The 60,948-nt window shown below is 43.1% G+C and overlaps 1 protein-coding gene and 1 pseudogene across 1 annotated transcript; both read right to left on the reverse strand.

Moving 5' to 3' along the window:
- Positions 1-35,128: 35,128 nt before the first annotated feature.
- On the reverse strand, positions 35,129-36,394 carry LOC149447570 (beta-1,3-galactosyl-O-glycosyl-glycoprotein beta-1,6-N-acetylglucosaminyltransferase 3-like; annotated as a pseudogene).
- Positions 36,395-57,730: 21,336 nt separating this feature from the next.
- LOC149447571 (beta-1,3-galactosyl-O-glycosyl-glycoprotein beta-1,6-N-acetylglucosaminyltransferase 3-like) lies at positions 57,731-59,772 on the reverse strand. Its single transcript, XM_089652347.1, has one exon. The coding sequence runs from the start codon at positions 59,682-59,684 to the stop codon at positions 58,371-58,373; it is 1,314 nt and encodes a 437-aa protein (XP_089508473.1). The 5' UTR covers positions 59,685-59,772; the 3' UTR covers positions 57,731-58,370.
- Positions 59,773-60,948: the final 1,176 nt, after the last annotated feature.

Consider the following 60,948-nt stretch of genomic DNA (forward strand, 5'->3'; position numbering starts at 1 on the left):
GATGTAGGATGCAGTGTAACATAATATGCTGTAATCAGGGGCGGACTGACCATTTGGAAACTCGGGCACTGCCCGAGGGCCCGGGGTCAGTAGGGGGCCCCATGAAATGCCCCTGGTACCTTTTCCATAGGCTTTTTTGAGTTTGGGCAAGGACACAGAGGCCCCATGATCCCCTATTGCCCGGGGGCCCCATGAGTTGTCAGTCCGCCCCTGGCTGTAATCTATCTGCTGATGAGAAGTGACAGCCTGACAGTATTGTAGAGCAGTGTTTCTCAACCTTTTTTCAGTCAGGGCACCCTTAAAAATGATAGACAATCCCAAGGAACCCTTTAAAATTAAAGACAGTCTTGAGGCACCCCATTCTAAAATGGGGTGCCTCAAGACTGTCCATAATTTTAAAAGGGTCCCCCATTCTAAATGTGAAAAGTTTTATATAACACAGCAACATCCACACATGTAGGACACCCATCATAAGAGGTGATTTATTCTTCCGAAGCAAATGCATGTTTGCACACTGGTACTGACTAGTATTCCAATGTTTCTCTTCTCCATCAGTTTTTTTCCATAACTGAGCTAAATGTGACCCCAGTGCTGATGGAGAGGAGCAGGCGAGGGTCAAACTAGGATGCTGTGCAGGCCTTATCAACTGATGATGTCATTGGTTGTCAGGAGGCTGGCAGCTAGAAGGTTATAATGGTATACAATGAAAACCTGTGGACTTGTGTAACTAAAAGGCAGGCTTGTATACAAGTTTTGGCCAGTTTTTAGACATTTTGCCAAGGCACCCCTGAAGAAATCTCAAGGCACCTCAGGGTGATTGGGCACCCTGGTTGAGAAAGGCTGTTGTAGAGACATACTCCCCTGGGTGTCCCTGCTTCTTGTGGCCTTAGTCTGACAAGTGGCAATTTCAGGAATTAAAGTGGAACAAACATTTTGCAGTAAAAACGCTACAAGTTAGAGTTTTTTTTAACAAAAGAGACATACAAAGTCTCTTTTACTAAAAAAAAAAAGAAAAAACAATCAAACAAAAAACACCCACAATTGCCCCATGCTTTTAGCAATTATGTATTTTGCACATACACTACATGGTGCATTCCCCAGATGCAGAAAATAGAGCTGGATTTTAGGGACAATTATTTTATTTTTATTTATTTCAGGTACTTATATAGCGCTGTCAATTTACACAGCGCTTTACATATATACACATTACATATATGTACATTCACATCAGTCCCTAACCCTCAAGGGGCGTACAATCTAAAGTCCTTAACTCACATTCATACATACACATACTTGGGCCAATTTAGACAGGATACAATTAACCTCCCAGCATGTCTTTGGAGTTGTGGGAGGAAACTGGAGTACCCAGAGGAAACTCACGCAGGCCAGGTGGAGGTGGCATATACTTCTACTTCAGATTCAATGAACATCGGTGAGTTAGGGTCTCCCCTTGGGTATTCAGACTCATGGGAAATCTGCGACAAAGGGACTTCTGATTCTGAAATGGATGCTACCCCAGTTAAGATGCTATGATGTGCTCCATTTTGGGATGCTTTGCTTAATGTGAGACTGTTAAAGTGACCGGCTAGAAGGGCTGCTTTGTTTTCAGATCTCGAATCTCTGAACTTTGATCTGTATTTGCTTCAAGAATGTGTTATTGAAAATGGCATGGACTATAGAAATTGGTGTCAGGACCATTGGCAGGTGTGAATGTGGTCTTAATAAAGTGAATTCTGACTTGTTGATCTGGGCTAATGCACTTTCTACTTAAAGCTTTGCCCCTTGTGCCATGTATTGAATAGACATGTGTGTCTTTGTCCATTAATATGCTTAAATATGTTACATAGAAATCTTTATTTAAATAGATTAAAAACAGACAAAAAAACAGCGAGCGCTCAGGGATCCAATTAAATCAGATGCAATTGCACTAAAAAAGGAACCCTAGACCTTACAAATAATACAAACAGAAATCAGTGCAGCACTAAAAAATGACAGAGTGTAAAACTGAAAAATGATATTAAATAATAAATAATTATTGGTGATAATAATAATAAATCGATATTTGAGATTAGTGATAGCAAATATAGGTGGATGAAGCGCTATGATTGGCGCAATAAAGTAAGTGCAACTGTGAAAGTCTTAAAGCAAAAAGCATTCATAAGGTAGTGAAGGCATGACACAATCGGATCAGCATACAGTGCTGCAAACGGTCCTATTGCACAGGTGGTATCAAATTATTCCATGTGGCTTTATCCATGCGGGAGATTGATAAAAATGCGCACTCACCAGATGCGCATAATTAAAGCACAATATGTTGAATAAGAATCTGCACGAAGCCCCCTTTATATGGACAAGACAGTGTGGGAAAAGGATCCCTCCTCTGGATATGAGACTCCTCTGCAACCGCAATATCACTAGGGTCCTGGAAATCATTAGCTTCCTCTTCTTCATGGACTTCAAGGATTAGAGACTGTTAATTTGGCAAGGTGAATGTAAAGTGGAATGTAAAGTTCACCTAACTTAATTAATAAGCTGGAGCTGTGTTTACTTTAATCATCCAATCAAATGCAGGCAAAAAAAAATTAATTTCCTATATACATGAGTGTTTTTCAAAGCACAAACTCTTCAGCAGAATGGGTCAGTTTGCATGTATAAGACAAATCATCTAACACTGGCATTTGTGCTCAAATTGATCTGCTTTTATTTATTCATATAAAACCTTTATACCACAAGAAAAACATCTGTTTCTTGTAACTGATTATAAAATGTGAGCTGGGGTTTGGCTTTATTTTTTACTTTATTTAAATCTGCTCATACATTTATCACTACTCTCCCACCAGACTGACAATACTGCTGTCTGCTGTGCCTCCTGTGCTCATTCAGACAGAGTTGTGTCTCACTAATACTGGCCAGATCACCAGATGAAAACAGAGGGAAAAGCCAAAGAAAAGAAAACTAATGCAGCCACCACATCTAATGACTGCTGCAGAAGTTTACATTTTTTGGTTTTGGGTTTAATACCACTTTAAAGTGTTCACACCTTCACTTTATTTTTTTAAGCTAAATGAACACTCTGTTTTTCTCTAAAGAGTATCTTAAGGAAAGTGTGTGGTTGCCATTGCTGGACTTCTTGTCTGACCAGGGGCGGACTGACCATTTGGAAACTCGGGCACTGCCCGAGGGCCCGGGGTCAGTAGGGGGCCCCATGAGATGCCCCTGGTACCTTTTTCATAGGCTTTTTTTGAGTTTGGGCAAGGACACAGGGGCCCCATGATCCCCTATTGCCCGGGGGCCCCATGAGTTGTCAGTCCGCCCCTGTGTCTGACTTTAAAAGGCTTGAGTCACAGACTAAGAACAAGAATGCTATAAATATGTACAGAGAAAAGCTTATATCTGTATCATTGTTCCTTGTCAGGAAGGTAAAGCTTCATCATGACAGCCAGAAAACTAGCATTCTCAAAAGGAGGTACAGTAATGGCAGCCTCTGTGATTCTCACATGACAGAATTAGAAGACATAATTTTTTAATATGTTTAAAACATTGAGAGTTTCCATTCTTCTAATGTTTTTCCATCATCATTGTTACTGATCCTGTTTGCTTAGCACAAACTCAAGAACAACCTGAGTAGAGGTAAGAAGAGACCTGGTGATAACCAGCAAGAGTTTTATTGCCTGTATTACGTTCATGGATGTGGAGCGCCACCTTGTGATTTATGAAGCACACCTTACTCCCATGGCCATAATATTTACGGGTTTCTCTTATACAGTAAAACAATAAACAAACAGAAGGCGCCACCATCTAAGTGTATCAGTTTAACCACTTGCCCTCCAGAGGATTTACCCCCTTCCTGACCAGGTCATTTTTTGCATTTCAGCACTGTGTTACTTTAACTGACAATTGCGTGGTCATGCAACGTTGCACCCAAATAAGATTTACCGTATTTTTCGCTCCATAAGACGCACTTTTTTCCCCCCGAAAAAGGGGGCAAAATGTCAGTGCGTCTTATGGAGCGAATATGGAGCGGCTGGTCCAGTATTTCCACCGCCGCCGTGTCAAAATACCGGGCCGGCCGCACAGCTATGCAGTGGGACCTTACCTGTTCCTCTATCCAGCGGCGCTCTGTCTTCCCGGCTTCTGTAGTGTGCGTGACAGCCAGGTCCCAAGTGCACATGCGCAAGAAGAGGTGCTCTTTGTGAATGGTAAGGCGGTACATGGGACACATGAGCCATCCCAGAAGCCGCCGGACCAATCACAAAGCACAGCGCTTCTCGCTCATGCGCACTGGGCATCCGGCTGTCTGCCAAGCGCCCACACTACAGAAGCCGGGTAAACAGCGCGCGGCTGGATAGAGGAGCAGGTAAGATCAAAGAACAACTCCGCGGAAGTAAGAGCGGGTACCTGTCAAATTCAGGTACCCACTCCCCCTCCCTCCCCAAAGGTCAGCAGTCATCTCCTGTACTGTCCACAGTCTCTGGTCATCCCTGTACTGTCCGCAGTCTCTGTTCATCTCCTCTACTATGTCCGCAGTCTCTGGTCATCTCTTGTACTGTGTCCGCAGTCTCTGGTCATCTCCTGTACTGCCGCAGTCTCTGGTCATCTCCTGTGCTGTCCGCAGTCTCTGGTCATCTCCTGTGCTGTCCGCAGTCTCTGGCCATCTCCTGTGCTGTCCGCAGTCTCTGGTCATCCCTGTACTGCCGCAGTCTCTGGTCATCCCTGTACTGTCCGCAGTCTCTGGTCATCTCCTGTACTATGTCCGCAGTCTCTGGTCATCCCCTGTACTATGTCCGCAGTCTATGGTCATCCCTGTACTGTCTGCAGTCTCTGGTCATCTCCTGTACTATGTCCGCAGTCTCTGGTCATCCCTGTACTGTGTCCGCAGTCTATGGTCATCCCCTGTACTATGTCCGCAGTCTCTGGTCATCCCTGTACTGTCTGCAGTCTCTGGTCATCCCTGTACTGTGTCCGCAGTCTCTGGTCATCCCTGTACTGTGTCCGCAGTCTCTGGTCATCCCTGTACTGTGTCCGCAGTCTCTGGTCATCCCTGTACTGTGTCCGCAGTCTCTGGTCATCCCCTGTACTGTGTCCGCAGTCTCTGGTCATCCCCTGTACTGTGTCCGCAGTCTCTGGTCATCCCTGTACTGTGTCTGCAGTCTCTGGTCATCTCCTGTACTATGTCTGCAGTCCATTAGTTCAGAATTTTTTTTTCCTGTTTTCTGCCTCTAAAACCTAGGTGCGTCTTATGGTCAGGTGCGTCTTATGGAGCGAAAAATACGGTGTGTCCTTTTTTTTACTATGAATTGAGCTTTCTTTTGGTGGTATTTGATCACCTGTGTGTTTTTTAATTTTTCGTGCTAAAAAAAAAGTCCGACAATTTTGAACAAAAAACAATATTTTTCGCTTTTTGCTATGAAACATGTTCAGTAAAAGAAATTCAAAAATCACATTTTGTCATAAATTTAGGCCAAAATGTATTCTGCTACATGTCTTTGCTAAAAAAAAAAAATCCCAGTATGTGTAAATTAATTTTTTTATGTGAAAGTTATAGTGTGTACAAATGGCAGTATATATACTGGGATTTTTTTTTTAATTGTTAGTAGTAATGGCGGCGATCGGTGACTTATAGAGGGACTGCAGTGGGCATTCTGACACTGACTAGGTGTCACTGACATCCCCAATGGCACCAATACAGTGATCAGTGCTACAAAAAAAGCACTGACACTGTACTAATGGCAGTGGGCAGGAAGGGGTTAATGTGAGGGGCAATCAAAGGGTTAACTGTGTGCTGTGTGCTGTTTTACTTGTGTCTGTGTCTGAGTGCTTCACTGTAAGCACACTGCTTTGCATGGCTGTGCTGTTCACAGTCATCCAAAGCAGTGTGCAGGAGCTGACAGGGAGAGAACTGTTTTGTTTACAAACAGTTCTCCTCCCCGTCGGAGATGCATGGCAATCACCAGGTGCCGGCAAGTAATCACCGGCCAGGACCCAGTGATTGACAGCCGTGGCCGCAAGCGGCGGTGCGGGTAGGGTGCGCGACCCTACCCGGCAATGCAAAATCACGTACTGTATATATACGTGATTTTGCGCACCCGTGCCGCCCTGCAGTAGTATTTCTGCTATAGGGCGTTCGGGAAGCAGTTAATTACAAACAAGCAAAGGGAAGGGTTAAAATACACTCACAAGGATGAGAGTAAATGGGCATATCATCAGTCCTTAGTCGCTGGCAAACTTTGGTGGACAGTGGATGGATAGATGAGATGTATCCTTAAAACAGCTCTGCAGGATAGGTGGAATAAAGCTGGACTTTGTCAGAATGCAGGTTAAGTCCATATGACAGGCTGTGTCTTCCTCCAGCAGCAAATATAGCCACACTGGAATGCAAGCCAGCGATAGGACCAGAATCAGAAGTGACGTCTGGACATATTTGTAGCAATTGTACGTACAAATATGGATGCGAACATCCATTTTGGTAAAGACCCTCCATCTTGTATCACTTGCCAGCGAATAATGACCCATTTACTCTCATCCTTGTGAATGTATTTTAACCCTTCCCTTTATTTGTTTTTAATTAAATTGATACACTTAGATGACAGCGCCTTATGTTTGTTTATTGTTTTAGTGCACAGAAACATCCACTACCCTGTTAGAAGAGCTGCAGCCATTATAGAAGTGGATTAACACACCTGTATCTACCATATAGAGACTATGGCTTCTTGCTTGGGACCTAATCCCTCGTCCTCCATTTGTGCTATAGAGTTTTTTATGTTTTTGTTCTCTTATACAGTATATGGATAATATTTCTAGTTTGGCTCGTATACCATTTGTATGTTTGTGGCTTTAGTTAGCAGGGGGCAACCCAGCTGTAGCAAGTTTCCCTATTAACAAATATACTGTGCATATATATATATATATATATATATATATATATATATTTATTTATATATATATATATATACACTATATTGCCAGAAGTATTGGGACACCCCACCAAATCATTGGATTCAGGGGTTCCAATCACTTCCATGGCCACAGATGTATAAAATCAAGCATCTAGGCATGCAGACTGCTTCTACAAATATTTGTGAAAGAATGGGTCGCTCTCAAGAGCTCAGTGAATTCAAGCATGGTACCGTGATAGGTTGCCACCTGTGCAATAATTCCATCTGTAAAATTTCCCTGCTACTAAATATTCCACAGTCAACTGTTAGTGGTATTAAAACAAAGTGGAAGCAACTGAGAACAACAGCAACTCTGCCATAAAGTGGTAAGCCACGTAAAATGACAGAGCGGGGTCAGCGCATGCTGAAGTGCACAGAGTGCAGATGTCGCCACCTGTCTGCACAGTTAATAGTTAAAGACCTACAAACTTTGTGTGGCCTTCATATTAGCACAACAGTATGTAGAGAGCTTCATGGAATGGGTTTCCATGGCCGAGCTGCTGCATCCAAGCCTTACATGTGCAATGCAAAGCATTGGATGCAGTGGTTTAAAGTACACTGCCACCACTGGACTCTAGAGTAGCAGATACGTGTTCTCTGGAGTGACAAATCACGATTCTCTGTCTAGCAATCCAATAGACATGTCTGGGTTTGGCAGTTGCCAGGAGACAAGTACTTGCCTGACTGCATTGTGTCAAGTGTAAAGTTTGGTTGAGGGGGGATTATGATGTGGGGTTGTTTTTCAGGGGTTGGGCTTGGCCCCTTAGTTCCAGTGAAGAGAACTCTTAAGGCATCAGTATAACAAGACATTTTGGACAATTTCATGCTCCCAACTTTGTGGGAACAGTTTGGGGATGGCCCCTTCCTGTTCCAACATGACTGCGCACCAGTTCACAAAGCAAGGTCCATAAAGACATGGATGAGAGGATTTGGGGTGGAGGAACCTGACTGGCCTGCACAGAGCCCTGACCTCAACCTGATAGAATACCTTTGGGATGAATTAGAGCAGAGACTGTGAGCCAGGCCTTCTCGTCTGAAATCAGTGCCTGACCTCACAAATGCCCTTCTGGAGAATGGTCAAACATTCCCATAGACACACTCCTAAACCTTGTGGACAGCCTTCCCAGAAGTGTTGAAGCTCTCATAGCTGCAAGGGTAGGTCAACTCCATATTGAACCCTACGGACTAAGACTGGAATGCCATTAACGTTCATGTGCGTGTAAAGGCAGGTGTCCCAATACTTTTGGCAATATAGTGTGTGTGTATGTGTGTATATAAATATATATATATATATATATATATATATATATATATTTAAATCACCCTCCTAGTGCAGCTAGGGAGAGCTAGACCCTAATGGCTAGTCAGGAGCTGTTTAGCAGCTCAGGTGTGATAGTCAGAGGGGTCAAATTGTGGTCAGAGCTGAGAGACTCTGCAAGCCAACCCCTCTGGAATTTCTCCCTGTTCTGAGACTTGCAGAGGAGGGCATTGGAGGCAGTGAGTGGATCTGAGGAATGGCTGGCTGCAGTCTTGAGGGACCTCAGTGAATCCCCAACAGAAGGCTTGGCAAGGGGCTGGGACTCCTTTAAAAGTGTTAGAGCCTGCTCAGTGACAGGAGTGTGGTGGTGGGAGAAGTGTAGAGAAGGGAAGAAGATGTGAAGCTGGAGGAGAAAGGCTGTCAGGAGGCCTAGTGAGATGGGGCCTGCCTGCAAGCCTGGAGCAGGAAAAGAGGAAAACTCATTGGCCCCCTGAGCAAGGAACGCCTGTATTACAGGGAAGAAGCAGCCCAGCTAATAGGACTGGTAGCAGCAGCCATCTTGAAAGAGGTACAGGAGAGGATCTAAGTAAGTACACCTGCACCCCCTGGGCAGATAGGGAAAGGTGCACACTGGTGTAAAAACAGATTAGCCCCTACTAGTGTCTGTTCACCTCAATTAAAGGAACAGGAGCCAGATCCCCCACTCAGGAAGAAAGTCTCCAGATTGCTGGATGAAATTGAGTTCATCTATGGTCTGGGGTAGTACAACTAGGAGCTGCTGGCTAGCACTCCAACAGAGAACGCATCAGAGAAGGAGAAGCTTGTGAATAGTTCAGGAAGTTGTCCTCAGATATCAGTTCCCTTGGGCATCCTATACCCCCCTTACCTTATCCAAGTTCTAATCACCTCAATAAAATAACAAAACCAACGCTCAAGGACTGGTTTCTGGCTCTGGATGAAAGCTTGTGTGGAAAATGCTAAATGACCTGCTGTGAAGGACTATAAGGGGATCCAATTCATCAGCAATCCGTAAGGGGGTAGTGCTACAAATATATATATTATAGATAGATAAAACAGTTGTAACTTTAAGAAAGGGGTCCACTGAGGTCCGAAAAAAAGTCAGCGGATATGTCCCCTTTAGAACTTTCTTGCTGTTGCATTTTTTTGTTTTACTTTATAACAATGCACTTTAAAATGGAAACTCAATACTGTAAATTGCAACCCATTGTAATTGAGAAAAAGGAGCCTCACCAAAGCTCTTGCTGACTCTATCCAAAAATTTAAAAAAAGAGATGGTTGGAGTTAAGCTTTAAAGGAACTCTATCATGTAAAAATTATGGAGGCTGAGGATTTCTGAACTCTTCTTTTGGAAATGCTAGTTCCTTCGCTGTTATGCTGATGCCTTGCCTTCAACGCTTTGAGTCACTGAGCCAAAATAAGTATAAAGATAACACATTTTGACACGTCTCTAATACTCAGCTAAGCAACTAGCCAGCAAAGGCAGTCCCCACACCTACCTTGTGACAGTGTGATTTTCAAAGCAGATGCATGTGATTTTTAAATGTAATTGTGAAAATGGGAAAACAGAAAGTATCATACATTATGCAGTACTCATCAGAGAAGAATGCCAAAAAAGGGCAATGCTGTAGTCTTCTGCTGTCCTTTAGGGGCAGGCATATGTAGCAAGTAGTGATGGGCTGAACACCCCCATTTGGTTCACGATCGAACATTCGAACCTAATAAAACACATCTCCATTGTTCTATAGTCAAGTGGCAGCATGCTTTACACCACTGTATCCAACGCTTTGCTTTGCACTTGGTGATGTAAGGCTTGGATGCAGCTGCTCATCCATGGAAACCCATTCCATGAAGCTCTCTACGCACTTTTGTTGTGCTAATCTGAAGGTCATATAAAGTTTGGAGGTCTTTAGCTATTAACTGTGCAAACAGTCAACAACTTCTGCACACTGTGCACTTCAGCATGTGCTGCTCTGTCATTTTACGTAGCCTACCACTTTGTGGCTGAGTTGCAGTTGTCCCAGTTGCTTCCAGTTTGTTATAATACTTCTAATAGTTGACTGTGGAATATTTAGTAGCAAGGAAATTTCACAGATGGACTTATTACACAGGTGGCAACCTATCACGGCACCACGCTTGAATTCACTGAGGTCCTGAGAGTGTCTCATTCTTTCACATATGTTTGTAGAAGCAGTCTGCATGCCTAGGAGCTTGATTTTATACACCTGAAGCCATGGAGGTACTTTGAACATCTGAATCCAATGATTTGGTCCCAATTCTTTTGACAATATAGACAAAATCTTTTTTTCTTTAGTTTTAGATTGGAGTGGGAAAAGATTAGAGCACCTGTCAGTTTTTTCTCCTATCTGGGGCTTTGTTACAAAGAAGCAACAATAAAGAAAAAAATACTAACAAAATGAGTGTTCAGGCAGGGCAGGAGCCCATAACATCAAAAGGCTCAACCCGCAGGGCTTCTTCTGTATTTGGACAACCTTTTCCTCCTTTTTGAGGGAAGAAGGTGGTAACCATAATGCTCTTCTCATTAATATTTATCCCATCTTCCGTGCAACAGTGTGCTCTCTGGTCATGATAGGCGTTTGTATCCTGCCCTGATATACCTATATTTCTGGGCTGGTTGGGATTCCCCCCATGAGAGATTTAATCCCGGCTTGCTTTTCCCTTATTCACTGCGCTGCAGTTTGTGAGACTCACAACAGCTCTATCCCTGGGCTAATATAGGATCGGGACCATGTTCACCTTAACATGCCATTTATACCTGGAGGTCCTTAGATAATCTATGGACAGGAACTGCCGCACATTGATTATACTTACCGAATATTACATACATCATTCATATTTCTGAGGAAGTTGAACTTTGAGTTGAGAGCTCTTCCCACTCCCAGTTGAATGCCTCAATCAAATCAAATAGCACATGACTGATTATCTTACTGTACACCTAATATGGTTAATGATGTGTAAATATAATACCTGGGTGGTTGACTACTCTGAATGAGGTTTTAATTTACTTCAATGCTTTGAATGAATGTGAACATATTCATTGATTGTTTTAAATGTACAGGATGCATATAATGTTTAATCAGTAAATTAAATTAACAGTCATTTTGTTGGATACCTTATGAGTCTATTCATCTTTTTTTCTTGTTTGTAGACCTAATTTAGTAGCATCAGTATTGATCAGTTACCTTTATTTGGTGTTATTAATTATTCTGTTCTTGTTACTTTTATTGTAAGCTGACCAAAGTGTAAAAAAAAGCATTTTGCACGTAACAGTTTAAAATTTTTTAAATGTTTAGCCCTGGTTCACACTGTGCAGGCTGGTTGTGGGTGCGGAAACTGCATCTGTTTCCACACCAGCAACCAAATAGCGCTGCTCTTATGAGATGCATGGGGCTGCCATTAATTCTGCACGGTAAACCACGCATCTCAGCCCAGTGCTCAATTGCAGGTGCGGGAACCACAGGGAAATCACATGGTCAAAAAGACGAAATGAATGGGCTGCCACGTGGCCCGCACAGGTGTGAACAGGGGCTAAAACTTGTTTTTATTTTGTACACATTGGGGTAGATTTACTAAAACTGGAGCTGTCAGGATCTGGTGCAATCAGATTCTAACTTCAGCTTGTTCAATTAAAGTGGTTGCAAAAGGTTTAAGGTTTTTTACATTCTATGCATGAAGGTAAAAAACCTTCTGTGTGCAGCAGCACCCTTAACCCCCCCAATACTCACCTAAGCCCCCTCTCGATCCAGTGGTGTGCAATGGAGGCTATCTTGGGACTCCCTCTTCTCATTGGCTGAGACATAAACGGGAGCCATTGACTCCCACTGCTGTCAATCACAGCCAGTGAGCCAATGAGAAAAGAGAGAGGGTGGGGCCGAGCCGTGGCTCCATGTGTGAATGGACACACAGAGCAGCAGGTGCTCCCATAGCAAGCTGCTTGCTGTGATGGCACCCAACAGGAGGGAGGGGCCAGGAGAGCCTGGGGGAATCCGAGAAGAGGAGGATCCAGGCTGGTCTGTGCAAAACCACTGCACACAGTTTTAAAAAAAAAAAGCCTTTAGAATCACTTTAACCACTTGCCATCCTGAGGATTTACACCCCTTAAAGCAGAGTTCCAGCTGAAAAAAAAAAATAAAAGTCAGCACCTATAAAAACTGTAGCTGCTGACTTTTAAAATACAGTCACTTGGGGCGCATGCGCGACCAGGGATGATGTCGGATGCGGATTGCTGAGCTCCGCTCATCCCCGGCCAGTAGTGACTCACCCGCTCCGCTCCACGGCATATTCTCTGCTACGGGTGAGTCACACAGTACAAGCACCCGGCCCAGCATAAGGGAGAGGCTTTCATGGGGAAGATAGGGCGCTGGAAGCCCCCCTCCCCGCAGCCGCAGGATCCGCGGCCCTCGCCGCTCCGACGATTTTTGACTAGGCTGCAATCCCCGACCTCAAGTAGTATCAGGAGTCCGAGGAACGATCCCGGACCCCCAGTGGCCGCGGAGGGTACTGCACCCTGCATTATAACAGAGCAGCTGACAGCCTCTGCTCTGATCCATCCACAAATGGAGGATTCTGATTCCCAAGCCACAGCAGGAGGGGTTATGGACCACCCTACACCAGGATATCTTCCTACCCCTAGCCAAAACCCTCAGCAGGCTATATTGTCATCTACGCTTACAATCTCTGCGTTGGACGATAAGTTGCAAGTCTTTTTACGTAATATCACCGCCTCCATAACCGCTGAAGTTGGTAAATTGGCTATAGATCTCAGACGGGAAATAGCCCAGATTGGAGACCGCACGGATAAACTGGAAAACAAGTTTGATGATTTGGTGCAATACGTTCATGTCTTGGAGGAAGATAACGCATATCTGAAACACTCCATGTCCCAAATGCAGCTCCAACAAGAGGACCTGGAAAACAGGGAACAGCGCCAAAATATCCGTATTCGCGGTATGTCCAAATCTATTGCTGATGCGCAACTACACCGCCACCTACTGTCCTTCTTCATCGCAACTGCTCCCATGATCCCAGAGGCAGACTGGCGAATGGACAGGGCTCATCGATCTCTGGGCCCTAAACCTGTTGAGGGCTCCAGGCCACGTGACGTTATAGTCCGTTTCCACTACTTTCAAAGCAAAGAAGCCTTACTATCAGCGGTTCGCCACAAATCCTCTTTGGAATTTAGAGGTGACAGACTCCAACTCTTCTGCGATCTTTCTCTGATTACTCTTGCCAAACGGCGTGCTCTGAAGCCGATCACCACACACCTTCAGCAACATCGTGTCCTGTATCGTTGGGGGTTTCCCTTCAAGCTGGTCGTTTCTAGGGACAATACTCAAGTTGTTCTCCGGGATCTTCATGAAGCGGACTCTTTCCTATAACAGTTGGGACTTCCATCTTTATCGAATGATGTGTCCTCTTTGCCGCCTACCCCATCCCGTCCTTCCAACACCCCCAACAAGATCTGGACACCAGTCCGCGGAGGTCGGAAGAGACTCTCACACACCCCGCAACGTCCACGTTCTTCTCGATCAAGTGATCCACCTGCCTGATGATTCTCAGGGGTAACCTTCTGTGGCTAATCTGGTGCTGTTCTCTCTCTCCTGTTTCATACATGGTTTTTATACCGGTTTTTGTCATTTTGGCCGACCAAACCCTTGTTGGGTGCATTTTTTGCTTCTGTTTCTCCTTGCCGGGTTTGATGACCTCCCGGATGTGTCGGATGTCGTGCTACCCCCGATCTTGTCTAGCCATTGGCCTAGACGACTTGGACTTAGTTGACGTTCCCAAGTTTATATCCTTGCGGATACCTGTTTTTCACTGTATATTCTTTTCTTGTATGTTATTTGCTTGTTTTATGTTTTTTGTTTTCTATTCTACTACATCGATGGTATTTCACTTATTTGTCATGCTAATACATGTAGTTCAGTTGTTGTTATTTCATAATGGCTTTGAGGTTTCTGTCATATAATGTTAAGGGCCTCAACTCCATTCAAAAACGGTGGATGACTTTGAAGGAATTTCGATCCTCAGGAGCAGACATTATTTTTGTCCAAGAGACCCATTTCAAATCATCTGGCTCCTTTCGTTTTGCCTCCAGATTTTTTTCCCAGGCCTATTCGGCCTTTGATCTTTCCGGCAAGGCCGGGGTGGCAATTTTGATTAGGTCACACTGCTCCCTTCGGGTTGTTTCCTCCAAGGTTGACCAACAGGGTCGCTTTATTATTTTGGAATGTATGCTTGGTGACACCCCCCTTGTTCTGTTGAATTTATACGCCCCAAATACGGGTCAATTGCAGTTCCTTTCCCAAACAGTCGCTGACCTAGATTCCATTTCCACTTCGCAGGTGATTGTTGGGGGTGATTTTAATTTGATTTTTTCCCCCCATAAAGACAGGAAGGTTCTTTTTGAGTCCACCCCCTCGAGTCGGCAATGCTCCTCTTCAAAATCTTTTCGTAGACTGATAAGGAAGCATCGTCTCTTCGACGCCTGCCGGATTAAACACCCCCTTCATAAACAATTCACTTTCTACTCCACCCCTCACCATAGTTACTCTCGTCTAGATCACTTTTTCATCTCTGCCCCACTGCTTTCACTTCTGGTTTCTTCTGAAATCAACCTCATCACTTGGTCTGACCATGCCTCTTTGACTTTAAACCTTTTTTTTCCTCCTGTTATACCCAAACCATGTCATTGGCGCCTTAATGAGACCTTTCTTTCCACAGACCATCTTAGAGATGAACTGTCACAGGGACTTGATACCTACTTTACACACAATGTTGGCTCCGTTGCCTCTTCCTCAACTCTGTGGGAGGCCCATAAGGCGGTCTTTCGAGGACTCTGTATTTCTATGGGTTCTCGTTTAAAAAAGTCCTCGGCGAGTGCTAGGGCCTCTCTTATACATCAGCTATCTTTTGTGGAACGACGGTTACTGGCAAAGCCGTCCATTCCTGGGCTCCAGAGGGTAACATCTCTACGGGACCGAATTAAAGTTCTTGACTCCAGTAAGACTGCACAATCCCTCCTCTGGGTTAAGCAGAAATTTTATGAATTTTCCAACAAACCCCATCGTATGTTAGTCATTCGACTCAAAACTCAGTCCCCTTCTACGATGCCTGACCTTTTAATACAGCCAAATGGAAGCCCTACCTATGACCCTCGGGATATGGCAACCCTTTTTGGCTCATTCTATGGGAAACTGTATAACTGTTTGACCCCAGACCTTCACCCGCCCCTCACACAGTCATCGTTTGATAATTTTTTTGACCCTTTGTCACTTCCGAGAATATCACCTTCAGACATTGCCACCCTTAATGCTGACATTACGCTAGAGGAATTACTGGACACAATTAAACATCTCCCCTCTCGTAAAGCCCCGGGACCGGATGGATTGCCCTACTCCTATTATAAATCTTTTATTGGTATTCTGGCACCTCATCTCCTCTCTTTTTATCGAGATCTTTTCAAGGGGGTCACACCCCAGACTGAATTCTCCCGTGCATATATCTCGGTCATCCCTAAACCCGATAAGGATCACTCTATTGTAGATAACTACCGCCCCATTGCCCTACTTAATTCCGATTACAAGATTTTCACTAAAATTTTGGCCAACCGACTGTCCGGAATTATTTCCAAACTCATACATAGGGACCAAGTGGGCTTTGTACCTGCCAGACACGCTGCAGATAATACCAGGAGATCTATTGATCTGGTTGACTTGGTTAACCGATCCTCTACCCCTGCTGTGTTATTGAGCTTAGATGCTCAAAAAGCTTTCGACCGTTTAAGTTGGCCTTATATGTTCATGGTCTTGGAGAGATTTGGTTTTAGAGGCCCTTTTGTAGCAGCCTTGAAGGCCCTTTATTCATCCCCCTTCTCGCAGGTCAGATTAGCTTCTTTTCTTTCACTTCCTTTTCAGATGTCAAACGGCACACGTCAGGGTTGCCCACTCTCTCCCTTGCTGTTCATTCTTTGTCTGGAACCATTAGCCATCGCCATCAGGTCGAATCCGGATATTCACGGGATACAATCCCATTCCCATGAGTACAAGTTATCGTTATTTGCAGATGACATCATCCTCACACTTATGAGCCCCCACACCTCCTTACCGATTTTGCATAAGACTCTGAAACAATTTGGGGCTATATCAGGCTACAAAGTCAACACGTCCAAAACTGAGGCACTCCCAATACATGTTCCACCTGCTGTTCTATCCTCGCTTCAGGAAGCCTTTCCGTACCGGTGGTGCACCCACTCTTTAAAATATTTAGGTACTAATCTTACTTCCTCTTACCAATCCATATACGAGGCCAACTTCCCCCCACTATTTATAGCAATTTCTCGCTCTCTGAAACATTGGCATACCTTGCCCATCTCTTTCCTCGGACGCATCAACGTCTTAAAAATGACCGTGTTACCCAAACTTTTATACCTGTTTGCAACTCTCCCCGTCCCTGTTCCTATGTCCAAACTTCACTCCCTTCAGAAATCTTTCCTACATTTTATTTGGCACAATAAGCGGCACAGGATTGCACATTCTGTTCTGCTCTCCCCGCATTCTAGGGGGGGATTGGGGGCGCCGGATATAATAACATACTACTATGCAACTCACCTTCATTTTCTCATGTCATGGTCCACCCACTATGCCCCCAACACATGGACTGAGATCGAATCATTGCAACTGTCCCCAGCTCATCCATGTTCCCTCCTTTGGTCGACCTCAGCAGTGGATGTCTCTTCCTTCCGCCACCTATTCCTTGGTCCCATGCATTTTTCACTGACTGTTTGGCAGAAATGTAAGACTAAATTTACACTGGCCTCTGATTGCTCCCCACTGACAAATATCCTCTATAACCCTAATCTTCCAGATAATATGGCCATGTCCCGGATGTCTCTTTGGGTAGTAGCTAACCTTTTTCAATTGCGTCACTTGGTACACCCGGTGACTCGTAAGTTACACTCCTTCCCGGATCTCCAGAAAAAGGCTCCTCTACCTCCTCATCACCTATATATATATACCTTCAAATACGCCACTTTTTTTCTACCTTATCACCCTCATTGATCCTGGAGAAGCCCTACTCCCTTTGAACGTTTATGTATGCAGGGTCCCCACCAAAGGGGTATTATCTCTAATACCTATAAACTCCTTATGGATGCCCCCCCTTTATCCAATGACACTCACCTTTACATGCGTAGGTGGTCTCAATTTGTACAACGTGATATTAATTTATTAACGTGGAAGAAAATCTGGGAAAATGCTTCTAGATCTTCTGTCTGTGTGGTTTTTAGGGAAAATATATACAAGATCATGATGTTATGGTACAAAACACCTGAAGTTCTTCATGCTTATAATCCGAATGCTTCTCCTGTCTGCTGGCGCTGTAGTAGAGATCCTGGTTCTCTCTACCATATATTTTGGACATGCAGCTCCATTGCCCCTTTTTGGGAAGAGGTCCGCTCCTTGTTGCAATCGTTGTTGCATATCTCTCTCCCATTTGACACACTGCATTTTTTGCTGGGCTTGCCATTCCCGGGTCTACCTAAACCAGCCAGAAAACTTGCTGTACATGTTCTGACCGCGGCCAGGAGAAGCATTCCTATGTGTTGGTTATCTTCTACTCCCCCTTCATTGCCGATTTTGTACAAACTTATTGCTGATGTAAGACACATGGAGTATTTGACTGCATTACATAATTGTTCGTTTGCTGTGTTTGAGATGATTTGGCTCTCGTGGGATACCTTCATTTCCTCTATGCCGGCCCAAAATGTGCGACCCTGATTACTTTCGCACTGTTATTATATGATTCCACTGGTCCTGATCATATGTAGTTTTGCCATCGATGTACCTTTCTGATATGCTTATTTTTTTTTCCTTATCTTTTTTAAAAATACACTGTTTGTACTCACATGAAAACCAATAAAAATTGTTAATACAAAAAAAAAAAAAAATACAGTCACTTACCTATCCATCAGTCCATCAGGCGATCGCAGCAGAAGTGAGAGCGAGTACCTGGAAAATTTGGGTACCCGCTCCCCAAAGGTGCCAATCCTTCATGGGGAGTGGGGGACAAAGACTTAAAGGAGAACTTCCCCTTTTGGGTGGAGTTCCGGTTTAATGACCAGGCTTCTTTTTGCTATTCGGCGCTGCACTATTTCAACTGATAATTGCGCAGTAATGAAATGCTGTACCCAAATGAAATTTACGTCCTTTTTTCCCCAAAAATAGAGCTGGTATTTCATCACCTGTGCGCTTTTTATTTTTTGTGCTATAAACAAAAAAAGACCGAAAATTTTGAAGAAAAATGATAATTTTTACTTTCGGCTATAAAAAATATATAGTAAACTCAAAGTTAGTTATACATTTAGGCCAAAATGTAGTCTGCTACATGTTTTTGGTTAAAAAAATCCCAATAAGTGTATATTGATTGCTTTGTATGAAAGTTATAGCATCTACAAACTATGGTATAGATAATGGAATTTACACAGCTTTTACTTTCTGACTGCCCATCACATTTCTTGAGGTGCTTAAATACCAGGACAATACAAACACCCCCAAATAACCTTTTTTTGGAAAGTAGACACCCTAAGATATCTGCTGAGAGGCATATTGAGTCCATGGAAGATTTATTTTTTCCACAAGTTATTGGAAAATGACAAACACATTTTTCTTTTTTTACACAAAGTTGTCATTTACATTCTATATTTCTACCAACAAGCCATGGGTATATGTAGAATTAAACCACAAAATACATTCTGCTACGTCTACCAAGTATGGGAATTGTCAGCACCTGTGGTAGTGAGCTCTTTTGATACACAAAACTTGGGGATCCCCAGGGCGCGGAGTCTAAGCTGCAGCCTGCTTGTTCACCAGGGCCCCTGATGGTGGGGATGGACCTGCAGCAGGCTGGGACCAGGTTGCTGCCCCCAGGTACAAACAGCTGAGGTAGAGGAGACCGCTAGCGGGAGCAGGGTACAACGGGAGAAGACACAGGACATCCAGTAGGCTAGCCGAGGTCAGGACAGGTGGAAAACAAGCAAGGTCAGGAACAAAGCTGGGGGTCGGTACACAGATAGACAATATAGGATTCACAGTAGAAACACAAGGGAGCTCCAACAACAAGACATTGCTCGGGCAAAGTGGGCTAGACTGAGCATGTCTTATATAGACAAGCATACTAGGAGGCAGGCCAGGAAGTGATGGAAGGGAAGGAAATAAAACTCAGAGGATAGCAGACGACACCCACAGATGAGCACAGACAAACACACATGTGAAGGAATCAGGAGCAGCGAGGTAAGAATAAAAAAACAAGAGGCTGCAGGCTAACTTGTGACAGGGATACCACATGTATGAGACTTTTTGGGAGTCTAGCAACATACAGGAGCCTGAAATCCAGTGACCACTTTGAAAGCCTGAAGGTGCATAACTTCCTCATTTCACTTCCTCACTACCTATCACAGTTTTGGAGGCCCTGAAATGCCAGCATAGCACCAAACCCGCCCAAATGACCCCTTTTTTGGAAAGTAGACACCCTATGGAATTTAAAAAGCATGGTGAGTATTTTTCAGATCTCATTTTTTCTCACAAGGTTTTGAAATATAAAAAAAGAAAAGAAAAAATAGGTTTTTGTTTTCTTTCTTCATTTTCCAAAAACTTGTGGCAACAAACAAGATCTGCAAAATACTCAGCATGCTTCTTATCAAATTTCTTGGGGTGTCTACTTTCCAAACAGGGGTCTAAAAAAGGGGGTTTAAAAGCCTGAAGGTGCTTATTGGATTTTGGGGTCTGTACTTGGCTAGACTACCAAAAAGTCTCTCACATGTGGTACCCCCTTACTTGGGAGAAGTAGCAGAATGTATTTTGCGGAGTAATTCCACATATGCCCATGGCATGTGTGAGCAATAAATCATTTAAGTAACAATTTTGTGTAAAAAAACACATTTGTTTTTTTGGTCCTTTTCCAAAAACTTGTGGTAAAAAAATAAATTCTTCTCTTGACTCAACATGCCTCTCAGCAAATAGTTTGGGGTGTCTACTTTCCAAAAAGGGGTCATTTTGGGGGTGGGGGCATTTTATGCCCAGCATTAGAAACAATTGAGTACTGTCCATGATACTTTTTTTTATTTGCACTAACATACAATTTTAGGACAAGCTTTTGATGTATGTCCCCTTCTTCAAAGTCCAAGCAGTACTATACAAATCACAAAGTTTCAGCAGAATGTTAGAAGGGATGAAAAAAAAGAGGCTAGAGATAAGATACAGCAAAAGCGAGGGGGGAGGATACTACACTCACACAGAGGGAGTCAAGCTTGAGCTAATAGTCATAAAACTGTTGGATAATGAGTGAGGAATCCCATGTCCAAATTCAGGCCGTTATCTCTTGTGTCAAATAGAATTATCATTCTTAGTTCAAAACTTTTTCTTTCCTCAATGGATTTGAAATTTCCTTTAAGAACTAAAATATTGAGGTCTCCCATTGTGTGGCCTGGTTGTGCGAAATGGTGTGCTACAGGTGTGCAGAGGTCATCTTCTTTATGTTCCTTGATGGTATGTCTGTGCAAATTCATCCTTGTTTGCAACTTCTGTCCTGTTTCGCCAACATAAGATCCTTTGCTGCATTTTCTGCACTGGATAAGGTACACAACATTACTGGAGGTGCAGCTGATAATGTTGTGTACCTTATCCATCCTTTCGTGATGGTCAAGTTTATGAGAAGGTAATAGAATAACATATATACCTGTCATGGGGTTGTTCTGTTAATACATATGGTTAGTGCATATATTCCATTTTTTTCCCCTCTACTATGATCCTTTCTTTTCTGGTTTTCCATTTCAGGAGGTCATTCCATCTACTATGGTGGTTACCAAAACAATTTTTTGAAGAATGGTCTCCCTATGCAGATACCGTATGGAAAATATGGAAATCCTTTGATCAAGTAGTTAGGAACTTCATTGCCTTATGTGGATTCCTGATTGCCGCATTACCATTAGATCTGTAGACGCTGAATGTTTTTAACTTAGTGATTTTATAATGACCTGTTTACCATGTCTCTGTCTAACCTCCATATGATCCATGGGATCGAATAAAACTATTTGTAATTACTAATTATATTACTCCACTTGGATTTTCTAATAACCACTTTGTGTGAGCAGTATTGCACTTGTCATACTGCTATTTTTTTGTTAAGTATATCGGGTTTATAAATCCACACTAATTATTAGTGAGACGGAGATATTTATATGACACATATTTACGTGTCATTTTAGGTGGCTATTCCTCTTCTTTGTCCATTGTCATATATTCTTTTTTAAGAAATCTGGGGTCTATCAAACTCTAGATATCTCCTCTGCCCTTACATTATCTAATCTCACCAAGATCGGTGTGATCAGATGCTTTCCCAATTTACAAATGGCGCTGTTTATATCCTGTGAAACTGAAGTGATGAAATGCTGGTAGCTTCCGATTTCTTAGACTATAGAGATGATTGGCACCATTCCGGTCTCCAATCAGCTCTATGGTCAGCTGGCAGAAATAATGGCTGCATTCTCAGGTTCCCCGATGGCACGGGACTGCCCGAGAAGGCTGTGGAAGGCAGCGGGGGAGTGGGGCATCGTCTTCCGCTGCTTGTAAAAGCAATCCTGCAGGTAATTAGCCACTAGGATTTCTTTTACATGAAAGCCAATCTCTGGCTGAAAAAAACGATACCAGGATGATGCCTGCAGCTGTAGGCATTATCCTGGTATAACCATTAAAAATCCAGTGATGTACAGTACCAGTACATTGCTGGTCATTGTTGGGTATGTATGCTATGTTCTTTTTTTTGTATGCAGCCTGTAGACTGAATGAAAAAAAGAGAAGAAATCTCTGCCAGAAAAAGTGTGTGGTATGCCCACCATTAGTATATACCTGCATCCACCCCCTTCTAATGGTGGGCACACATTAGGTCGCACGGTACAAATGTCTAAATAGTGGCACGCTTGAATAAAAATTGTCCACGTATAAGTGGTACCCCATATGGAAAAGGATGAGACCAAGTCCCAAACTATCTTGCCGTGTAGTCTTATCGTGTAGTCTGGGCATCCGGGGGGCTTCACATGACTATCTTTTCCCTCGTAAATCTGAAACTTATATGTATAGCCTGTTGCCCTCTCACAGGTCTTATACATATTGACCCCATATCTGGCACGTTTGCTGGGGAGAAATTGTTTGAATGCAAGGCGGCTAGAAAAATTAATGAGGAACTCACCAACACAGATTTTTTTGCTGGGGAGTATAGACATCTGCAAATTTTTGATTAAGATGATTTACGAGGGGCCAAATTTTGTAGAGCCGATCAAATCAGGGTCACCCTGAGGGCGACAGAGTGTATTGTTGTTAAAATGCATAAAACACATTATACTCTCATACCTATGCCTGGCCATGGCAGCAGAGAACACAGCATATGAAGAAGCAGGACTGTGGACCAATACAAACGCAATTCATTTTTTTAGTAATGCCCATGTTGAGGGTTAGGCCCCCAAAAAATGTAAATTCAGAAACCTTAATGGGTTTCCATGTCAATGGTCTGTCAAGGTTTGAATTTGGGTTGGCGGTGATAAATTGTGCAGATAAATTGCTTTGATCTACAATCAATGCATACAGATCTTCCGTGAAAAACAGCTCCAAAAAAATCAAGGGGTGTAGTTAAATTTGCTGTTTCCACCTGAATTCCGGGTTGGGCAGTGAATGGGGTAAGAACAGGTGCTGCAGAATTTGTGGGCTGCCAATCGGGATTTGCAAGCACATCCGGAAACGATATTAGGGGCTCTATGGGCCTGTGTGTGAATTCTTGGTGGTTGCGGGACAATACTTGTGCTCGCCACCTCACCAGCTTGTACTGCACTTATAGGACTCACCACATCCCCAAGTGATACTGCAGTGCTGGTATGTGAAAGACCAGGATGTACTAGACCGCTGATGCTCGCCAGTTCACCAAAAGGTAGATTGGCACTAGTACTGGCACTCTGCTGTATATGAGAGTCATCAAAATTTACCAGCAAGTGCTAACAGAGATCATGCCTGATTCTGCCAACACTGTGGTTTTGTGTGCAATGTATCAAGTGACAGTGACCTACTGACACTGCACTTGCTGGGGGAGAAGGAGGGGGTTAAGCATAGGGGCTAAACGCAGGTGCCGGGACTGATCCCGCTAACGCTATAGTTTTGGGGACACTATACTAATGTGAACGCTGGTATAGTGCTAATCTGATCAAAGATATTGATCCATTCAGACGCTATACTAGCAATGGAGGTTTATTGTGCATGAGCGTGTTCTTGGCAATCAAGGGGTTAAATGTGATTTCTGGTATACAGACGGGCAATCTGATGCTATCTGGGAGGGGCGTGAAAACCATGGGAGCGCAAATCACGTATATAAATTCGTGACTTTGCGTACCTGTGCCGCCCTGTAGCAGTATTTCTGCTATAGGGCGGTCAAGAAGCAGTTAAAGTCTACCAAAGCACTTCTTTATTTTTCACTCACATGTTAAAAATGTATGTTTTGCTAGAAACTACTGCCCAAACAGTTTCAGTTTTTCACAATATTTTTCACAGCTGTTTATCAAATGTATATTGTAGTGTACACAAGCACAATATTATAACCATTATTTGTAAAATATCATTCTCCATAGGCAACACTTTATAGGATATCAGTTTAGCATTAAAAATTAATTATGGCCCTAAAATTATTGCTCTCACCCTGATGGTCCCAGCGACACCTCACATGTGTGGTAAAGCTAATATTTATCTACACGTGTGTGCCTTAAGCTACGTGCTTGCATTGTGGTGTGTACTGGGGTAAGTTTACAGTCAGGCTTACCTGTAAGTACAATTAATATTCACATAAACAATAGCCGATGATATCACACGTGCATGCGCAGTGACGATCTGTGTTCAGGGCACATACTCTGCCGTCGAATGCAGAGCGCTATGGCTCCCACTCCTACTGTGCAGGAGTGACGTCATCGTGGCCTGGTTATTCAAACAGCCAGAACCCATAAACCCAGAAGGAAGACTGGGTGAAGATGGAAACCCTGGTAGCAGTGACAGAGCACCGCTAGAGGGCTTAGTTTGAAAGTAAGTATGTCCTAATGTGCTTGTATGGGATGCACATTATGGCATAAACCTTCAGGGGACCCATTTTTTTTATTTTTTGGCAAGTTTACTACTGCTTTGAACACTTCTAAAAATGTTTTCTCTTTTTAAGTTTATTACTATGACAAGGGGCTAACAAACCCCTTGTATGTTAGCAAAGCCATGTGACAGGTCCTCTTTATGGAGATATCAGGGGTCTATTAGATCCCCCAATGTCTCCCCTGCCCTTCAATGCAGCTAGTCAAGCACAGATCATGCTTGATTAGCTGCTTCCCTGGCTACGACAGCCAGGCAATGACAGCTGTGAACCTGCAAGTAACATAATACATTTCACTTCCAGGTTCATTCATTGTGGGGGTTCACAGAGAACAGATGTTCTCCAGTCACATCCTGCTGCAGCCATTTACCACAGTTCTATGCTCCCTGGAGGAACAGAAAAGCCAGGTAACCACTACAGGCAAAGCGAGCAGAGGGAAAGGGGTGCACCTACAGAGCCTCATTAAAGTGATCAAGCAGCCCAGAACACTTTAACCTGAAAGCAGATCACTAGCTCTAAAAATGAATACCAAGCAAGCTCACAACTACTGCTGCTGCTGTTTGATTGCATGTATGCATGTTGAGCTTGATTTTTATTTTATATTTTAAATCTCTATTTTAATTTTGCATAGGTCAATACAAAAATGAACAAAGAAAAAGAAAAAGGAAGGAATCAAACATGCATTCCACAAAGAAGACTATAGTGGTCCAGTCAAAAGTACAATGATAATATAAAATGTATCAGGATCAGACAGGACGCTACATTAGTAAAACATAAAACAGAAACAATGATATGATGGTTGAACTGACTGAATTCCCACACTAGCTGAGTAGGAATGTAAAGAAAAAAAAAGAAGAAACAGTATACAATTCACCCTGGTCAAAAGGTCTCTAACAGGTGCACAGTACAAAAACCTGGTTATTAAAAAGAGATAAAGCGGCTGCTCCTTCTGTCATCTTTATCTTTGAGAGGTTATAAAATCAAGCCACGGGACCCAACATTTATAAAACTTTCCATAAGTATGTGTGCATTGATGTCTCCACTCCTCCGCCTCCATAATGTCCTGAACTTTCTGCAGCCACTCCTTGACTGAAGGCAACACAGGAGATTTCCAATGTATGGGGATAAGACATTTAGTGGCATTAAGGAGGTGCAGCATCAAGGAGCATTTATACGTCCCAACTGATTGCACAATGTCATGAAATAGAATAGGTAAAGGATCATCTGCCATCTGGAAATGTGTGATCTCATGAATAATTGTTCCAATGTCAGACCAAAAGGGGTGCAAAACTGGACAAGTCCACCACAAATGAAGAAAGTGCCTCGCTGCCCGCATCCTCTCAAGCAATTGCCGGACACACTCGGGAAAATGCGGGATAACCTATCGGGCACCCTATACCATCTGGATAGAAATTTATAATGTTTCCTGTGTTTTAGCATTAACTGATGAAGTGCGGGCCAGGGATTTTATTTTATCTACACTACAGTCCATCAGATCTCTGCCCAAACCCCTCTCCCACTCTCAGACATAGTACAGAATCTTGTTGGTCCATTGTCCCAGCAGTAATTTATATAACTTGGAGAGAAGATGAATCACACTCTTCCTATCCAAGTATATAGACTCAAACTCAGATAGAGAGTCAGGGGATCACCCAGTCCTTTGTTTAGTAGCAAAAAATGTGTGAAGCTGCCTGTGTTTCTAGCTATCACAGGGTGTAGTATCCCATTCCTTGCGAAAATCCGTTAAGAATCGTAAATGTGTGCCAAACATATACCGAAAACTACGAGTTTCGTGAGAACCACCCCAGTGGGTAAAAAAGGCTAAATCCTCACCTGGGACAAGCTATGGGTAACCTTCAAGAGGTAAAAGGGGTGAAGGGTATTGTGCCAGGGAGAATTGCTTATTTAAACCATCCCAGATGGCCAAAATTGCAGAAGAGAGAGGTAAGACCCCGTCTGAAAGGCCCCTAAATATTTTAGGAAGCCAAGGAGTGTGTGCTAGGTTCCTACCTGCCATTATTTTTTCTAGTGTTATCCATAATTTATCTGCAGTATGCAAATTCCAGTTTACAGTACGGAGCAAGGCAGTGGCACGATAATAAAATTGAAGGTCAGGAAGGCTCAGGCCTCCCCTAGCCTTTGTATGACACAGGAGGTTGTATGAGAGGCGCGGCGGTTTCCCACGCCACACAAACTTAATAAACTCCCATCGAGTTTTAAGGAAAAAGGCCCTGGGCAAACGTATAGGGACCATCTGGAAAAAAATAAAAATTTGGGGAGGCTCATCATCTTCAGTATGCTTATTCTATCGAACCAGGTGGTTTGCACCTTCTCCCAGGACTGCAATTCCTCCTGGACAGAGCGTAAGAGTGGGGCAAAATTGGCCTTATAGAGATCCTGCAGGTCTGCAGGTAGTTTTATACCCAGATAAGGGAGAGGAGAATCTTGCCATCGGAAGGGAAATAAACGTTCAAGCGTGCGTCTATCCGCCTCCAAAATATTCTGAGGTAGAATAACCGACTTCCCTAAGTTAATCTTAAAATTAGATAGAGGATGAAACTGATCTATTTCCTTCAAAAGGCTTGGCAGGGTTGTCCTCGGAGAGTTAAGAAAAAATTGGCAAGCGCAGCCAATTTATGTTCAGTGGATCCAACTTTAACCCCCATAATATCTGGGTTTGAGCAAATCTAACATAAAAAAGCCTCCATAATCAAGGCAAATAGTAGTGGCGATAAAGGGCATCCCTGCCATGTACCGCTGGAAACTGGAAATGGTTGGGAAAAGGTCTGATTAACCTTCACTTGGGCCGTAGGTCCGGTATATAGGGCTCCTATCCATGATTGCATATTACTCCCAAGTCCTAGCCTGTGTAAAATACGTGATTTAAATACCCAATCAATACAATTATTGAAGATCAGATTAGAGGACAAGACAAGGGATTTTTGAGGTAGATATCCAATGCAGAAGAGAGATAACCCTATGGGAGTTATCCCTACCTTCCCAGCTAGGGATAAACCCTACTTGATCGGCATGGACCAAATCACCCAGAAACTCTTTTAGTCGGTTGACCATAATTTTCGCTAAATTCTTAATATCCAAATTCAGTAAGGAAATGAGGTGATAGTTTTGGTAATGTGCAGGATCCTTTCCCTCCTTAGGTATCACAGTGATATGGGCGCGTAAAGCGTCCAGCAGTATACATCCTGTCTTTGCAAGCTAATTAAAATAGGTCACCATATGAGGAACTAAGAGATCTGAGTAATGAAGGAAGTATCGGCACGAAAACCCATCCGGCCCTGGACTCTTCCCGGAGGGCATGTCTTTAATCATGGAGATAGCTCTCCAGGGGAAATTATCTCTCTCCAGGATAGAGATAGCCTCTGGTGGGAGTCTTGGATAACCAATATCATCTAAGTAAGTATCTATCGACGCTTTGTGTCTGGATTTAGCATCTTCCCACTCTGAAACTCTAAGATTATATAAAGAATGATAAAAATCTCGAAAGCACTTGGAAATCTGGCATGGAAAATGTAGCTTCTTACCCAAGTCATCACAAACATGTGGAACAAAGGAACCTGAAATTGGTTTCTTAAGCGCCCTCACCAACAGTCTCCCACATTTATGTCCCTGATCATAGTATTTGTGAGCCAAATATCTGAGTTTACGTTTGGACTAGGTATCTAGGAGCGATTTCAGTTGCGATCTCAAGTCCGCAAGTTTAATCCCTATTTGAGGGTCTAACTTCTTTTTGTGTCTATAAGAAAGATCTGAGATCTGGGATAATAAGCTGGTCAGGTCTGAATTCAACTGCTTCTTTAAATGTGTAGCCTGAGCGATGAAGGCACCTCTGATGACGGCCTTGTTAGGTTCCCAAATCACGCTCTCGGAGATCCCCTCAACCGCGTTATCAACAAAATGTTGCTGTAGCACCTTGCGTACTTCGCCAGCTACCATAACATCATCCAAAAGGTTCTAATTAAGGCGCCAAGACCAGGGCTGACTGGACCTAGGTCGAGGCTGGAAGACTAATTTAATCGGGGCATGATCCAAGAGTGTAATAGGAGTGGACAATATCTAAATGAGGTTGATGGATCAACAAAAGATCAATCCGAGAGTATGACTGGTGTACCTGAGAAAAATAAGAAAAGTCTTTGTCGTTGGCATGAAGAGCTCTCCAACAGGCAACCAGTCGCAGTCTCACAAGGATCTGAAAATGTGTTCCCTAGCTGAAAAGTATAATGTGGATTTACCTGAAGAGGAATCTAGCCGGGGGTCCTGACATACATTGAAATCACCACCCAATATCACCGGACCTGCGGAAAAGTTCTGTAAAATCCCCAGCACCTTGTGAATGAAAGTAACCTGGCCAGAATTGGGGGCATATATGTTTGCCAGCGTCAACGAGTTACCATAGAGGGAGCCCTTCACCATCACATATCTGCCCTCAGGATCCTTCAGGTGCAATGCAAGAACAAAGGGGCAGGGCTTGTGAAAGGCTATCGCCACACATTTGGCTCTTTTGATAGGGGACGGGCTTTGAAACCATCTGTCAAACAAGTATAGTGGGAGCTTGGGAACAGGGGTGGACTGACCATTTGGAAACTCGGGTGCTGCCCGAGGGCCCGGGGTCAGTAGGGGGCCCCTTGAGATGCTCCTGGTACCTTTTTCATAGGCTTTTTTGAGTTTGGGCAAGGACACAGGGGCCCCATGATCCCCTATTGCCTGGGGACCCCATGAGTTGTCAGTCCGCCCCTGCTTGGGAATCAAACCTGTTACAAAATGGGTTTCCTGTAACATCATAACTTGTGCTTTCACCTCTCTCCAAACTCTGCTACACTTAAAAGGAGAGCTCAAACCTCTGACTTTGTATGATAGTACCTTAAAACCAGACATGATGATAATGGACTAAGCCTATAGAGGCAAGTAATCAATTGACCAGGGAAGAAGGAACAGAAAACAGAAGTCAAGGAATATCTATAAACAGCTAATACAGTATAGTACCATATACAACCTGACCATAGACAACAGGCCTCTGGGCAGATAGCAATGGAAGCATGTGGTCTACAACCCAAAAGGGTAAGTACCCCTTGTAAAATGGAATGGGGTGAGCCTATAGTGGGGTAACATGTAAACTATACCCGAGGAAGCAACCCCAGCCGGAGCTGCCCACAGCCCATGGCAATATAAAGGCATAGGATTTTAAAACAAATAGCACAGCCAACAATCTATAACAAGAAAAGAACATTCTGTATGGCCCAAAAAAAATGGGTCAGGTGTAAAGTATAGGGACCCAGACCATATGCTCAGAAGGGTTCGATAAAGGATATTGACCTCAAAAGGGGGTACTGGAACTGACCCAGCACAAACCAAACTAGCAAAAACCAAAACCTAAAGTTCAAGTGTTCCCTTTGGGGTTCGGTGAGCCCAGGGGGTTACGAATCCGCTTTCTCTTCCAACGTGGTTCATGCCATTCTCTTTGCGATTGATTAGAAAAAGAGACCCCTCTGCCTATCCAATCTGGGAAATCGACTGCAGACAGGTGGAGAAATTGTGGTAAGTCATCTTTGTCAAGAAGAGTGGTTGAGATCCCATCTTTAGTAGCTTTAAGCCGGAACGAAAAGCCCCAACGGTATGTTGCACCTGAGAGTCCAAGAGAAGACGTAACATTTTCCTCAGCTCTAGAATGCAGCGGGATAAATCAGGGAAGAAAAACAGCTTAGAACCCTCAAATTCCAGACAAGTGCGCTTACGCATACCCCTCATGATAGCTTCTTTTTCCTGATAGCGCAGCACTTTACAAATCGCATCTCTAGGTTTGGTAATGTCCGGCTTTACAGTACAAGGGCTCTGTGCGCACATTCTATTTCAATTGGTAGATCAGGGGTTTTTCCCAAAATTTTTGTAAAAACCGATAGCAAAGTTGGAATCAAGGTAGCAGTTTTAACAGATTCAGGCAGCCCATGAATCCAGCGGTTTTTCCTGTGGTTCCTGTTTTTGTAATAATCAAGTTGTGAAAGCAAATCCTCAATATTGAGATCTTGTTGATACAATCCCTTCTGCAGGGAGAGGATTGCATTTGTGGACTCACTTTGTAGTGTTTCAAGGACTTCAACCCGTGAGCCTATCAGCATAGTGTCAGTTTTGAGTTCTTGGAGGCCTGCTTTGTAAGTATCTTCAATCTGTTTGAAGAAAACTGCAAGATCAGCTTAGTGGGGAGTTCACTAAGATATTTTTCAGGTCCCAGCAGGGATACTGGGGATGCGGGGATTGTTGCCCTGGGCTTTGCCATGTCCCTGTGTGGGCAGGGGAGGATGGTGAGGGAGACTGTGACTCACCCTGCAGCATGGCCTCCATATCCAGAACTTTCCAAGGGATCGCAGGCGGATCTTCAGATAGGGGTGAATGGAAAGGCTCCTCTAAAATGGCGCCGGCTGAATCTCCCGCCTGTGGCCCTGTGAGGAAGGGGACAATGCTGCCCTTCCGAGTTTTTGTGGAAAGGTCTGATGAATGCTCTGAGTCCCCTTTCTTCTGCGGCATCACCGCTGGTAGGGTCAGGCTGCTGAGCTGACTGTGTGCTGAGCTTAATATCGGTGGGCAGCAGGAGCTCCAAAATCAGCCGCCGTCCTGCTCCATTGCCTGGCCACGCCCCTGTTAAGCTTGATTTAACCCCTTAAATATCACAGCATTTGTAAATGTACCTTAGTATACCAGGGGTTAATGTTCTTTCAGTGTGGGTCATCATGGTCAGAAACAGGTATTATACAGGGAAAGGTTCCGGTTAATCACTGAAGCATGCACTGCATATTTAATTTCTTAGTCATAAAGAATGTAAGTTCTAGTATGAATATCACCTGCAGATTGATGCACTGGTGTTTCCAGTAGCTGTGGGTTATAGACACTTCATATCACAACAGGACAGTCTAAGAAAAGAGAGCCAATAAATAGAGATCTTGAATTAATTATAGCAACCTAGTGTTTTGGAGCTGTGATATACTGATCTGTGGCCTATAAAGTAAATGAACCATGGAGAAAAATTATGCCATTACTGAGTTCCTTTTAAAAATACCAGCTTAAAAAGGTGAAAACGGTGTTTAAAAAAATATAAGTTGTTTAATGCCAACTCCACGTAGAATGTTATTTTAAATAGTTCCCTTGGGCCAAGCTGTTCTAAGCAAACTATTTACTGCACCGGTATGCTTGCTGGATGCACTGTAACAACTGTATGTAGCTGAGAGTGTGTACAGTATACAGTGCTATGTTCTATCAGCACAATGGGATCATCCCATCCTCATCAGACCTAGTGCTGCTCAACCATTCACAAGAAGCCTTGCAAAGCTTCCTCTGATTGACTGAGGTGGGCATATGGCATCTTGATCTCTGCATCAGCCAGTTTGAGGAAGCTTTGTATTCATACATAGAATACAAAGCTTCCCATGAATACCTGAGCAGCGCTCAACCTGACATTTTGTTTCCAGAGTAGGACGGTAAGCTCCTGTTGCACTGATGTTACATACAGTTAAAGGATAACTTCACCTTTTTAAAAAAAAAGTAATACATACACATCTTTTTGCAGGTAAAAAAAATGCGCATTTACTATTTTTTTATTAGGAGCCTGTAAAGCATTGCACCTGCAATCAGCAGATCTCAGGTGCAATGCATGGTTCCTACAGACTGTCAGTGTAAGCTGTCTGCTTGTACCTCTTATGGACAGGCAGTTACACAATGACAGGATCTCCAGCACTCTGGTAGTTCATTGAAAATTATAAGCCATCAGCTGAAATGGCTGACAGTCAGTAGTTTTAGTTTTCACATTCACAGAACTCTGTGAACAGCGAGTTCGGAGATAGGATCCACAGCTTGCTGTCACTACAGGCGGTGGATCAGGGGGGTGTTACATGTTCCACCCTAAAAATGGGTAGAACATGTGACATGACATCCTTTAACACAGCATACACAGCAAACACACCTTTTAGTGTATTAAATAATTAAATTGGGCCAGCTTGGCCCAAACAAATGATGTAACCATCTCCCGCCCAGCCAAACAGCAAAATGATGGTCGATCTGGATGGGCGTCATATGACGTTCTCCAGGATCACGACTTGCACATGCCGTGGAGCTAGACTGTGGCGAGATCTGTCACTGTCTGTGTCCCTCGGATGACAGATCTGTTTATTGGCCTGTTGACAGTACCATGTGACCGCTGTGACCAATGACAGCAGGTCACATGACAATTGTAAACAATGGATGGCTTCCTTGCCATCCATTGTATACAATTATGTCACTAGCTGTGATTGCTCATAGTAATCACATGTACAGACTGGGCCAATCACAGCCCATCTGTGTCATGTGATTAGCTGTGGCCAATCATAGCTAATCACAACAAAAAACTGAATTAATCAATTTCATTCAGTTAAATGCTTGCTTATAGCAACAAAATTCTTTGCTATAAGCAATAATAAAATATAAGCAATTTAAAAAAAAAATACTGATCACTTCCACAGAGTAGTAAAATGTTACTATGGTAACATTATACTACTCTGCTCTCAGTGTGTTAGGGAAAGAAAATCGTAAAAAAAAAAAAATTAATTAATAACCAAGATAACCAAAAAAATAATAAACAAATTAAAAAAAAACAATTTTTTTTTTCGTGCTGTCACCAGTCAGTGTCCCTGATTACTGCCACACCAGTTCTATGATGACACTATACTGCACTGGTGACAGTATGTAAAAAAAAAAGAAAATTGGGAAACTTTTTTTTAATTCCTTAATTTTCCAAAAAAGTATGACAAAAAATTACAACTTCAAAAAACTTACCATGCCTCTTACCAAATTCCTCGGACTGTCTACTTTGCAAAAAGTGTACATTTAGGGGCATATCTGTACTGTCCTGATACTTTTGGGCCTCAAGAAATTAGATTGGCCAAAATCAGGATTGCTCGATTTTCAGATATATACCATAGTTTGTGGACTCTATAACTTTCCTACAGACTAAATAATAAATATTGATTTTTTTTACCAAAGAAATGCCGCAAAATACATCTTGGCATAAATTTATGAAGAACAATTATTTATTTGCAAAATTTTTTAACAGAAACGAAGAAAAAATTGAGTTTTTTTTCAAAATATAATTTTGAATTTGTCATTCAAAGTGCAAGAGCGCTGAAAGCTGAAAATTGGCCTGGGCAGGAAGGGCATAAAACTGCCCGGTACTGAAGTGGTTAAACGGATATTAGATGTAGATATATGTTTTAAGATACACAGGGGGGCATTTCTTAATTATTTTGCTCAGCAAGGCAATGCTAAACAGAAGCAGTAAAGAGAGATTATGAGATAGATTGCCCACAAGGCGGATTCATAGATTATTTTCTCAGATGCTTCAAAGTAGCACTGCAACAGAATGTACCTTGCCCCTAACCACTTCCTAATCTGGCCATACAGGGCTCAGCACCTTCTGTCTCTTCAAACTTTGATTTAAAATCAAAAGAGCAGGGTGGAAAATTATTTCCTGAAAATTGGCTACATCCTATCAAATGCAGTATATGTTTACGTATTTAGACAGTCATGGGTGTTGTGTGAGCCTTTGGGTGATTTCACCACTTCCAGAATTTGCAGCCATTGTATAAGACTGCATGAGTCAGAACTGCAGGATCACTTGATTGGACTGGAGCTCTATAAAAAGAGTGCACACATCATTTTATACAGGGTAAACAGAATAGGTAGAAGGAGGGGGAGGTAATATTTTTAGAATAGTTAGACTTTTGGCTTCTCTTCCACTTTAAGGCTCTATGCACACTATCGATTTTTTTAAAGCTCAAAAAACGCTGGATAAAAAATGCTGGTAACAGCTGGCTAATAGTAGTGGTTTAGTAGCATTTTAGTAGCTCTCAGAAGCATTTAGGAGCATTAGCATTTTATTAGCAATTTTTCAGTACATGTAGAGAAAAAAAAAGCTAGAAAAAAGCTGTTATGAGCATTTTAATAGAATTGAACAGTGTTTAGGAGCCTTTGGATTTTTTTTTCTGCTGGAAAAACGCTCCAAAAAACTCTACAAAAAAATTTTTTTCTGCTCCTAAATGCTGAAGCTCAAAAAATGCTAATAGCATAAAGCACTATGCATGGAAACATAGGATAACACTATTTAGCTTCTAGGTACAGAGACAAATTGCTAATAACAGCTTTTAGAAGCTAAGAAAAATGCTAGTGTGCATGGAGCCTAAGATCAAAAATGTCAGACAGCAGTTGTCCTATGCTCGATGCTTAGCATATGTAAAGTTGAGGAGTCCATACTTTGATGCCTAAATGGTCATGGTAAATATTTGTTTTAATTGTGTGCCACCATCCTTCATTTTTGCAAGGTCTTTTGAGATCACAGCATGTTGCTCATCATAGAGCACTACTACAGTGTTTCACATTCGCTACTCATCCTTTCCAAGTCTTACTAATAACATTTCTAAACTGAGGAATTGCTAGTAACTGGTTAAGTAATTATCACTAATGCCTGATATGGATTTGTGCAAAATTAGTTTTTTTTTTGTAGCTGTTTCACGACTTTTGTTGTTCTTTATACATTGGGTAAAATTATTTTGATGCGTTTGGAAGCCTTTAACAAATAGAAATAGAAAATCCCTACAAAAAGCTCTGTTCCAAATATAAAAAAACCCAAACACACATGCTGTATCATTAGGTATTTTTTGTGTTTGTAAAGGATAAACTGCTCAGTACTTGTATGAAATTACTTCTCAGTCTTGTATAGAGATTTATACCTCAGATGTTCTTCTAGGCATTGTATTACCATATCATCCACTGCAGGGTCAAATTTATGGGCAAAGAGATGATGTTTTCTTAGCAACCACAGTAAATCTCCAAATCCATAGATGCAAATGAAACGTTGGTGAGCTCCAGTGCATGGTGGGTATGAAGACCCTTTAAATACATTTCCTTCATTGTGTGCCAATTTAACCAGCCTTGCAATTGAATGCACGTCTCAAACATCAAATTTCGTATTATAGGGTATAGATCCAGGTACTTCAGGCATGCAGTTTATTGTTGCCCATACATGCTCATCCGGGTGATAAGTATCTTCAGCCGATCTAAAGAATTTTTGAATTTCTACATTTTCATGTATGTACTTCACAAAATCTCTGGTGACCACAACATAAGCACTGCCTAAATACATTGGGATTCTGATTGGTGGTAAGGTTTTTCTTTTGTAGGTTCTAATAACAGATGTTTGCACCTCATGGTGGAAAACCCATCTTGATTTATTTGGAGGCGCTTGGATGGATTCAAGATTATTTTTCCCATTTAATAACTTTAGAGCTTTCACAATTTCAGCATTAGTCTTCAGAGGGAAGTCCATTCCACATGTATTTAAAAAGTATTTCCATTGAACATTACTTTTCATGAGGTCCTCCATGCAGTTGAGATCAGCCTGAACTCTTGACCATGAAGCATAGACCACCCTTTCCAACTTAGATGCCACAAAAACATTACTAAAGCATGAAACGATACTTTGCACAGCCTTCTTAAAAGGCTCTGGAGATTTTTCATCTACATGAACACAATAAATATTCTGAGAGGCATAAATTGATCTTAAAAGGCGCTCAAATATTTCAATCTTTTCGTGGATCACCATAGAGTAGGCAATGGGAAATTCCTCTTCTTCCTTGCTCATTGAAAAGGAAATAAACTTTCTGATGGTTCTGTAGCATTTACAGTCCTTAGTAATATTCAGAAAGTAATCTTCAGATAATGGTGTCTTACTTTTCCTTCTATTGAAATTTTGTAAATGTGCATCTTTTTTTTCTTCAATGTCTCCTTTGATAGTTTTGAGGCAGTTGATTTTTGCAGAAGGTAGTAACATTTCTGATAAATTTTCATTTTTTTCTTTTAGAGCTTGGTAAATTTCACTTGCGATGAAGTACAGGAAGAGCCCACCAACAAAACTCAGAAGGACTTGCTGCAGCAAAGTTACTTGAAAAAGGCCACGAAGAACCATATTTAATGCGAGGATGGAAAGATTGCTGAAAATGGTTGTGTGACTTGGTTGCTGTATAATAATATCAAATATCTCTAACCTATTAATCTTTATCTAAGTGGCGAACAGTTTTACAACTAACCGCTTGGTCACCATCACCTTTTGCTGACATACAGAACAAAGGAAAATGAATTTTGGAAGGTCAAAGCTGATTTCTTAAACAATAGCATAATGATTGCCCATTGTTTTTTGTTCTTTACGCAACATTTGACAAAGTTATAAGTGATTTTATCTGTGAAGTGAACTTCTTTCTAACATTTTTCCATTTTGCTTAATTCTAATGTTATGGTAGTCGGAAGTAAGCCTATCTCTAGATTTATACCAGTGGTTGGATACTGCCCAAAGATTTCTGCTTTGTGCCAGAGGCTTGGAGAACAGGTCAACCGTTGCTGGACATTGCTCCAACAACACAGATGCACTCATATTAATATGGCCTAAAATGTTTACATATTACTATACACACTTTTAGTCGCATCTCTACATACGAAAACAAAAAAACTGTATGCTTTTACTCTGGTTATGTGCTGAATTTCTACTATAGAATTTATCTTTTATTCATCTTTTTGATCATACACATGTTAGTACTGAACATTTATTTTCACAAATAGCATATTGTCATTTATACCAGGGGTCCTCAAACTCTTCAACCCATCGACCCCTTTATGAAGCTGCATGTTGTTCATTGAGCCCCAAACATTTATTAAATTTAAAAATAAATGAGCCACTACAATCTTTAAGCCCTACAAATGTCCAGGTTTCAGCCCTTTACTCGACCAACATTAATTCCACTCAGAGACTTTCACAGCTATAATGCTATGATACCCAGGCCCCAAAATAACACTTTAACTTGGTCCAACTACAGACCAATCTACCTACTTAACCTTGACATTAAACTCTTCACCCAGCTAAAATCCTAACGCTTTGGCTGAATCCTATTATTGGCAGTTTAATATAAAAAAGTTGGTTTCACCCTAAACTGACAGGCAGCTGATGACATCTGTAGAGCTTCCTTACAGTATTAGCCTTTACAGGACACCGCCGCCATATACCTACTTATTTTCTATCCCTTGACGTGTGTAAGGCTTTTGATATTTTCGAGAGGTGGGGCTTTGACCCAAATGTCTTAATGTGGATATTCTCTCTGTACTCAAAGAACCATGCCTAAATTAAATATGCAGGTTAAAAGTCAGACAGGTTTAACATAGGTAGGCGAACAAGATGGGCTACCCTCTCTCCCCACCTTTTTGCGCTTGCAATAGAGCCATTGGCAGCTTTAATTTGCTTTAACCTGAATATACAAGGTATCGATGTGGCAGACGATTAACATAAGCTATGCTTATTGGCTGACAATATTTTTTTTATCTTACTGCACCTCTCACCTCGACGTCCAATCTATTCCACCCTTAGAACAATTCATGGCCATTTCTGGATTGGAGGTGAACCAGCAAAAATCTCAGGCTTTGAATATAACGTTTAACACTCAATTGCAATCTGCTTTCTTTTACAAATAGGCCACTCATTGCCTCCCGTATCTGGTTATCCAATTGACTCCCCACCTTTATATCAGGCCAATTATCCTATGATACCTACCCATTTGACCTCACTTCTGCCAGTAGGTCTTCCCTACACATATCCTGGACAGGACTGTTAGCAGAAGTCAAGATGATGCTTTTACCTACATTATTTACTTGTTCGGGATACTGCCGGTAGCAGTACCACCCAATCACCTGCGCATTTTTCAATGTCAAGTCAGCAAAATGGGGGTCTACTAAACCACATCGATCTAGGACAGTCTTGAGTTCAGAGCTAAAAGGTGACTTGGGTCTTCCATATTAAGTACTAGCAGACAGCCTAGTAATGCATATTGTCCAATACACAACGCAAGTGCCCTTGTGGATTAGCTTAGAAACTGCTGACTTTGACCCTCTAGCCATCTGCAACCTAATTTGGCTCACTCCCAGAGATCGGGATAGGCTGGAGGTTCTGTACTGACTGCAATCCCCACATAACCCACTCCTATCCTTTTTGAGACACCCATCTTTTTATCTGGCTCATATAAACTCTGCTTCTTTTTGTCACTGGACTGCACTTGGCATCACTTGGTTATGGACTCCTTTCACTCTTTTGCCTCCCTACAGGAGCGTAATGAATTACAAAGTTCAGAAATATTCTGTTTTATATATTTTTCATGCATCCTGGCTCTTCTATCTGACTATCAATGGTCCTCTGCCGGCTGTTGCACTCTACTGATGTCACTTCCAGTGTGTGCCGATGTCAAGTTCAGGGGACTCAGATGCTGCATCCTGTCACATTGAGTGTTACCTCCATCTCACAGCTGGCGACCCACGCACCATGTATAGTGGTCCATAGGATTTCTCAATCATCACATCCTGTACCCTGGCCTGGCATATCCTGGATCTCCAGCAGTAAGCCAATTTTATTGCCAACAGCATGACATATGGGCTATATCACTTACTTTGTCTATGATCTGCATTGGATACAGAACTTCGGCTTATGTTTCTATTAACTTTTAAGTGGATAATAAAATCCTTTTATCTTGGACAACATTGTTACTATTAGTGCCATTCTGTTTGTTTCTACTGATCACGATTACATTTAATTCTGGCTTTACTCCAATACCACTCATTATCAGTCATTTAATTACTTAACATGAGAATTTGATCAATCACTACTGGAACCTTGATTATAAATCCACATAAATACCCACTAGTATTCCAAAACTGGCTGCTGCTTCGTCAGTGCACTTATCAGATCCCCTGGTTTTCCTTCTCTTCCCCTACTTTTCTTTTGCCTTCTTACTTTCTTGACTACTTATCTGAACTGTATAAGTAAGATAGCTGCATCACATCTCTGGTATTATGAAGCTCTAAAGCGTGATTGTCTCTGTGAGTCGGAGATGTCCATTTGCAATTGTTCTGTTTATAACATTTATAACATTTTGCTTGAACCTATATTTGTTCTTTGTGCTGTTATTGATCTTACACCTGTTGTGCATTGTTTACTGTATTTTGTTTGTATAGCAGCATATACAAAATGGAATTGTGCAATGATGTACCCGGTTCATTATATTCAATAAAAATATTGAACAAGAAAAAATAAATATGTAAATAAATAAACACTGCATTAAAAATTGTACTATGAAAAAAAAATAGGTAATATTAATAATTTTACTGTGAATACTAGCAACACTTCGAGTTGTTAGCAGCTGCCATTTTGGTTGTTAAAATACTGAATTTTTAGTAAATACACAGCAACTGGTTCTTTGACACCACTCTCATGGGTATATTCACTGGCTTTTTATCAGAGTTTGAGGTGAGTGAACTCACTGCCTGGAATTCATAAAGACAGATTTTGTGAAAGTGGCTCGTGCATGCTCTAAAATTGGCATAGCCAAATTCATGTTTTTGTCTAGAATTGTATTTAAATTTGGTGCAGGCTGTGCCACTTTTAGAGTGCACATGAAACATTTTTACAAAACCTTTCTGTACCAGGGTCTCTTTCTGTACATCAAAAGAGAGTTGGTCTTAATTAGCTCCACTTTCGTGAGATACAAACTATGAGTATGTTTTTTTAAATTTGGTGCAGGTATTGTTCCACAATGTAAATGTGGCACATTTTAGAACTACCTGAATTTAGCTCATGAATCGCTGTCAGAACCAAAAATGTTGCAGATGCTTCATTTGGCACATTAAGCACATTAACAAGAGGGATTAATGCTAAAATGGGAATAATGAAAATGTAGTGCAGCACCTTTATTGAATACCCCCCACTGTCTCTCTCAGAGTTAACAGGGAGTACACTAAGTACAGGAAATGAACACCTACATATATATTTCAGGAGAAGGATATTAATCCAAGCACACTAATGAACTAGACCAGTAACAACAAACAGCTGAGAACTTAACCCCTTCCCTCCGACTGTACATATATGTGTATATATGCGGCCTCATAGAAGTGAATCTTTATCCATGAGGCCACATGCAGAGCATGCTCACAGTGCAGAAATCGGGCTCTCAGTGAGAGCCTCAAGTCTCGTATTAGCGGTCAGGACACAGGACTCCCAGCTGATTGGCTTTCATAGTGATCAGTCATTGTGCAGCCCACTCGTGGGGTTTTTTTAGTTACATAGTTAGTCTGGCTGAAAAAAGACAAAAGTCCATCCAGTTCCACCATAAAAAAAAACAAAGGTTATAATCCTATACCCACAGTTGATCCAGAGGAAGGCAAAAAAAACCAGTAAAGCATGAACCAATTTGCTTATGCAGGGGAAAATTTTCCTTCCTGATCCCGAGAGGCAATCGGATATTCCCTGGATCAACTTTACCTATAAATATTAGTATCCAGTTATATTCTGTGTATCCAAAACAGAATCCAGGCATTTTATAAAGCAATCCACTGAGCTGGCCAGAACCAACTCTTGAGGGAGTCTATTCCACATTTCACAGCTCTTAGTGTGAAGAAACCTTTCCATATTTGGAGATTAAATTTCTTTTCCTCCAGAAGTAAAGAGTGCCCCCTTGTCCTCTGTGATGACCTCAGGGTGAATAACTCTACATCAAGTTCACTATATGAACCACTGATGTATTTATACATGGAGATCATATCCCCCCTTAATCTCCTCTTCTCAAGAGAGAATAAATTCAGTTCCTCTAATCTTTCCTCATAGCTGAACTCCTCCATGCCTCTTATCAGTATCTTTCTCTCCTGGAAGTAGAGAAAAATGTAAACAAACAAAAGTGTGTAAAAAAATAAAGAACTAAAAAATTTAAAAAAAATAAAGAAAAAAATAACTAGATCAAGTTTTGATCTAGGTCGGTGCCATGGTTGATGTTAGGTTCAAGAAAGGGGTCAAAGGTCAAGGTCAGTATATTTTGGGTACGATTTGTTTTTTAAAGTATGGTTTAAATTAATGTCAGTGTCAGTTAGTGTCAGTGTGTCTAAGGTATGATATAAAAAAAATCCAAAATGCGCACAATTGTTTCTGGGCCCTAGTACAGGTACAAACAACAAATAATGTACACATACAGTATGAGGTATCGTTGTGATTGTCCAGAGCAGGAGAATTTATTTTGGGTAGTACTTCAGCAGTAAACTATGGTAATAGCAAGAAATATACAGCTAAATTTGAAAAAGAATTTTTACAATCTTGGATTAGGTTACCTTTGATAGTAAAAAACAGGAGATATCTGTTACCATTTACCACCAAAAGAAAGCTCAATTTGTTCTGAAAAAACAAGGTATATTCCACCTGGATAAATTATGTAGTTGTGATGATATGTACAGTTTTACTAACAAATGTCAACGTTGCAAAATTGTGTTCAGGCATTAACATTTGTTTTACCCTCCATGACGAAGGAGTTAACATATATGTTACCACAAAAATGAAGATGCAATATATATGTGTATAGAAACATAGAACATATAAAGCATAGATGACTGAGTCAAACTATGTTGGTGATAAAATGTAAATGACCGTCTGTGGTTATCTCATAGTCTATAGCAGCAATAAAAACATATAATAAATAAATGAAAACACTAGGGCGTTTGGCAAAACAGAGTTGTGGTAAATGTCCCAAGTTGGCGTTTCAAGGTGCAAAGAGTGAAGCAATATTCAATTAAGGTATACTCAGTGGAAATCCATGATGGTGGTATTTAGAATATATGGATGTAGATTGCACTAACCAGTGAGCGCAAGTAAATGCGCATTTGAGTGAATTAGGACCAACTCCTGGTCATCTGCATCAGGTTATTGGAACACTGGGTCATCTGGTGGGCATCAGTAGGATAAGCAGCACACCATCAGGGCTTCCAGGCACCAGGATTGCACTTAGTCAGCCACCAGGGGAAAGCCACACTCATAGTTAATGCCAAGTCACCATGGATATCCTTATAGAGAAGGCTTTTAGTGTTCGCCTGGTACCTGTCTACTGTCTCCTGGGCTGTGAGCTAGATCTACATTTTAATCACCATTGAAATGGGCGCCAAATTTTCCCCCAGTAAAGCCAATTTATAGAGAGGAGCGAAGAAATGAAAAATTCGATTCGACTGATTCGGCGAATTCGTGGACAATATTCGATTCGAGTCGAATAAATTCGCTGTGAATTTAACTTAAAAAAGGGTGTTTCTAGGCTTCAGAGAGACTTAATATTAGTGCAGAACACTGTACCTTTAATTTAAATGCCCTTGGAGTCTGCTGGGGAAGAGAAATAATACTGTCTGTCAGTATGACATGCAGATGAGTGCCGTCGATCTTAGAATCACTGCACACTTCACTCCTTTGGCCAGTCACGGGGCCAAAACCAGTGTTTGGAGCCACAGTGTGGCGGTGGAGGCAGCAGCAATGGGAGGCCATACAGCAACCTATGACAAAATGGAAACCAGCAGGAGCGTGAGGAGACCTGAAAGTGGCACATGGCAGAGTGGGAGCAATGGGAGGCGGTACAGGGACCCAGGTCACACTGTGGGCCCAGCAGCAGCGTGACCAGGCGGTACGGGGGCCCATGGCCGATATGGGGCTTGGTGGCACCTATGGAAGGCCTGTAATCTGCCAGCAACCTATCACAAAATGGACAACCGCAGGAGTGTGAGGAGATTTCAAAGTGGCACATGGCAGAGTGGAAGCAATGGGAGGCCGTACAGGGACCCAGGTCACACTGTGGGACCAGCATCAGCGTGAACAGGCGGTACGGGGGCCCATGGCCGATTTGACCTCATTCATCCCATAGTCCTGCCGACTCACGAATAGCGTGGCCTCCTCAAAGGGCCTGAGCAAGCGCAGGTGTCACACATGAGCTGACAATGGCTGACATCTAAGTTACACAGGGAGTACCTTTATCCGCTTTTAACATCAGGAAATCTGTGATGGCCTTTAGCTGTTCGTAAAGGCGGTCTAACATATGTAGGGTTGAATTACACCTTGTTGCAACGTCACAGCATGAGGAGTCGGTACGGGGGCCCATGGCAGATTACATGTCTGGCAGCAGCAATGGGAGGCCCGTAATCTGCCAGCACCCTATGTCAAAAAATTTAACACACCAGCAGTGTGAAGAGACCTGAAAGTGGCACATGGCAGCAGAGTGTGGCGATGGAGACAGCAGCAATGGGAGGCCGTACAGGGACCCATGAGAGACTCTGGACTTGGCAGCAGCATGAGGAGGCGGTATATAGGGGCCCATGGCAGATTAGGGGCCTGGCAGCAGCTATGTGAGGCCCGTAATCTGCCTGCACCCTATGTCAAAAAATTAAACACACCAGCAGTGTGAAGAGACCTGAAAGTGGCACATGGCAGCAGAGTGTGGCGATGGAGACAGCAGCAATGGGAGGCCGTACAGGGACCCATGAGAGACTCTAGACTTGGCAGCAGCATGAGGAGGCGGTATATAGGGGCCCATGGCAGATTAGGGGCCTGGCAGCAGCTATGTGAGGCCCGTAATCTGCCTGCACCCTATGTCAAAAAATTTAACACACCAGCAGTGTGAAGAGACCTGAAAGTGGCACATGGCAGCAGAGTGTGGCGATGGAGACAGCAGCAATGGGAGGCCGTACAGGGACCCATGAGAGACTCTGGACTTGGCAGCAGCATGAGGAGGCGGTATATAGGGGCCCATGGCAGATTAGGGGCCTGGCAGCAGCTATGTGAGGCCCGTAATCTGCCTGCACCCTATGTCAAAAAATTAAACACACCAGCAGTGTGAAGAGACCTGAAAGTGGCACATGGCAGCAGAGTGTGGCGATGGAGACAGCAGCAATGGGAGGCCGTACAGGGACCCATGAGAGACTCTAGACTTGGCAGCAGCATGAGGAGGCGGTATATAGGGGCCCATGGCAGATTAGGGGCCTGGCAGCAGCTATGTGAGGCCCGTAATCTGCCTGCACCCTATGTCAAAAAATTTAACACACCAGCAGTGTGAAGAGACCTGAAAGTGGCACATGGCAGCAGAGTGTGGCGATGGAGACAGCAGCAATGGGAGGCCGTACAGGGACCCATGAGAGACTCTGGACTTGGCAGCAGCATGAGGAGGCGGTATATAGGGGCCCATGGCAGATTAGGGGCCTGGCAGCAGCTATGTGAGGCCCGTAATCTGCCTGCACCCTATGTCAAAAAATTAAACACACCAGCAGTGTGAAGAGACCTGAAAGTGGCACATGGCAGCAGAGTGTGGCGATGGAGACAGCAGCAATGGGAGGCCGTACAGGGACCCATGAGAGACTCTAGACTTGGCAGCAGCATGAGGAGGCGGTATATAGGGGCCCATGGCAGATTAGGGGCCTGGCAGCAGCTATGTGAGGCCCGTAATCTGCCTGCACCCTATGTCAAAAAATTAAACACACCAGCAGTGTGAAGAGACCTGAAAGTGGCACATGGCAGCAGAGTGTGGCGATGGAGACAGCAGCAATGGGAGGCCGTACAGGGACCCATGAGAGACTCTAGACTTGGCAGCAGCATGAGGAGGCGGTATATAGGGGCCCATGGCAGATTAGGGGCCTGGCAGCAGCTATGTGAGGCCCGTAATCTGCCTGCACCCTATGTCAAAAAATTTAACACACCAGCAGTGTGAAGAGACCTGAAAGTGGCACATGGCAGCAGAGTGTGGCGATGGAGACAGCAGCAATGGGAGGCCGTACAGGGACCCATGAGAGACTCTAGACTTGGCAGCAGCATGAGGAGGCGGTATATAGGGGCCCATGGCAGATTAGGGGCCTGGCAGCAGCTATGTGAGGCCCGTAATCTGCCTGCACCCTATGTCAAAAAATTTAACACACCAGCAGTGTGAAGAGACCTGAAAGTGGCACATGGCAGCAGAGTGTGGCGATGGAGACAGCAGCAATGGGAGGCCGTACAGGGACCCATGAGAGACTCTGGACTTGGCAGCAGCATGAGGAGGCGGTATATAGGGGCCCATGGCAGATTAGGGGCCTGGCAGCAGCTATGTGAGGCCCGTAATCTGCCTGCACCCTATGTCAAAAAATTAAACACACCAGCAGTGTGAAGAGACCTGAAAGTGGCACATGGCAGCAGAGTGTGGCGATGGAGACAGCAGCAATGGGAGGCCGTACAGGGACCCATGAGAGACTCTAGACTTGGCAGCAGCATGAGGAGGCGGTATATAGGGGCCCATGGCAGATTAGGGGCCTGGCAGCAGCTATGTGAGGCCCGTAATCTGCCTGCACCCTATGTCAAAAAATTTAACACACCAGCAGTGTGAAGAGACCTGAAAGTGGCACATGGCAGCAGAGTGTGGCGATGGAGACAGCAGCAATGGGAGGCCGTACAGGGACCCATGAGAGACTCTGGACTTGGCAGCAGCATGAGGAGGCGGTATATAGGGGCCCATGGCAGATTAGGGGCCTGGCAGCAGCTATGTGAGGCCCGTAATCTGCCTGCACCCTATGTCAAAAAATTAAACACACCAGCAGTGTGAAGAGACCTGAAAGTGGCACATGGCAGCAGAGTGTGGCGATGGAGACAGCAGCAATGGGAGGCCGTACAGGGACCCATGAGAGACTCTAGACTTGGCAGCAGCATGAGGAGGCGGTATATAGGGGCCCATGGCAGATTAGGGGCCTGGCAGCAGCTATGTGAGGCCCGTAATCTGCCTGCACCCTATGTCAAAAAATTAAACACACCAGCAGTGTGAAGAGACCTGAAAGTGGCACATGGCAGAGTGTGGCGATGGAGACAGCAGCAATGGGAGGCCGTACAGGGACCCATGACAGACTCTAGACTTGGCAGCAGCATGAGGAGGCGGTATATAGGGGCCCATGGCAGATTAGGGGCCTGGCAGCAGCTATGTGAGGCCCGTAATCTGCCTGCACCCTATGTCAAAAAATTTAACACACCAGCAGTGTGAAGAGACCTGAAAGTGGCACATGGCAGCAGAGTGTGGCGATGGAGACAGCAGCAATGGGAGGCCGTACAGGGACCCATGAGAGACTCTGGACCTGGCAGCAGCATGAGGAAGCGGTATATAGGGGCCTATGGCAGATTAGGGGCCTGGCAGCAGCTATAGGAGGCCCATAATCTGCCAGCACCCTATGTCAAAAAATTCAACACACCAGCAGTGTGTGAGGAGACCTCAAAGTGGCACATGTTTGAGGCATGATTCATGGCGGATTTAGTCAGTTGTGTCAGGAACTGGTGGTTTGAAATCCAGACTAATCCACGCCTGATTCATTTTCACAAACGTGAGTCTCTCCACACTTTGGGTGGACAGTCGTGTCCTCCGCGGAGTTACAATACCTCCTGCCGCACTAAACACGCGCTCCGATGCCACGCTACTGGCCGGGCATGACAGCCTTTCAAGGGCAAATTCAGCTAGTTGGGGCCAAAGGTCAAGTTTCGTTGCCCAGTAGTCAAGGGGATTGTCTACCTCGGTTGGCAGGGTGCTGTCCAAGTAGGCCCAAGCCTGTTGTTTGAGCTCCTGCTCCAGGTCCACCTGATGCTGCTGCTGCTGCTGCGGCTGGTTAGTAGTTTCCTCACTGCGCTGGTGAAGAAAGCTACTCATCATCGACTGCAGACTGAGGCAGCCACTGCTGGTGGAGCTGCCACTGCTCCTACCACCCCACCCCTCCCCTGCTGCCATGCCAGCGGAACGCGAGCGCACAGGGCCCACAGTGTCTGAGGATGGACGTTGGCGCACAAAGGCAGAGACCAACTGACTACATAGGTGGTTTTTATAGTACGTAATTTTGGCCTCCCTCTCAGCAGGTGTGAAAAAGGCCACCATTTTGGACCGGTAGCGAGGGTCCAACAAGGTGGACAGCCAAAAGTCATCCCTCTGTCTGATGGTTATTATTCGGCTGTCGCTACGCAAGCAACCGAGCATGCTATGGGCCATTTGTGCCAAGGAATGCGAGGGACTCCCTGCCTCCATCTCCACAGCATACTGCCACGGTGCGTCTGGGTCCTCTGTCTCCTCCTCCTCCTCCTCTACCAGATGCTCCTGCTCCTCCACTCCTGTCCGCTGAGTGGAAAAACCACCCATTTCACTCAATAATTCCTGAGCACAAATGTCCTCCTCTACCTCCTCCTCTTCTTCCTGTCCTGCCCCCACAGGGGTCATGTGGCGTTGACATCTGTGCGCCACGTCTACCGCACCCTGACCAGCCATTGTTAACAGCATTTGTTCCAGGACGTGCAACAGAGGAATGACGTCGTTCATCCCATAGTCCTGCCGACTCACGAATAGCGTGGCCTCCTCAAAGGGCCTGAGCAAGCGGCAGGTGTCACGCATGAGCTGCCAATGGCTGACATCTAAGTTACACAGGGGAGTACCTTTATCCGCTTGTAACATCAGGAAATCGGTGATGGCCTTTCGCTGCTCGTAAAGGCGGTCTAACATGTGTAGGGTTGAATTCCACCTTGTTGCAACGTCGCAGATCAGGCGATGCTGTGGAATTCCGTTCTGCCGCTGCAGCTCAATGAGGGTGTTCTTTGCGGTGTAGGAATGGCTGAAATGCATGCACAGTTTACGTGACATTTTAAGGATGTCTTGCAGTGGGATGGTGGATTTTAGGAACCGCTTGACAACCAGATTGAACACGTGAGCCATGCATGGCGCATGGCACAACCTTCCTTGACGCAGAGCAGACACCATGTTCTTTCCGTTGTCAGTCAACATGGTTCCGATTTTTAGTTTGCGCGGAGACAGCCATCTGTCGATTTCTCTGTTCATTACACTCAGCAGTTCCTCCCCTGTGTGACTACGTTCGCCAAGGCATACCAGGTGCAGCACAGCGTGACACCGTTGCGCCCTGCACATGTGATATGCCGGTCGGGTAATGGGACTTGGCACGGGGGTGGCGGCTGAGGACACGGCGGAAAAAGAGGTGGTAGAGGCGGACATGCTTGCTGGACCAAGGACGTGCAAACGTGGAGGCAAAAGCGTCGTGACCTGTCCAAGTTGCTGGTGCGGCTGTGCCGGCACCACGTTCACCCAGTGGGCCGTAAATGACATGTACTGTCCCTGACCGTAGTTACAGCTCCACACGTCGGCGCTGCCGTGCACTTTGGCAGAGACCGACATGCTCAAAGACTGGCCCACCATCTCTTCTACATGTGAATGCAGGGCTGGCACTGCCTTTTGGGCAAAGAAATGACGGCTTGGCACTCTCCACCGCGGCGCGGCACAAGCCATCATTTCTCGGAAAGGTGCTGAGTCCACCAGTTGGAAAGGGAGGGACTGCAGCACCAGCAACTTGGACAGGAGGACGTTCAGCTTTTGCACCGTCGGGTGCGTGCTCGCAAACTGTTGTCTCTTGGATACGGATTCCAAGAAAGACTGTTGACGGAATCCGAGAAGAGGAGTAGCAGGAGAAGGAGCATCTGAACGAGCGGAAGATGCCAATGAGCGACAACTCCCCTCAGCAGAGGTGTTGGAGCCTTGACTGGCTGATAGAGGGCGATTGACGACGTCGGGTGACGGAGCAAGTAACGGAGCGGGTGATGGAGCGGGGGCTGGGGCAGGCAGAACCGCCGTATGTTTATCACGGTTTTCCCAGGCCACCGAATGGTGACGCTGCATATGCTGACGCAACGCTGTAGTCCCAACATGGGCCCCCTGGCCACGCTTGCATTTCTGGCCACATAGTCGACATACGGCTACGTTTACTTCCTCGGGCGGCTTGAGGAAAAATTGCCACACCACCGAGTAGGAAACTTTGCCCCCGCTACTCTTCACTGGCTGACTGCTACTTCCTCCGTGCGCACCGGCACCACTACTGGCCGTGGTGGTAGGCTGCAGTGGAGCTGGTGCTCTACTCCGTGGACGTTTGGCTCCACTGACACTGATGCGACCCTGCTGCTGTCTCCTGGGCAACCCACCGACTGTTTTGCTCGCTGCCAAGCTGCCACCCTCTTCTCCTGATGATGCGGAAGAAATTGCCTGATGACGACGAGGCTGCCAAGTGCGATCAACCTCCTCATCATCAAGTAGGGTCTCCGCCTCACTACTAGCCCCCTCGGCTGCGTCTGGGTCAGGAGACAGACCTGTCTCTAGACCGGCTACCGAGCCACTCTCCTCGCCAGTACTTGTTCGCTTGGCTGCTGAAAAGGCCGATGTCTCCTTCCGTTCCTGACCGCCCTCTGTTAGCTCTTCCTCACTGTACAGTGGGGCTGAGCCCACAGCATGCGATACTTCGCTTGGTGAGGGAACAGCAAAGGACAGGGGCAGGTAGAGGACACGTGATTTCAGTGGGCTTGCTCCCGGGCCATGCCAACTAACGGTTGTGTCTGACGTACCCACCGACCGTTGGCTGTAGGTGTCAGAGGTGACCTGGGAAGAGGAAGACGACCGAGCCAACCAATCAATGACGGCAGGGTTGTCGGTGGAGACACGACCGCTGGATGACACCGGGAGCACTGGCCTCTGGCTGCGAATACTGCTGCCTCGACCCCTTCCTCTGCTGCCACGTCTGCTCGCTCCTAAAGCATTGCCTCCTCTGCCACTCCTCTGCATGTTGTCTGACATACTATTTAATTCAACGATTAGGTGTCCCTGAGTAACAATTCTCTGGCACTCAGTAACAATTCTGTCTGTCCCTGAGTAACAATTCTCTGGCACTCAGTAACAATTCTGTCTGTCCCTGAGTATGAATTCTGTGGCCCTGAGTAACAATTATGTGTCTGTGCGAGTAACAATTCTGTGTCTGTGCAAGTAACAATTTTGTGTCTGTGCGAGTAACAATTCTCTGGCACTCAGTAACAATTCTGTCTGTCCCTGAGTAACAATTCTCTGGCACTCAGTAACAATTCTGTCTGTCCCTGAGTATGAATTCTGTGGCCCTGAGTAACAATTCTGTGTCTGTGCGAGTAACAATTCTGTGTCTGTGCAAGTAACAATTTTGTGTCTGTGCGAGTAACAATTCTCTGGCACTCAGTAACAATTCTGTCTGTCCCTGAGTAACAATTCTCTGGCACTCAGTAACAATTCTGTCTGTCCCTGAGTATGAATTCTGTGGCCCTGAGTAACAATTCTGTGTCTGTGCGAGTAACAATTCTGTGTCTGTGCAAGTAACAATTTTGTGTCTGTGCGAGTAACAATTCTCTGGCACTCAGTAACAATTCTGTCTGTCCCTGAGTAACAATTCTCTGGCACTCAGTAACAATTCTGTCTGTCCCTGAGTAACAATTCTCTGGCACTCAGTAACAATTCTGTCTGTCCCTGAGTAACAATTCTCTGGCACTCAGTAACAATTCTGTCTGTCCCTGAGTAACAATTCTCTGGCACTCAGTAACAATTCTGTCTGTCCCTGAGTAACAATTCTCTGGCACTCAGTAACAATTCTGTGTCTGTGCGAGTAACAATTCTGTGTCTGTGCAAGTAACAATTTTGTGTCTGTGCGAGTAACAATTCTCTGGCACTCAGTAACAATTCTGTCTGTCCCTGAGTAACAATTCTCTGGCACTCAGTAACAATTCTGTCTGTCCCTGAGTAACAATTCTCTGGCACTCAGTAACAATTCTGTCTGTCCCTGAGTAACAATTCTCTGGCACTCAGTAACAATTCTGTCTGTCCCTGAGTATGAATTCTGTGGCCCTGAGTAACAATTCTGTGTCTGTGCGAGTAACAATTCTGTGTCTGTGCAAGTAACAATTTTGTGTCTGTGCGAGTAACAATTCTCTGGCACTCAGTAACAATTCTGTCTGTCCCTGAGTAACAATTCTCTGGCACTCAGTAACAATTCTGTCTGTCCCTGAGTAACAATTCTCTGGCACTCAGTAACAATTCTGTCTGTCCCTGAGTAACAATTCTCTGGCACTCAGTAACAATTCTGTCTGTCCCTGAGTATGAATTCTGTGGCCCTGAGTAACAATTCTGTGTCTGTGCGAGTAACAATTCTGTGTCTGTGCAAGTAACAATTTTGTGTCTGTGCGAGTAACAATTCTCTGGCACTCAGTAACAATTCTGTCTGTCCCTGAGTAACAATTCTCTGGCACTCAGTAACAATTCTGTCTGTCCCTAAGTAACAATTCTCTGGCACTCAGTAACAATTCTGTCTGTCCCTGAGTATGAATTCTGTGGCCCTGAGTAACAATTCTGTGTCTGTGCGAGTAACAATTCTGTGTCTGTGCAAGTAACAATTTTGTGTCTGTGCGAGTAACAATTCTCTGGCACTCAGTAACAATTCTGTCTGTCCCTGAGTAACAATTCTCTGGCACTCAGTAACAATTCTGTCTGTCCCTGAGTAACAATTCTCTGGCACTCAGTAACAATTCTGTCTATCCCTGAGTATGAATTCTGTGGCCCTGAGTAACAATTCTGTGTCTGTGCGAGTAACAATTCTGTGTCTGTGCAAGTAACAATTTTGTGTCTGTGCGAGTAACAATTCTCTGGCACTCAGTAACAATTCTGTCTGTCCCTGAGTAACAATTCTCTGGCACTCAGTAACAATTCTGTCTGTCCCTGAGTAACAATTCTCTGGCACTCAGTAACAATTCTGTCTGTCCCTGAGTAACAATTCTCTGGCACTCAGTAACAATTCTGTCTGTCCCTGAGTAACAATTCTCTGGCACTCAGTAACAATTCTGTCTGTCCCTGAGTATGAATTCTGTGGCCCTGAGTAACAATTCTGTGTCTGTGCGAGTAACAATTCTGTGTCTGTGCAAGTAACAATTTTGTGTCTGTGCGAGTAACAATTCTCTGGCACTCAGTAACAATTCTGTCTGTCCCTGAGTAACAATTCTCTGGCACTCAGTAACAATTCTGTCTGTCCCTGAGTAACAATTCTCTGGCACTCAGTAACAATTCTGTCTGTCCCTGAGTATGAATTCTGTGGCCCTGAGTAACAATTCTGTGTCTGTGCGAGTAACAATTCTGTGTCTGTGCAAGTAACAATTTTGTGTCTGTGCGAGTAACAATTCTCTGGCACTCAGTAACAATTCTGTCTGTCCCTGAGTAACAATTCTCTGGCACTCAGTAACAATTCTGTCTGTCCCTGAGTAACAATTCTCTGGCACTCAGTAACAATTCTGTCTGTCCCTGAGTAACAATTCTCTGGCACTCAGTAACAATTCTGTCTGTCCCTGAGTAACAATTCTCTGGCACTCAGTAACAATTCTGTCTGTCCCTGAGTAACAATTCTGTCTGTCCCTGAGAATGAATTCTGTGGCCCTGAGTAAGAATTCTCTGGCACTCAGTAACAATTCTGTCTGTCCCTGAGTAACAATTCTCTGGCACTCAGTAACAATTCTGTCTGTCCCTGAGTAAAAATTCTGTGGCCCTAATAACGTTTCTGTGGCCCTAAGTAACAATTCTCTGGCACTGAGTAACAATTCTGTCTGTCCCTGAGTATGAATTCTGTGGCCCTAACTAGCGTTTCTTTGTCCCTAAATAACGATTCTGTGGCCCTCATTAACAAGTCTGTGTCCCTGAGTAATGGTTCTCTGTCCCTAAGTAACTTCTCTCTGTCCCCAATTCTCGTTTCTGTGGCCCTAACTCTGTCCCTGTCCCTAGTACAGAGCGGTCTGCCTCTGTTCAATGACTGCAGGCAAATGAAGATTTCCAAAATGGCCGCTATATATACCTCGACCATTACACAGTGCTGGCTGGCTGGCTGCTGATTGGCTGATGCGATCACATGTCGTTGAGGAATGCATTATGGGGCAGCGCGCCTTGTCTGCGCGCCTTCCCCGACATCCCCGCTCCGTCGCCGCACATGTCAGCCGCCATTTTCGGAAAAATTTCGATTCGCGCGTCCGAATTAGGCTGTTTTTCGGATTCGGCACGAATCGAAATTTTTCCGATATTCGACTCGAATTCCACTTCGGATACTTCGATTCGCTCATCTCTACCAATTTATACATGGCTAAATGGGAAGAGTATACAGTTTTTGATAATCCTAGAAAAGAAATAGTCCTATACAAGAGGTTTATAGATGACCTAATAGTTATCTGGGAAGGAGAATTACATTCCATACAAACATTTTTTGAATGTCTTAATAGGAATGATAAAAACATACATCTCAGTTGGGACATTAGTCCCACTAATATACACTTTCTTGATATCCAGAGCATTAAAGAGGAATCCATATTATACACAAAGACCTATTTTAAAAACACAGATAGGAACGCCTATATCCCGATAAATATCTGCCACCATAAACCTTGGCTCACAAATACTGTACACCTAGAGGACAATTCATGCGCATAAAAAGAAACTGTACTAAAGCTGTAGATTATGAGGAACAAAGTGCTACTTTAGCACAAAGATTTAGTAAAAAAATGATACAAACAAGAAACAAAAGAAAAAGAAAGACATGTAGTAGGGCAATATGATAGAAACATTATACTAATGGATAAAGAATGTGAACAAAAGGGAACCTTTGATGTACCTTTTGTTTTACAGTACAAAAAACAGCATAGAGCAGTGGAAAGTATTATCTGAAAACATTGGAACATACTGAAACAAGATAAACATCTTAAAAATGTTATACCTATAACACCCAAATCTGTATACAAAAAAGCACCGAATTTGAGGGACAAATTATTCAAAAATGGTATTGAACCCCTCACACAAACAGCAACGGTCAGTTTCTTCCAGGGGACCGGTTTTTATGCATGTGGAAGATGTTACAGGTGTAGCAGGGTTAGAAATAATTTGAGGAGAAGATTCACCTTCCAAAATCCCACCACGGGACAGGAATAAAAAATCAAACAATTCATCTCATGCGAAATCAAAGAAGTGGTTTACGCCTTGAAATGTCCTTGTAATTTGATCTATATAGGAAGAACCAAAAGAGCTCTAGAAGATAGAATTAAAGAACATGTTTATAATATTAACAGAGGTTATAGATGCCATCACTAATCACAGCACTTCCGCACTTTTCACAATAAGGATGCCAGCCTCATGCAATTTTGGGGTATCGAAAAACATGTTAGTCATTGGAGAGGGGACAATACAATTAGAAAACTTAGTAAAAAAGAATCCAGGTGGATCAATGAAATGAATAGTTTAGCACTTGCGGGCTTGAACAAAGATTTTGATCTTTCTTGTTTTATTAGTAATCATTAAGAATCTCAATAATAAATCATGATAAGGGAGAGACCCCATAAGGATTAATTATACCATCACACAGAATAACCATATTTAACAATACTATAGCACTCGTTTATTAACAGTAGTAGTGGTTACAGGCATCCGTCTCTGGGTATATTATCACATATTGTTTTATATCTGAATGTATTTATCATTTATTTATTGCAGATGTTTTCAATAGTCATTAATTTATAGCTGTAGGTTTTTAATTACTATGTCATAGTACTCATTTATTTTAACAGTAGTAGTGGTTACAGGCATCCACTGCTGGGCATACGACTATTTATTGGTTTACATTTGTATGCATTTGTCATTAATTATTGTAGATGTTTTATTAGTCGTTCCACTTATAGTTGTAGGTTTTACCTTTAGTTTTATGGGTTTATATGTTCATTTAGATAATATTACCTCAGCCCCTAGTATATGTCCGCTTATAGGTGGAATACCCCTTTATGATAGATATTTTTTAATACGTATATCGTGCTTTTATTAATACAAATTCAGGTTTAAGAATATATATATAACTATGTGGATATTATATTTAGGTATTTATAGAGTTATATAAGTGTTTATGTTTATAAATGTTTCTAGCTTAATTTTATTTATTAAGATTATAGTCATTACATTATTTTAAAAACCCACACATATTACTGTAAACAGGCACATAGCTTAGCATTAGCATGTAGCCAGTATTAGGTAGCAGAATTTAGCTCTTCAATGCTTGCGCACCCAGAGGTTTTAATTTAACTGCTTGATTAAATGTGGGTGTAACAGGCAAATTGCAGTGAAGGTGAGGGTGTAAAATAAGGTCCCTCAGCGTGAGTGATCACCACACACTTCTTCTGTGTGTTTACACTCAAACCGGGCTCCAAAAACATGGTCGCTGCCTTGCGGACTACAACAAAATGGCGCCTTCTATATAAATCAATGGGCGTCGTGTTGTCCAATCAATTCCTGATGAAGCCACGTGGCCCGGTGGCGTAACGCGCAGGGGAGGGGGCTCTGACATCACGACTTAGTAGCTCACAAGATCCTACACTTCAGTATCCATATGATTTTATTTGTGTTGGGAGATTTTCCCTTTTTTTGTAATTGCACTATGGAATTCATTTACAATGACAATAAATCTTATCTATCTTATTTTTCTATCTATCTAAATGTATCTAAATCTTATCATATTTCAGTTTTTTTCTCAATACAGAGATTCAAATATGTGTTTGTTTTGTTAGTTTTTGGTACATATTGGTAAATGGCTGATAACCAGAAGTGTACATTAGGGGTCTATTTATAAAAGTTTTTATCAAAGATTTACACATTTTTTTTAATTGGATTCAGTTGGATTCTGGGTGGATCCAGAGTGAAAGTTGTATGAATTTTGTGTAAAAACATTAAAGTGGTGTTAAACCCAAAAGTAAACATTTATTATATTGCAGTTTGCCATTTCTTAAATGTGATGGCTGCATTCTTTTTTTATTCATTCTATATTTGTCTGGTGATGCAGTAAACAAGTGTGTTATTTTTCAAAAGCTCACGCTCTCCAGTAGAATGTATCAGCTTACATGGATGAAACAAACCATTTAACACTGGCAGGGGTGGCTAAAATAATCAGCTTTTATTTATTCATGTAAGACCATTATCCCAAAAGCAAGAAAAAAATGTTTGCTGTAACTAATTATAGTGTGAGCTGAAGTTTGGCTTCAGTTAGTTACTGTTTTTAATACATTTAACACTCCCCTCCCCCCAGACTGACAATGCTCTTGTTTGCTGTGCCTTCATTCATCCAGAGTTGTGTCTCACTAATACTGGAGGTGTGTTACTGGCCAGACCACCAGGTGACAACAGAGGGAAAAGCCAAAGTAAAAGTAACCTACAGTATGCAGCCACCACTTCTAATGACCGGTAAGCAGCAATATATTGCATATTTGGTTTGGGGTTTAATACTGATTTAAATAGACCCTTAGGTGTTATGTATTTTCTCACACCATATTTTGAGTTCAATGCCCCTAATTTACTGGCATTAACTACTTGCCAACCACAGATAGCCAAATGACGGCTACACTGCGGCCGGCCAGTTCTGGGAGGGTGTCATATGATGTCCTCCCAGAACGCGCTCTCCTGCGCGCCCCCAGGGGCGCGCACCCAGCGATCTCCGCGCTTGCTGTGTCCTACGGACACAGCTGATCACATGATGTGGTAAAAGGCCAATCACAGCGGCCTTTTACCACGTGATCAGCCGTGTCCAATGACACGTTGATCACCGGGAAATGAAATTGCCGGTTCTCGGCTGCACTTTCCACACGCTGTCAGAGCGTGATGAAAGTACTGCCGAGAACCGGCAGTTGTCAGAGCAGGGATTGGCACCAATCATCAGTGCCCTGATGATCGGTGCCCAGCAGTGCCACCCACCAGTTCCACCCACCTGTGCCCAGAAGTACACGCACCTGTGCCCAGCAGTGCCCACCAGTGCCACCCAGCAGTGCCACACACCTGTGCCAAGCAGTGCCACACACCTGTGCCCAGAAGTGCCACCTACCTGTGCAGAGCAGTGCCACCCACCTGTGCCCACCCACCTGTGTCCACCGGTGCCACCCACCAGTGCCCATCAGTGCAGCCCAGCAGTGCTGCCAGTCAGTGCCACCAGTCAGTGCTCAGCAGTTGCGCCAGTTAATGCCTAGCAGTGCCGCCAGTCAGTGCCCAGCAGTGATGCCAGTCAGTGCCACCTATCAGTGCTGTCTATCAGTACCCATCATCAGTGCCGCCTATCAGTGCCGCCGATCAGTGCCGCCTATCAGTGCCACCTCATTAGTGCTGCCTATCAGTGCTGCCTATCCGTGCCACCTCATTAGTGCTGCCTATCAGTGCCGCCTATCCGTGCCACCTCATTAGTGCTGCCTATCAGTGCCGCCTATCCATGCCACCTCATTAGTGCTGCCTATCAGTGCCGCCTATTAGTGCCCTTTAGTGCTGCCTATCAGTGCCCATCAGTGCTGCCTATCAGTGCCTATCAGTGCCCATCAGTGCTGCCTCATAAATGCACTTCAGTGAAGGAGAAAAATTACCTGTTTGAAAAATTTTATAATAGAAACAAAGAAACTTTTCTTTTTCAAATTTTTTGCACTTTTTTTGTTTATAGCATAAAAAGTAAAGTGCCCAGCGGCGATTAAATACCACTAAAAGAAAGCTCTATTTGTGAGAAAAAAATGATAAAAATTTCATATGAGTACACTTTTGCATGACTGGGCAATTGTCAATCAAAGTGCGACAGCACTGAAAGCTGAAAATTGGTCTGGTAAAGAAGGGGGTATAAGTGCCCAGTAGGCAAGTGGTTAAAGCATCTTTATACTATTAATGTATCTATAAAAGTAGACATACTAGAGCATTCAGTACATAATATACCAGAAAACTGAAGCATCTCTCTTTTTGTTCAAAAATGTTTTTTCAAAGGGCAGTCCAAATTTAAAAACCTAACTTTAGGCAAAATAAAAATAATTATCTGTTGTTCTTTCTCAGTAATAAATTAGCACACAATGATACTTTCATTGCTCCAGCATCGTGTGCCTTACTGCAATCTTCAACAGGACCAGACCAGCTGAAGCCACTCTGCATGCTAGTCTCCATATGTTGCCACATGAATTGAAATACATTGAAATACATTGCATTGGATGTCCTTAATTGTAATACACAACCACATGTATTGACATGCTTCATCATACGCATTGGTGCTCATTGAGATGCTTTTTTATGTTTTCATTGGTTTCAAGGGAAAACATATTAAGCAAAAATACAAAGATGTGAGACCAGAAGTGAAACCTACAAGTTAACTCTACAAAGTACAGTACATGGCGTTCATAATAAATTATTTTTACAAAACAGACACATCTGTTACATGATCTTCCCATAGAGAGATTTAAATCTTAAATGTTCTTCTAAACATTGAATGGCATGATCATCTACATTTGGGTCAAATTTATTGGCGAAGAAATGATGCTGCTGGAGCATCCAGTGCAGATCCCCAGTCCCATACACACACACATTTCTTCTGTGCTTCCCAGTACATGCAGAATAAGGGGCTCCTTGCTTAATGTCCCCTTCCAGGCTTCCCCATTTTACCAACCTTGCTAGTGCATTCAAGTCTGAAGTGTCATATTTACTGTGCTGAGGAAGAGATCCAGGCATCCAAGAAACTCTGTGAAGTGTAGCCCAGAGAAACTCATCAGGACTGTAAGTGTCCTTTGCCCAGTCTATAAATTCTCTTGCGAAGTCTGATTTAAACAACATTTTCACAAATTCTCTGGTGACCACTACGTATGCATTGCCACTGAATATAGGCACATTTAAAGGTGGTGGAGTTTTCCTAACATTCGTCTTCACAATGCGATCTGTAACTTCAAAGCGGTATTCCCATCTCAATTGTTTAGCTCCAGGTGATGGTTGTGACTCCATGCTGTTTTTCCCATTCAGTGATTTTAAGGATGTGACTATTTCAGCATTAGTTTTTATTGGGAAATCTGTTCCGCAGGTATTGATAAGGTATTTCCACTCTACAGTACTATTCAGTAGGTCTTCCATGCAGTTCAGATCAGCCTGGACACGAGACCACGAAGCATATACTACTGGCTCCAACTTAGATGCGACAAACACATTATCAAAGCAGGAAGCTATAGCTTGCACAGCCTGATGAAAAGTGTGTGGAGATTTTCGATCTATATGCACACAGTAAATATTCTGAGGAGTATAAATTGATCTTAATAGTCTCTCAAACATTTCAATATCACCATGGATCACCATGGAATAGGCAATGGGGTAATGTCTTTCTTCATTGCTCAGACTAAACAGAACATACTTTTTTTTAAATGTTGGACAGTCTTTGGTTAGTTTTATGTAATCTGTATCCTTGCTAATAACTTTTCTTTTTCTAATATCCAAATTGTTGATTAAAGTCTGTCTTACCTCATCCCAGTCACCTTCAATAATTTTAGTACAGTTCTTTCTATCACTGGCCGACAAGTTCAAAGCCATGTAGTATTGTCCCCGGCAGTGAGCAATATTCAGATCCCCAGTTTGGATGGCATTATCCAGGTCACAGTCCAAGAAGGAATATTTTAAGACTATAGTGATGACAAATAAAATGCACCCACAAGACAGACATTGGTGTGAATTCAGTTTCCTTAGTTTCTTCATAAAAGAGTTTTGCATTGTTGTTAATGTTATTATTTCCTCTATATTCTGTGTAACTGAATCACACCATTCGATAAAAAGACTGAGGCAGCTTGTTCAGAGGCTTTTGAAATATGTGTATCATTAAGATAAACTGTCCAACACATAGGCAGTAGGAAGTAAAGCTGTACAGCCTGCTTTTCAGGTTTCCAGCATTTATCTTATTTCCCCACTTTCGAAATCAGTAGCTGCTTTACATAGGACCATAAAAGATTGAAGTGACAGGGGAAAAAACCAACGGGTCTGTTGAGTTTGTCCTTTATTTCCAGTATTTATTTAATTACTTATTTTAATCTTTTGTGTCTAAAGTATGTTTTATACAATCCTCTAACAGCCCTATATTTTATTGAACTGATCTGGTTTCTTCAATAAGGATGCAGTGGGACAGGGTATGAAGAATGGACACAAACTGCTTTTCTATTTTTTTTTATTTTATATTTTTTCACAGAGAAAAAAACAGCAAAAAAAAAGAAAAATTATAAAATTAAAGTGACAGTTCAAAAAGAACAATCAAATTCTAAAATAAAAAAAAAACAAGCACAAAACAAATAACACAAATTATATAAACTAAGCTACCGTAAATACAGTATTTGGACCAGTTTATTATATGGAAACACGAGTACCACTTTTTCTTAAAGGCTCTAAAGAAAAAGTGTGCAAAATCCATAATCATTTCACTATATTTCCATTTTATATCAAGTAATATTTTTACACATAATAAACAACATGCAATACCTAGAAAAATATATATTTTACACAAATGTTTAAAGTTATACTGTCTCCCCAATGTGCATTTTTCACGATATTTCTAAATTCACATTCAAAATTATACATTTATTTGTATTATCCGCTACTCATGTAATACGTAGAACTTGTTTTAAATCATGTATGCTGGCAAATACATAACAACATTTGATTCCAAAAAATATCACTTTTTTTATAAACTAATTTTATACACATTTCAGCAGATTAAGGCGTCCAAACTATTTTTAGAGTTATTGCCCTTGTGATATCTGTCAGGTATCCAATGAATTTATCTGAAACTTTCTCATATGGATATATAATAGATCCAGAAATCACACAACAGTGGAGCTATACTTCTAGAGTCACATATAGATTTATGTACATTATCCTCCACTTCTAAGTAGGAGGATTTTAATTTATATCTTGAATGCTGGCAAATAAATTATAAAAATGGAATCCATGGTTTATATGATGTATACTGGTAAATATAACACAAAAC

Source organism: Staurois parvus, unplaced genomic scaffold (genome assembly GCF_062004578.1).
Source record: "Staurois parvus isolate SC_StPar_1 unplaced genomic scaffold, SC_StPar_1.0 ptg000682l, whole genome shotgun sequence".
NCBI lineage: Eukaryota > Metazoa > Chordata > Amphibia > Anura > Ranidae > Staurois > Staurois parvus.

Excerpts from the sequence above, each read along its gene's own strand:
- LOC149447571 (XM_089652347.1), bottom strand. The coding sequence starts at position 59,684 with ATGCAAAACTCTTTTATGAAGAAACTAAGGAAACTGAATTCACACCAA.